The 60,948-nt window shown below is 48.5% G+C and overlaps 2 protein-coding genes and 1 long non-coding RNA gene across 12 annotated transcripts in view; all 3 read right to left on the bottom strand.

Moving 5' to 3' along the window:
* Nucleotides 1–4,693: 4,693 nt before the first annotated feature.
* LOC118160504 lies at nucleotides 4,694–31,236 on the bottom strand. Of its 7 annotated transcripts, none has more exons than XR_004747538.1 (6): nucleotides 24,016–24,050; nucleotides 13,272–13,644; nucleotides 12,677–12,886; nucleotides 10,827–10,895; nucleotides 5,620–5,768; nucleotides 4,694–4,826 (listed from the first exon to the last, which is right to left on the bottom strand). It is a non-coding gene; the product is annotated as an uncharacterized LOC118160504 (long non-coding RNA). The 7 variants fall into 7 exon arrangements; XR_004747537.1 differs by having other exon boundaries at nucleotides 4,822–4,936; XR_004747536.1 differs by lacking the exon at nucleotides 4,694–4,826 and adding an exon at nucleotides 4,862–4,939.
* A 3,441-nt stretch (nucleotides 31,237–34,677) lies between these two features.
* CD2 (CD2 molecule) lies at nucleotides 34,678–47,310 on the bottom strand. The gene is made up of 5 exons (XM_035315267.1): nucleotides 47,070–47,310; nucleotides 44,044–44,340; nucleotides 41,268–41,504; nucleotides 38,361–38,480; nucleotides 34,678–36,432 (listed from the first exon to the last, which is right to left on the bottom strand). Exons 1-5 carry the CDS (start codon nucleotides 47,128–47,130, stop codon nucleotides 36,224–36,226), a joined length of 924 nt encoding a protein of 307 aa, XP_035171158.1. The 5' UTR covers nucleotides 47,131–47,310; the 3' UTR covers nucleotides 34,678–36,223.
* A 13,502-nt stretch (nucleotides 47,311–60,812) lies between these two features.
* Nucleotides 60,813–60,948, bottom strand: part of LOC118160501 — a 28,465-nt gene continuing 28,329 nt past the window's right edge. For all 4 annotated transcript variants that reach the window (XM_035315265.1, XM_035315264.1, XM_035315266.1 and 1 more), the window contains exon 6: nucleotides 60,813–60,948. This exon is cut by the window's right edge and continues 2,349 nt beyond it. The gene's annotated coding sequence lies outside the window, so the exon portion shown is untranslated.

Raw genomic sequence — 60,948 nt, 5'->3', positions numbered from 1 at the left:
ACGTTTCTCAGGGAGGTCCCAGAGCCTCGCGTGTCGCTACAAGGCACATACCCCAGTCTGTACTTCTTTACTTTTCTGAGGCACAGAAATTACAGAAGCAAGAAGCCAGGAGGCCTCCGCCTATGCAAGGCTGAAATGCTGCAGATAACATACACTGAGCTGTCACCTATTATCCTGAGTTGATTTTAAATAATCTGTAATCCAGGGATGAGAAATGAACACCACAGGATGAGGCAAATCCTTCTCATGCAGCAAGACAGTGTTGTCACTACACTGAACCACGAAAGAAGAAACGCTATCTCGTCAAGAGAGGACTTCTAATTTCTTGAGCAGAGTGGCTATAAGAATCTTCCTGAGTGCACTTACATTAGCGGGAGTTAATTAGGAGATTAGGCTGGGGCTCATGATCATGACCCCTTCTGACAATCTGGGCGCACTCTGTAGCAACGAGAGCCTGGAAGCGGGGAAGAGGCATGCTATTAGCTGGCACTGTCGCTGTGCCCCAAGGAGCAGAGGACGGTCCACAGGATGACCCAGCAGCCTGCTCTGCGGGCTCTTCCCACCCTCTGGTGGGACGGGAGGAGATGATATGAAGAGAGCTTCGTGTTCTCAGATAAAAAGCGGGGAAAGCCGGTGAAGTCCCGCTGTGTGTTTTTCAGGTTCATTTTTAACTCTCAGTGCCGGGTGAAGAGATTAGAGATGCAAAATACATGCAGAATAAAACCAACATGAAAGTTCAGTGACAATTGGCATCTGAAACTTCTGCTTTCAACAAAATTCCAGAAACAAACTCGGAAAGCTTTATGCATAAATGATACAGGAGAGCAAAGCAACCTGTGTTCTTATTTTGTTTCCAGTCCTTTTGGCATCTTAATATTCCAGCATCTCCTGCTTACTGCAATTTGCTGTCTTCTTCCCTCTGTTTTGGTTCCACGTTGGATGACCAGCTAACTAGGTATTGAGCCAGCAGAGGGAAAAAAACAGGTCAAAACTGCAGATGTCTCAGTGTTTGAGCCCAGGAGACATCAGATAACAAGCTGTTACAGTCCATCTGCAAATCCACTAGCTGGCTTGTTATTCTTGAGTGTCTGCATAGGGCCTCGTTGATTCTAGTCTGGCTTCGTGCTCTTGACCCTGCAGCGCTTTGGGGGCATCTGCAAGCACAAAAGGTTCATTAGCTCATCCAGCACTACTTCCGTGAGTTTGGGGTAATATTCGGGGAGGAACCTCAGGTGCCAGCTACCCTGAGAAGATGCATCTCACCGCAGATGTTCAGATGAGCATCAGCTGGGGGATCCTGCGTGCCGCTGGAACACTGCTCCATATATCCGTGCCTCTGCAAATCCTGCATCCTTGAGGATGCTCCCTCGCAGTAAGTGCTCCTGCTTTGGCAACACGGGAAACGTGGTTTACCAGGACAACCAAAAAAGCTCACTTATCGCAAGGTAAACTGCAGCACAAAGTCTCCTTGCCTACCCTGTGACCGCAGGGATAGCAAGCAAGGAAACACATTGAGATTCAAATCACGATATATAAAAATCTCACTAATTTAGACCCAAGAGACTTCAGAAGAGGGCAGAATTTGGCTCTCAGTGAGAAGGCAGTGTCTGCATATAAAGTCAATGGAAAATGTCCAATAAGGCTACATCTACCGTGTCCCCCCAAATCCGCTTCCCTGGCTGGGGAGTAGCTGCTATTCACGAGCTGCATGTCTTAGAGCAGAATGAGAAGGTTCAGTAAAAGCAGCATGAATAAATGCTATTAACATCGTTTTGAAGAGGCCTTCAGACCCAGCCTTTGGGCAGATGAGTGAGCACAGCCAGGCAGGGCAGGCCTACTTGGGGGGCTCTGGCTCTTCTCTTGTAGCCCCGCGGAAATCAGGACCCCTCCACTGGTGGGAGGGCAGAGCTCCCTGTGCCCCCTGCCACTCACACGTCCCACGGGCTTCCCATTAGCTCGTCACCCACCACATGGCAGAGATGATGTCTCCTGTGAGCGACGCGAGCCAAGAGCTAGGAGGATGTCTGCCCGTGGAGAGGTTTGGGGGCAGAAGGGGCTTGAAAAGTAGTGCGAAAGGAAGCATCACAGCATTTCCAGAGCCTGTCACTGAGGATCAGGGCAGCTGGATAGCCATGGAGACAGAAATTGAAGGTGTGTTACGGGGATTTACATGCCATTTTTGGAAGCCCTGTTTCAGTTTAAGACGATTAGCAGTAACTGTGAAAGCCTGCAGGAAACCGCCTCCTATAACTTTATAAAGGCTCCAGACGAGGCGTAGTCCTCTTCTTTGAGCAGGAATTCCCTAGCCAGTGGCTGAAGAAATGTGTTGCTTTTCTCCTTGCTGAGAATAGGCAGCTGTTGTGCCTGCTAGATTAGCATCCAGGCTGCATGGGAAGATTTGATTTAAGGCAAGCCTGGCTGATGACTCTCTGCATGTAAAACTTCCAAACAAGGGGGAGGGAGCAGCTGCAATTACAGTTTTCAACTGGGAAGTGAGAAAATAGAGATAATTTCCGTTTCTACAGCAATATGAATAATTATCAAAAAGAAAATGGTTGATTGGCAGCTAGAAGACTTGCTCCTACTGAAATGGGCCAGTAGGAGTAGCACAGATGAAATCCCTGGATGGAGGAGTTCACTTCCAAATGGTAAAACTCCTTTTCCCACTCTCATTTGCATGGTTGCTTACCGGCTTTTCATTCACCCTTACTAAGAAATTACATTTTTTTTCCCCCAGAAAAGCGTTTTACAAAGTTTGCATGTGGACATCTCTTCTGTGATCCCTTGTTACGCCTGCTTACACCTCAACAGCTGCATGACTGTACATGACTGCAAGCCATTCAGGCATCAAGCCGCTATAAAACCCTGCACCCACTTGTAGATTATAAGCAACAATGTTCCTTCTCAAAAAGATTTGAAAAACAGCCATATTGAGCAGGTAACAGACTTTCCTCATCAAGTTGCTTTCATACAGAGCTATTTCTCTGGTGCTGCCTCCGACAGGCATTCCTTCCAAATTTCCTTCCATCAGAAGGCAATAGCCTTCTGATGTGTTAATAAAATACCAAACCAATTCTGGAGCCATCCTCCGGCATACAAGTCTGGACTTCTTTCTCTACGTGTTGCCAATGCTAAAAAAGAGCCTGCCACCTAAAAGAAGGTGGTGCACCACGTGAGCAATACCAGCTCAGCTGAGCTGCCTGCCCGCTGCAGAAAGGCAAGTCCAGTGGTGCTCTGCTCCTCTAGCTGAAAATCTGCTGAAATCCACTCTAGCTACTAAAACTGAAAATCCACGGGGTCTGAATCAGAACGAGCAAGCAGTCGGCCCTAAAACATCACTACAATTTGCTGCTGAGCCCCTGGGCTCTCAGAAACAATGAGTATTAAAAAAAAAAAAAAGAAAAAAGAAAAAAAAAACTCTTCAGAAAGGAAGGTCAGACGTATCTTACATAGCAGGTAATGCCTTTTGTATTTTTCGCTGAGCTTCTATAGCTGGTCTTCTTGAAATACTCCCGTCAGCACATGCTGGAGCCCATCTCATGCCTATTCGAACAAACAAAAGAAGATGTCTCATCTTTCACTTTCTCCTTCCTCCACACTGCTGGGAATTACTGCTCTTCTCTTCTTCATTCTGCTTCTCATGTGGAGAGAGTCATTTTTAATTTTCTAGCGCAGTAAAAATAATACAAAGCTTCATGAATGAAGCTGGCAAAATACAGAATAGGGCTTTACTCTTCATGCACAAAGATAAAATGGTAACATAATATTTAATCAGGGAGTGAAAGAAAGAGAAGTGAGTTCATTAACTTTTCCCTTGAGTGAAAACTCCTGTTTTCATTTTTCTTTTATTTTTATTCAAATAATTTGCAAGAGAACACCATCCGTATGCAAATGCGTGTGTCCTCAGAACACAGCTTTCTTTTATATAGATGATCGTGAACCCACTCCAATAAAGAGAAAGAGCTGGGATTTTTCCATAGAAGTAATTGGCTCTGTTAGCCTCCAGTTATCTCTTCCACATTCCTGAGAGCTCGTGCACTTCAGTGGACAGCATTTGGGAGCACTGGATATCACGGACCCCACTGCTTTTACCCAGGTGTCAAGAGTTGGACTTGATGATCCTTAAGGGTCCCTTCCAACTCAGGATATTCTATGATTCTATGATTCTAGGTTTAATTGTTTTCTTCCCCTACCTGCTGGTGACCGAGGAGGAGGAAACTTTTGCGTTGAATTCTCCATGCAGCGAGATTCACAGCCTTGAGACCTTTGGAGGCTTCACCTCAACCCAGCTCCCTGCGTCTCCACTCCTGGTGCCAGCTGGGCTTGGGATGTCGTCAGGGGGAGTTCAGAGGCAGGGCTGCCCGTGAGGAGGGCAGGGGGAGAGCCAGCAGGCCTTGGCCTCCAGCCATGGGTGGACATGGCTGTCCTGATGACAACCCGGCTGTGAAGCACAGGTAACGATGACAGCACCAAATCAACCCCACCATGGTTGTATCCTGAAGGTAGGCTACTCGACGAGCCCGTGTCCTGTCTCTTCGGGGTGATCCCTCCAGATACAGCCAGCTGGAAAGCAGCGTGGTTGAGCACAAGCTTTTAAAGAGCTGCAACAATGATCATTAAAGTAACCTAAGCAATTCCCATACCCCCTCTGTGACATTAAAAATGCATTCATCTCCCATCACCTGGACCTGTTATTTCTCAATTCTTCCTCCTGTTGTTTCCTTGTAGATAACCATGTTAGCACAAGCCACTAATTTATGAGGAGCAGGTGAAACATTGGGAACCCCGTCCCTTCCTCAAAGACATTACTTCTGTCCAAACAGTATCTGAAAAACCACCAGGAGCCTCTCAATGAATCTTTCTGGATTACTTCCTAAGCAGCTGCTGATTCTTTCTCAGTAATAACAGAAGAGAAATCTGAGAGGAGAAACTGCAGCTGCTGCCGCAACAGAGAGAGCTTATTATGAGACATCGCACAAAAAAACATTTGTTTTTTTTTCACTTCATTTTTTCTGTTTTGGTTTTGTGTTGTGTGGTGGTTTTTTTTTGTTTGTTTGCTTTTTTTTGCCCGAGCGGTAAATTACGATGGAGAATCCACACCAGGAAGCTGATACCCAGCCCCCTAGCACGCAGGTTCCCACACAACTGCAGGTGACTTCACCTGCTTTGGTTAGCAACAAGTTCTGCAAGGTCATTCCCATTTTTGTCCCTCACGGTGTTTCCACTCCCTTTCTACAGCTCAGATTCTGCACTGGAGGCACTGAGCTGTGATCTGAGTGATTTGCCACCAGTGCCTGCCTCTCTCCAGTGCACGCTGGCTCAGGTTACCTCAATTTACAGTGCCACGTGGCACCGTAACCACAGGTATCCCCTCACCTGCCTCGTTAATGCGTTTTGATACTACACCCTTTGGAGAGGGGATCATAATGAGATTTTTAGGCCCTTTTGTAGTACAATAACTGGTAACACAAACGCTGTCTGTGGTAAAATAGTTTCCCAGGCTGCACTTAACCCAGAATTATCAAAGCTCCCTGAGGACCACAAAATGCCACCTTCCATTCGTGTTACAAAGCCATGTGACACAGAGAACAAGAACCAAAAAAAAAAGGGGGGGAATACCTCGTATTGTAATAGAGGGAGACTTCAAGTGGTCACGGGCAGCTGTGGAAAATGCTACATGGAAGTGAAGAAGCCTCCAGTCACCAGCAAGCTTTGAGAGGCTGAAAAGCCTCTGACTTCCTCCGACCTGCTTCTTTTCTGCCAAAAACCTATAAAAAATAAAATATAGTAAAATAAAATAAATAAAACAAAACAAAAGCTGTTATTGACCACAGAGGTTACTGACTGAGCAGGCAGAACAGGGAAGCTATGTTCCCCTTGAATCCATGCCCTCCTCTGGAGGAGGCACGCTTTTCTCTCCACCACAGCTCACTTGCTGTGTAAGTTCAGTTAAGCATTTATCAAGTCCTTTCCAAATCTGGAAACACTGATGTGTCATGGAAATACTTCTTTGTTTGGGAGTTACTGGGTGATTAATTGCACTAGCTCCTCGAAGGACAACCTAATCTGCATTAACAACTCACCTGCTTCTCGGTGCAGCAATCACGCATGTGTTGGGGAGGGTGGATGGGAAACTAGGAGGTTAAAATCATTTTTAACTCTCCTTATCTCTTGACATGCCTTAAGCAACTTGCCTGAAAGGCTGGCAAACATTTACCACAGTGTGGTTGTTAGATGTAATATGAAAACAAGTCAACAGAGAACCTCAGGCTGGCTTGGTTTTTTTAAAAAACTTTCCCAAGCACTCAGACCATATCCTCCTAAGCAGCTGAGTCCCTAAATTATTTGTCGATTTTAAAAAAAAATGTAGTTTTAACCAGCAACGTGACTTTGCAAACAGTCCATTGTATGTCTTGGAATCAAAACTGCTCTGTGACACAGACACGTTTCAGTATTGGTCCAACAAGTCTCAATCCCATATGGCTTCAGTTACAGAGAAACTCACTGGAGCCTTTCCTTTCTTGCACAAAAGCATCGTCAGCTAAACTCCAATAACTGAAGCTTTTTTTTTTTTTTCAGGCATGTGCAAGGGGTGGAAAGAGCCTAATTGAATCTAATTTGATAGCTTCGTCAGTTTTAAAATTAGCGTGGACATTTTTTCCTAGAACAAGAGAAAAAACAAAAAGAGGTCAGAGATTCCTAGCTGGCAATGAGTTGATGATCTGGTCCCACCTTACAGCTAGGCAAACGGCAGTCCAGGGATGCAATGGGATGGTGTGTGGGTAAGCAGTGAGAGCTACGGACCAGCACACAACGCCTCTACAGCTCAGGAGTGAACATGAACACCACATCAGGGGATGGTTTGATAAATCCGTGCTCCTGATTTTGGCAGCCATGGGGGCTCGGTTCTGCTGGCTCTGACACCGGTGGCTTCCCAGGGGGCAAAGCCACCCCTCATCAGAGTCCGGTGCAGGTTCACAGCAAACCAAACATCCTCCTGCAGTTTATGGTCCTCAGCCAACACCAATACTAGTCAACGGGAATCTTTTTGTTGACTTCAAAAGGCACTGACTAGTCCCTAATTTGTCATTAGATCCTTTGAGTATAATTAAAGCCATATTGTGTAGAAAGGGAGGGTGGATGCAGTTCCTCGGACGATGAGTTTTATATCATTGCTTGGTTAGCAAGACTGATGATGATAATAACACCAGTAGCAGAAGCATCCACTTTGTGCTGTGAGCCTGCCAGTGGCCTCCAGGTGTTAGGTGATTTAAGGAATCGTGACTTTGCTTTGGCCCCGGTATTACAAAGACTCATAAGGGAAGAAGCCCAAACCTTCCCTGCCTTTGGCATCCCTTCGCTTAATTGCACCATCCCCGTCTTTCCCGAGATCATTTCACCACTGAATGAGGCCTGTCTGTGAAGTGCGTCCTTAGATCCTTTGAGCTCACTTAGCATTTCAAAGCTTGGTGCTAGAAGCCACTGCTTTGCTGCCTTGGGGCCCTGAGGAAGGGGATTGGGATCCAGCCCACCTTGAGATCAAACAAAACCTTTCCTTGGGGGAAAACGAGGTCTAAGTAGCATCTTCTCTACAAACTCAGTGCCAGTGAGGTTTCACGCCAGCCCTTTCCCTGATATCTCTTACTGCTTTGGACAAGTCACCAGGCAATCGCAGATCAAAATCACAAGTGCAGGTAGTCACAGCTCCTGCTGGCAGTGCCTTAACCGAGACAGGCAGCAGCTCATTTGGAGGCAGGAGAAAAGGTGTAGCAGCCTCACCAATTTATTGCTGGGAGCGATGCATGGGGCTGTGCCTGCGGCCCTGGCTGGCCATGAAGCGTCACAGCCGAGTCAAGCGTGGACAGACTCACCACCGAGTCCTGCTTCCAGGTCCTCCTCCGGGATGGAGAAGGCGCCACGGCAGCTCCCACCTCTTAACCAAGAGGACATGCCACCATCCTGCTATCGGGGCCTGCGCTGCACTGTCCTCCTCGCAGGGAATCGGTGGTTAGTTTTCTCACAGCGTGTATACGTTCAGATGAGCTAAAAAGGGATTGAATGTGTCTGCTGCATCTCTTTTAGCTAGAACTGCCTGGGTACGGTAAAACGTGATAGGCTGTTGCAGTTGTTCAAAATTGCATCTGTGTTTAATCAGCCCATGTGCCCAGCTGTCTGCTGCAGTAAATCCTCCTGGAAGCCACTGAGATGGGCTTTTCTTTATGAAATCTCATTACTGTGATAGGTGGTAGCAGGCCCTATTATGCAGGTTGCCATTATACTCAGTTTCTTCTGAGGCTGCCTGACTTTAACTGGCTGGGCTGACATCTTCTGTGAGAGGTCTTGCCTCGGGCTGACGGATTCCTCAGCCTTTTGTACTACGTGCTATTCAAATCTGGTTACTCTGGCCCTATTAATTTCCTCTTAGGTCCTTGTGTAGCGCCATTATAATGCTGGAGTGCTTACAGCAGCTCTGGCCCTATTAATTTCCTCTTAGGTCCCTTCTGTAGCACCATTATAATGCCAGAGTGCTTACGGCAGCTCCTGCATTTCTCCCAGCAGCTCAGTGCCCGGCGTGAAGAGGCGGCCTCTTCGGATGCCCTCCTTGAGCCACGGAGGGGCTGCCTGCCCAGGCACATCAGTGTAGCCATCCTCCTGTGTGGAAGTCAGGAGCAGGCAGGTGGGGAGCACTGGCCGCTCCTTACTGTGAAGGTGGGATGTGGCCAGGACGTGCACCTAAATTCAGGTGCCAAAGAGACCGTAGGCTGAGATAACACAGGTGTAGCTTCTGTTATCAGAGATCACAAAAGCTCAGGAGCACGACCATTTATCCATCTCTGCAGCAGGTAGCATGGGTTTTAATATTTACAACAACATTTCAAACCTAAATTCTTCCTGCAGTCGTGAAATAACAGGAACAGGGGCTCCCAGCTGACAGGCAATCTCTTCCTCCTCTTTCTGCCTGTGTCATGACTGGTCCTACGTTACCAAGCCTAACACCTTTGCCTTCCACTCAGAAATGCCAGTTGGGATTTTACACTTATTAAAGGGCATCAAAGCGGATCTCACAGTCTAGCAGAGCTTGTGCTGCTCTTTTTCCTATGAGCCCATCTTCACTGCTGCACTGAGCAAAATGGGCAATTCTCCTTCTGCAAGCCAGCTATTCAGATCTCAAACTGTTATTATTTTCTTTCTCTTTTTTTTTTTTTTTTTTTTTTTTTTCCTGAGCTGCAGTTATTACAAGCTCTGTCTTTTACAGGCGTGTGGTTGTGCTGGATCAGAAATAGCGATGCACGGCCGCTGAAGGTTGAGCCCTGTGTTTTGCTAACACTTTGGAAGACGATACCATCTGTGACATGATTCAGATCAGTGGTTTAGTGAAATTCAGCTGGCAGGGAGTTATCCACCAGATTAATGTTTCAGAAGTTCTTGTGCTTCCAAAACGATGCTTTGCCTTCCCTCTCCCTCTGCTGTTTTCTTCCATGTCTCCGTAGGCAGGCCCTGTCAGGTGTCAGAGGCACCTCATTAGCGTGCTTGGACAAGGCAGGAAACAGAGTCTTTGCCAATAAAATAAAATAAAATAAAGGTACTTATATCTTGAAAGGGTGCACAGGGATCCTGCCCTTCTGCCACTTCGAGCAAGGGCAGCAGGGCGCAGAGGTGCATCTCCCTGCAGACGCCCCACTGCACCCCAACACAGAGGGCACCCTCAGTGCACACGCAGGAGGCAGCGTGGAAACTTCTTTCCTGGACACCAAGTTTCACCCCTCCGAAGACCACCATAGCACGTTGTCCTGTGCCTCTGGGATGTGCCCCATTTGCATGAGTGAGAACAAGTTGAAGCCACCTTTGATTTTAATACCATGGCACCGTTGTGGCTCCCTACACACAGTGGCCTTGTCTGGTTCACGAGCAGCCCAAGTAACCTCAATGCTCATTTGCAGAGATGGATCTGCAGACATGGATTTGCAGACATGGCTTTCCCTCTGGGAGGGAAGGCCTGTTGCTTTTGGATGCTGCTCAGACAGCTACAAGGGAGTAGAGTCCAGTAAAGAGCTCACAGCCCTGTGAAACACCTAGCAATCCAGACATGGGAAATAAAATTCTGCAGTACCGTTGTGTACATCCCCCCATCTGTTTCCTGCAATACATTTGTCCGTAAAACAGCTCTCGTGGTGGCAATTTCCTTCAGCACGGTTCTCCAAAGATGTCTCCTTCCAAAGCACGCTCTCAAAACCAAGCTCTCCATCTCTCTGTGGCCACACAAAGCCTGCCTGCAGTATGTAGTGCAGCCAGAGCATCCCAGGACTGTGGGTCCAGGGCTCTCTCCAGTGGGCAATGTGCAATCTCAGAGGCTCTTCAGGGCTGCTGCGGCATCCTAGGGGCAGGGAGGCTGTTTTGCATTGCATCAGGCCTTCTCTGGGTAAAGCAATTAGAGTTGGAGGTCAGAATAAATGAATTCTCATCACCATTGCGTATCTTCATAAGCTGCCCACTGCCGCGGTAATTGAGCATAATAATTAAGCAATAAAGACAGTTGTTTCTAAAGTACTTTGAACATCATAAAAATAGTTTTGATGGTTGAAAACCAAAAGTGCTGGAAGCCATCACTGTGACAGTGCTGAAGACGAGATATGTGCTCCGGCAGCGAGACGCCGTAAATTCAGACACAGCAAGGGTGGATTGCTTCGGAAAAAAATAGTTAGGTAAAACAGAACATTTCCACACCTGCACTTTTCAGCTGATTGGACACTGTGTCTGATCATTTCATGCAACAGAATGACAACCAACTTAAAGAATTATTTCCTTGAAACAAGTTGGAAATACACCTGTTCTTGCCGTATATTTTGTCTGTGAGGCAATATTCCCCTGCCCTTCTCCACATCAGTCTGGAGTTCCTGTTAGAAAGATGTGGTAATACAGAGAGACATCAGCATCATTCACTGAATGAAAATACTGAAACAGCAAACGGTTTCTAAAAATAAAAATATAGTGAATATGTCTTTAGGTCTCTAGGGCATTATACGGTGACTAATCAGAGCAGTTTTCTTACGAAAAACGGACAGAAGCAATAGAGATGGAATCAAATTTAATAGTACAAAATGCGAGGTCGTGCCCTGAGGGAGTAATAACGAGAATTTCTGCTACCAGCTGGGAGCTCATCAGTTGGAAGTGACAGAGGAGGAGAAAGACCTGAGTGCGCTAGCCGATCAAATGACTGCAAGCTGGCAATATCATGCAGATGTGAGAAAGACAAATGTGAACCTAAGACACATCAGATGAGGGATTTCCAATAGAACTAGGAAGATTTTAATGCCATCAAAGAAGTACAGAATACTGTACATCCATTTAAAAGATGAATTAATTTAAAATTGCCTTTTTTCAGCCTCTCTCTCTTAGGATGACCAGGGGAGGAGAGACCTTTCTTCTGCAAGAAGAGAGTAAATGAGCTTGGTTTCTTGAGTCTAGCAAAATGCAGGCTGAGATATATTTGTTGCTTATAAATACCCTGGAGGGAAGCATCAGGAAGAGAGGAGAGCTGTTTGAGTGAAAGGGCAGTGCTGGCAGAAGCAAGTATAAATTTGCCAGGAAAACATTTCAGCTGGAACTGAGAAGAAGGTCCTGACTCTCCAAGAAGTGCATTTCTGGGCTTGCCTTCCAGGTTTTATCAGGACAAAAATCCCAGCTTGTTTTAATGCAGAGCTAGGGCAGTTCCCTACAGATACCACCCCTACACCTCAAACAGCAGGGGACTGGGCAATATGACGCAGAAGGTGTTTTCCATCCTACTTTCCATCATCCTCGTAAGAGGTGCTTATCTCGTTCAACAGCCTAAGGTTTCATACAGCTGCTGTTACATTGCCTTTTAGCTGCCACAGCCGCCAGGTTTGCTTTGTATTGCTGACCACAGAAAGAATGGTGTCAGCCTGGTACTGTCTCCTGGCTGCTTTCTGGCCTGTTTTACCGCAGGAATCAGTGAGCCCAGCCCCAAGCCTGTTTCTGTCGGACACGTGCAGTGTGACTCACACTATCCACCCTGTCCATGGAGAATGGGCCAAAGGCTCTTAGTCTCCCACTGCACTGTGACCAGCTCTCCTCCTGCTTGGGGCAGAGGGAGATCACTCCCTGCTACATGAGCTTACCAAGTTCTCCATGTTGAGGAACTACCTAGCTAGAGATGGAGCTTGGGACAAAGGCATGGAGAAGGGTGGAAATCTGTGAACTGCAAGCCCCCCAAAAGACTATGAACAGAAGCTCAAGGCAGCTTGCTTGCCAAGTGCCTGGCACTCCATGCAGTTGTAAGGACATCTGAAATCCCAAAGAAGCCCAGTCCAAAAGCAAAAAATAAGGTGAACGGGTATGGCAGAGGTTCGGGTGGTATGGCCTGATGAGTGAGGTTAGGCATGTGGCATTAGAGTCCTGGTTTGAGATGATTTAAACCATACAGTTGGTATAGTCTGAAGCTAGGAATTTCAGCCCTGTGGGGGTTTGCTGTGTGGCTTTTAAAATTGGTATGGCCTGGCCACCCCTGAGGCGCACAGAAGTTTGTTCTTCCTCTGCCTAAAACGGGAGGCTGGGAATTGACAGATGATCTTAGAAGGGCTAAATGCAAAGCATGAGATAAAGAAAAAATTAACTATGTTTCTTTGGTTTCAGCCCTCAATATATCAGCACTCACCTTTGTTTTCTTTAACCTTCTCCCAGGTATATCATGGCCAGCAGGCTGCGATGTTGTTAGGGAGGCTGTTCTTTTCAAGTAGCACTGTAACTTCATGCAGCAATTTGTCACTGCAGATAAAACATCTTTGCTGTCCCAGGTGGCTTACAAGCTGAAACAGGCAGGGCATGCAAATTCCACTGGAAGGTACGAGCTCAAGCACAGAGGATCCTGGAGGAGACAGAGGAAGGGGGAGTACTCCAGGAGGAAGTCTTTGCAGAGGGCTGCTGAGGAAGAGGAACGGTGTATGTGCAGCAGTACTGGGGAGGGCGCTCTGGGCATGAGGGCGAGTGTGGGAACAAGGGATGCAAGGAAGGATGTGGAGAGAGTCCAGAGAAATGCAGGGGGAGGAGGCTGGAAGAGGAATTTAGAGGGAGCTAACGGCACTGCATGTGTACTGGGGGGCTCTGGAAGAGGGAGAGCCCAAGGACACTAGGTCATGCAGAATGGATGCTACATCCCACCCCAGAGCCCACCACCACCTTCATATACACATGCACAAAGCATCTGGAGACACTTCAAAGTGAGAAGCACCTATAGAAGGACTTACTATTACTGAGATTAAGAAGCTGTGGAAATCTTCACTCAGAAATGCGCCTGGGATTTGTCCCTTCACAGCACGGATCTAATTCAACTGCAGATCTGTACGGGTGTTTCTTAAGTGCATACCTTTGTGTTTAATTTGACCGCTTTGCTTGGGTTTGCAGCAGCAGAACCCTTCCTGCGTGTTTGGACAGTACACACACCAAGGCCCTACTCTCAGCACAGCTACTGAATGTATATGTTTATTTCGGTTTTATATTCCAAGCACTGAGCAAACCCTCAACAAATGTTGTCTTCAAAAATTGGCCGCTCACCCAGGCCCGTCAAACTTTCCATGGAGTCAGAACCTCAGAAATCCCTTACCAAGAAGGAAACATTGGTCTCGCCTGAATTCGTCTGAGTAGAGGAGGGGAAAAAGAAAACACATTCATCAAGTTTTTGTCTGGTCAGATGATACTGGCCAGAAACTCAACCTTCCACTGCTGTTAGACTGCACGCCCTCGCTGACCAGCTACATCTTAGGCTGGGGACAGGAGAAGGAAGGAGGTGGAGGGGACCATCCTGAAGCCTCGTTGTTGGCGCTCACCTCTGGGGAGCCTGCAGTGCCCTTGGAGAGGCCCCAGCCCTCCAGGGAAGGCAGGTTCTTGCTGTAAAGGGAGACAGAGCAGGGCTTCGTTTTCGGGCAGGCTACATTAGAGTTAGGCAGCACGGAGCAGATGTCCAAGAGAGAGCCGGGAGGTGGGACTGAGGCAAGGCATGGAGAATGAGTCACCCGCAGCCGGAGCCAAGCCAGGGCTGAACACTGCAACAAATCCTATAAGGCACGAGCAGGCCAGAGCAGAGCGGGAGAGAGGAGAAGTCATCCTTGCAGGGAAACAACCAGAGAGGCAGGGGGAGGAGGGTGAACAAAATCCAAAAACCAACAGAGAGCAGGATGTAAGAACGACTGCCCTTCACCAGTCTGGTGGACATCCAGCTTGGGACGCTGCTGTTAGCAGTGGCCCAGAGCAGACATTTAGGAAAAAGGCACAGAAAAGCCAGAAGTGTTGCGTGACTTTCCCCTGAGGACCCTCACAGCTCCTGGCAGCCCACGGCAAGGAACTCCTGCAGCCAGGGGCTGCGCCTGCAGCTTTCCTGGCCCTCAGGGACCTCTTCTCCCCTGAACCTAATGGCTGCCTGGCCCCCACGCGCTGCTGGCCTCCGTCCCACCTGGCCCCGCAGCCTGAGCGCGCACCGGGGAAGGAGGCAGGGGAGGGGGACTTTCTGAGGGGGGAAATGACAGAACTGATAGCCTTCAGCACCGAGAAGTTTCTCTTCCACAAGCCCAAGGAGAGGCTCTCCTCCACAGGCCCGAGGAGGCAGCCCATCTGGGAGCTCCTTGCCAGCCACCTCTGCTTCAGAGAGGCATAAACATGCCCCAGGAGCAGTAAGAGGAGAGGAGAAATGCTTTGTTTCCTGAAATACTAGAGCATTTCTGTTTTTCTTCAAGGAAAGGGGTGGCAAATAAAGGTTTTGTGACCATTAAAAAAGATAGGGAGAGAGGAGAGGGCAGGATCTGAGTTACAAATGAAGCTGGCATCTTACAGGGAGGGAAGCTGCAAGGTACAAGGCCAGTGTAACAAAAAAAAAAAAAGAGAGAGAGAGAAAGAAAAGCATTCAGAGCCTTTACAGCATCCATCAAAGCAGTAACGTTATTGCACGGTACGTTTATAGTTCCCTTGCAGCTACGGCAGCAGCTTTTCAGTCAGGCTGGGCTTAAAAACGAGGCCAGAGCCGTCTCCTTGCTGCTCCTCTGTGCATGGGCATTTCCCGTCCCCTCGCAGCGACTCCGAAATTCATTTCACCCTTTAATTGGATTTCACGCAGCGGTGCAATGCACAGCGCAGGATGGCCAGGGCTGCTCTGGAGAGGGGTACCACTGCCCATCCAGGGGCAGCAGCACTGGGGATGAGGATGAGGAGGGGTGGGATGCCTACGGACACCTCGCTGGGTGGCTGCTGGGCAGGCAGCACAGCTAATGCCCTGCTTCTGGTGGCAGATTTCAGCAACACACAAGTCGCTTCCATTTCATCACACTCAAAACTGGCTGGGCTTAACTAGGTCACATTTCCTCACCGTATCAGAGGCAAAGGCTTGTCTTGCTCGAGTAATTTAAGCAAGACCCAGCCTTTGCACAGGGCAGAGGTGCCAGCACCCCTGCTGCAGGAGAAGACAAGGAGCAATGGCTTTAAACTAAAAGAGAGGAGGTTTAGATTTATATTAGATTTTTGGAAGAAATTCTTTACTGTGAGGGTGGTGAGGCCCTGGAACAGGTTGTCCAGAGAAGCTGTGGATGCCCCATCCCTGGAGGTGTTCAAGGCCAGGCTGGATGGGGCTTTGGGCAACCTGGTCTGGTGGGAGGTGTCCCTGCCCATGGCAGGGGGTTGGAACTGGGTGGGCTTTAAGGTCCCTTCGAACCCAAACCACTCTGTGATTCTCAAAACTGATTTGTCTTTATTTTTCAGACACCTCAACACGACCCTCCTTATACAAGTGGGAGCAAGACAGAGTCACTATTTTCCATCTCTCTGCATCCATCATTTTCTTTGCCCATTTTTGGCTCCCATTTTTCACCTGCATTACTCGTGCAATAGAAGATTGCCCCAGTCCATAAATCACCCACTTTGCTCAGACAGCAGAGAGGTGGCATTTTCAGCTAGTTTTTATTTTTATTTTTTTTATTATTTTTTTTTTTTATCCCTCTCTTTATGCAGCCAGCCATTTTATTCCCTCTTGAGACGGCTGCTCCGGACTGAGCAGATGTTTCCACTGAGCTGTGTGCAGTGACACCCAGCCTCTGCTGCCATGACCCGGCCGGCCATGGTAAATTGAGAGGCCAGCAAGGCACAGAGGCATCCTTCTGCACCGTGTTTGTCAACAGCAAGCTTCGCCTGCCCACTCACCTGCTGCGGGTAAGTCCCACCGGCCACCTTCTCTCACCTAAATAATTCCACGCCATCTGCAAACCTTGCTGCTTCGCTGCTTCCCCCACTTTTCCAAGCCATTAATAAATACCAAGCACCAGCAGCAAGTGCACAGCTCACTGCCCAGCCCGCTCCCCATAGGGAGAGAGCATCCCCACCTCACCCGGCGAGACCCTGGCATCGCCCCCTGGCAGCCCCCAAATCCCTGCCTCACCATGGGTCCCCAGCCCGCGCACCGCTGCTTTGCTGGGTGCAGTGTGCCATGACTGGTGTCAGCGGAAATCCTGCCTCACATCCCACAGGAGACACCTGTTCCCCTTGGCACGCTTTCCTACAGTTTCCTCCAGTCCGTGGGGAAGACCTGCTTTATTCTTGTCTTTAAGGTGAAACAGAAGGAAAATAGGAGCTTTGTTCTGCAGGCCTTTGAAGCACTGCTGCCAGCCAGAAGCAGCTGAGGACATCACGTCTGCTTGCCTGGAGAGCAGAATACCCTACGCACTCCCAGCTTTTTGGCTCACCTCATTCTCCCTGAAAGGTCCAGGAGAGGGCCCTGTCCCCCAGCCCCACTACCAGCTGCTGGGCTCCTAAAGCCCTAGGGGAGGGCACCGTCCCCCTGTCCCGCCGGACCCTTCCGCGCCAGGCTCCGCACCTCTACAGGCACCGAGGAGCTGCAGCACTGGGTCTCCTGCCCCTCTCCAAGCCATGCAGGGTCAGGCCATGCGTCTTGCACGGCCAACAGTCCGTTTAACGGGACCTGTCTCCATGTGGGGAGATCAGCCGCTCATGCAGGCTGCGAAGCCGTGTTTAGCTGCTCACATTGCAAGCTTAGCCACACAAAGAAGTACCCAGCAAGCACAGTACATGACTTTAAAGCAATCAAAATGTCATCAAAAGAAAGCCAGCACTGCTAGCATAAGCTGAGAGAGCTGTTTGTAGCAGAGGTTAGTTCCCCAACTAATTTCCACCTTTCATTCTCTCAGCTTTTGGCCAAAAGGCTGCTAAGAATGCTTTCCTCCCAGTCACTGACCAGACCTCATTCATTTCTTCTCATTTTCCAGGAGGAACCTCCTTTCTGCAGAGACCCGGGCTGGAAGAGCGAGCACGGCCTGAAGGAGGAGCCGGCTGGAGAGCACAGCACAAAGGCTCAGGGGTGCAGGCAGAGGCAGGGCCTGCTCCTCTAAAGGCAGGAGGAATGCGAAGGGCAGATTTCCCCTTCACTGTTTCAGGCTTTTTTCCTCTTGCACTCAGCTGCTGCTGGCTCTGCTGACAGCTCCCCTCCCGCAGCTCGGACACCCGACCCACCTTTCGCACCGCTCAGATTTGGATAGCAGCTCCTATCACTCCAGCTGTACGTCCCACAAAGGGAGCATGCTTGGGTTTTTTAAGATGTATCTTGAAAAGAGAGAGGCTATTAACAACAGCTCTTGCTGATCTCCCTGCTGCATCCAATTCATTTTTAAATAGCACAGCTAACAGAACTAAAATCTATATAAAATATATTTCATGCTACCCCTTACTGAAGGTAACTTTTTTGTTTAAGGATTTTGCTCAAGGTTTTCTGCTGCTTTGAGTTTTTTGTGTTTTTTTTTTTTTTTTTTTTTTTTTTTTTTTTTTTTTTTTTTTTTGCTCCTGGGTAGGGTCAGGAAGGGAAGAAGAGCTTCTGAGTGAGAGTTTATAGATATTATTTCCATTACAACTACGAATTAAATAGCAGTGAGAGAAAATGCCTGAGAGAATGATTGACTCCTTTTTTTCTTTCTTCCAAATCAATTTGTAGTGCAAAAGCATTCATTATTTCACAGTAAATCTTCTTCCTGCTATTAGACCTCTCTATCAAACTTTTCCTAGTCGCATCCCATCCCCCTCCACCCCCTTGGTTAATGTTCATCAGATTACTACTAATCTTATCAGAGATTTCATTGCGCTGCTTGCAGAAAGCCATGCCTCCACAATGTCCCCCCTATTCCTACCGGGGACTGCCTGATTCCGTGACTGGTAACGCCTTTCCCCTCATCGATCCAGATGTGATGGCACCAAAGCCTTCAGGGGCATGGCACAGCCTGCACAACTGTTCATGTGAAATAAATAAATAAATAAAAATGCAGTGAGTGACCAACCAACTCTCCAGGCAGCCAGCACGCTTCACTTCACTATTTTCAAAATGAAGCATTCGGAACAACTTTTCATTCTTCTCCAAGCCAAAATCTCAAATCCTTGCAAATAGAACCAAGAAAGTAAAATAAAGCATTTTTCCCCTCTTTGTTTTGCCATTTGTTCTTAATTTTCCATGGATGCTCTCTGCGTTTACCAAGACCTGGCCCCTGAGCAGGGTCGCCCTTTGGCACATCCTGAACTGCATGGAAAACTCTTTCCTGGCCAGGGGAAAACCAGGCAAGAGGGACAGCTCTCCTGCACGTCACCCATGGGTTATTTCCACCAGAACATTACCCCAGTCCAGCAGCTTTGTGAGCCACTGCCTCCAGACACAACCCACAGCCAGCTGGGGATGCCCACGGAGCACGGAGCAGCGGTGGTTCTGCACCCCCGTGCTGCACACAGGCATCACCTCCTGCTTGCAGAGCGAGCAGAGCCCTCTCCTGCCCTCCCTGCAGCCCACAAGCAACCAAGCACTGCTGCCAGCATCTGCACTGCAAGCTTACAGCTCGTCCAATTTGCTGCCCGCTCCCCACAGACCCCATTCAGCATTTCCGCTATCACCCTCTCCCCGAGTATCTGTTTCAGATTAATTGGCCCGAAGATCGGGTAGCATGCATTTGTCTGGATTATTTCCTGCCCAAGCTAACCTCTATAGATATATATATATTTTTTTTTTCAAAGGGAACATTTTGGCAGAGCATCAGAAAGGAAAACTCCCTGACGGTGCAATTACAGCCTAACGTGCAATAGCCATCCGGGAGACGCCGGGAAAGCCCCGGCGTTCAGGGCACATGAAATGCAACTCGCTGCTACACCAGGAAAATAAAAGTGAAAACCCTGCTGGAGAGGACTTTGCAACAGCCAGAGGTGAATGGACGCTGTGTGAAGCGACAGCTCGTTTCCATCCCTGCCTCGGAGAGCCCAGGCCAGGAGGGCTGAGGAAAAGGAGCACAGGGACGTGCGGGAGCTGGGGAGCGATGTCCCAGGGCCATGGGCTGAGTGAGGAAGCAACACAGGCATGCCATGATCCCCGGTTCCGTGACACTGATGGAGGCACAGGGGGGATTAATTCAAACCGATTGACCAAACCTTTGCACTTCACATTGCTGTCACATATAATTAAAGCTGATCAAATTGCTCGCTGCAGATAAATTCTTGGACAGACGCAGCCCCATTATCCAGCCCTAAATTATCAGCCAGCAGCTTGTCTCCTTCCAAGCAGGACTGCCCCTCAGGTGGGTCTGACAAGTAGCTTGCAAGAAGGCATTTTAACATACGGCTTCGCTGGGGCCCCGTCGCAGAAAACAACCCACCCCTCAGCCCCCCCTTTTCTTCATGCCGCTGGTCATGTAAGTCTTACTGCACTGCTTCCAGCCAGAGGCCATGCTTCACACGCGGGAGACACATCCTCTTCTAGCTGCAAGTTATTTGCAATCATGCCGAATTGTTCCACGAGCCTATCACGCAACCAATAGACCTCTTCAAAATGGCTTAGAGAATAACGCCAGTGCGGGCGCTCAATTACGTGTATTCACATTACTCTAAAAGATGGCTTGCTTTCGTGAACATCTTTGTAGGCTGAAAATTTTTTTCAACAGTGTTTGGGAATGAAATGGGTCACAATCGCTAAGGAAGACAGTCTGCATGTTGTATTCAGAAGCACATTTTGTGAACGTTTATTGCTACATACACCCAGCTTTGGTGAAGATGGACATCCCTAGTTTTCCCCCTCATTTCTCCTCCCTTTGTTCTTATTTTTGTCTCCGCATATTAACTGCAACCTATTGACATTTGCAGCTATCAGCTGGAGGAAAAAAACAAAAGAGATGGGGTGGTGGTGATGCAGGAAACTCTATGCAAAAGGAAAAGTTTATTTCCTCTTAAACGTTTCCCTTAAATTCAATTATGTTGTTCTCATCCACAACAAGCTAATGGCCACTTACTGACTCCGTATCAGATGCAACCACGTAGTTTCTGCTGAGCAAAAATTTCCCTGGAAAAAAGCCACTTCATTTACTGGCGAGTTGCTTTGCTCAGTGCCTGTCAGCTTTGACAGACTTCAACCAGTTATTGCAAAGAGCCGCCAGGATGAGGCCCTGGACTGGCAGAGGTGCCAGCACTGTCTGAACCCCAGGAAGGACTGCAAGGGACCCTTTTTGGCACTGTGGCCCCAGGAGATCTCCCAGCCTTTTGATTTCCCTGCCATATGGTGGCAGCCAGGGTCTCAGGAGCAATTTCTTTTCATGGACGCTTTGTTTGGTGTTTCCAGAAGCAGCTCACTCTTACAGGCTTTCAGAACATGCCAAAATGCTGGGAGTCAGTCTCACCCTGACCAAACAAAACCACCACGAGCTTGTGCAGCCCAGCCACCCAGCTTCGGGCACCAGAAGGACCCCACACGACCCCAGGGGACCAGAGAGGACCTCACGTGTTACACAGCCCAGGTTTTGGCCCTTGAAACATCTTGAGGGTTGACCTCATCTCATTGCTGTGTCAGGCTCAACAGGAGAAGAGAGGCCAAGAAAATATGAAACAATGTGGGGAGGAGCAGAGCCATCAATCAGGAGACAGAGCAGAGCTGGCCTCCCTTCCTCCAGGAACCACCGCCAAGAGCGAGGGATGGAAAAGCGAGGACAAGGTGCCCTGGAGAAGGAGGACAGAGAGGAGGAGTTGGGAGCCTTACCCAACTCTCTTCACTAAAGGCTGTTCTTTTTCTCTGCCCCAGAAAGATCAGCATGGAAAGGGAAAATGATTTTCTTTTTTTTAAACACAGCTCTAAGATAAAGATAAGTAATGCCTTCCCTGAAGGCAGAATAAAAAGTCTCAGTTTAAAAAGCTAAAAAAAAAAATGGAGGTGGAGGAGGGAAAAATAAATAAATAAATAGTCCCCTGATGTTGCTATCTTGGGAAACATTCATATCTGTGGGGACTTTTTTATTGCCCCTGCTCTGAGTCAGCCAATGGTTGATGTAGAACACACGTGTGCAAGGACAGCCACGTGGGAGGGAGCTGGTTCTCTACAGCATCAGTGAGGAATGGGCACAGACAACTACAGGGGCCACAGAGCCAGCAAAACCACCCAACACCCCCACATGGGGCCGGTCTCACATCAGGGCTTTGGGGCGGCCATCGTGTAGATGGCCACCATGTCCCCATGACAAGGCAGCATCACCTTCCCGTGGGGTGTGAGGGCAGGAGGCATACCGGCCATGCTCCTGCCATCAAAAATCATAATGCCCTCCTACCATCTCCTCCAGATGAAGTCTTAATTATTTAAGCAAGCCCTGCAACTCTTTGTTAAGGCACCGAGTTATTATTTCCATCTTACAGGCAGGGAAGCGAGGGTGTTTTTGTGCGAGCCCATATGTTCTCCATTACGGACCATCGCTCCTCCTGGCTGCAGCACGACCTGACCAAAGTGTGAAACAGCGTCCAACATTTGTTCTCCTCGTACGCCCAGACCAACCAGTAGCAGGAAGCACAGTTGCAAACTCATGCAAACCTGGGAGGTCTGGGGGAGCATTTGGGCCCCTGGAAGCACATACTCAGAGACCCAGAGCAGGAAGACCAAACACATTGACCTTCTGCGTGGTGAGATGCGCCTCCTGCCAGGGGTACAGCAGGGGTTACCCCAGCCAGAAGCTGCAGGGAGCAAGGAAGTCAGCAGCATTGTCCATGGTGAAGCGAGGGGTCATGCTCCGACCAGCATCACCACCCCTCTGAAGGACAGCATGGAAGTGATCCACAGCTGAGCTGAAACTCTAACCCCAACACATTACCACAAAAGTCCCGCTGAGTCCCTGTGAGCCAAGAGTTATTTCTAGACTTTGTCTCCTCAGCAACACAATGATGCCTTGCAATCTTCCTTCTTCATCTGGAGGCTCCCTGGGGCTTGGACTAGGTGGCCTCCAAGGGGTCCCTTCCCACCTAAATTAGGTGATTCTCCAGTTTGGAGAGAATTGTTCAGAGCCAACCCATCACTCAAGTAACAACGCTGCTCCTACCAACATAATCACTTTTTTCCTCAGCTCATCTTTGAGGAAATTGTTCTGGGTTTCAGCTTGGAAAACAACACCCCTGCAGAGAGACAGCTGCAGCTGTGTTAACACGGCTGGTCACACAGAAGCTTCTGAGGAAAAATCAGACCATTTCAGCTCACTGTACTCAAAGAGGAGGCTGCCTCACTCTTTGCTTTGAGTCCCGTACCACTGCTGTGGCTTTGAGGGAGGGCTGTCAGCATATAAATTCAGATTAGCCCTGAATGCAGGGTCTCGCTGAATTTCTCAAGGAAGGGAATAAAGAGCTGTGGCCTCTCTGTAGGCACCAACAAGTTCCCCTGCTCAACGTACGCATGTCACAGCCCCCACAGCCACATCCAGCCCAGACCCCCGTACATCTATAACATTCGAAATGCCCTTTGCAACCTGAATTGCCTGCTCAGGAGGCAAGGATCATACCGAAGAGGCTTTCTCTCCTCAGGTACCCTGGATGTTTATCCACAGCACAGAGCCAGCCCAGAAGCAAAGCAAGGAACTGCACATCAGACCGCGTGCAGGGGTCCTGTGCCTTTCCCTGAGAAGACAAAGCCCCAGGTGACAGCAGGCTTGTGTAAAGACCCTGCTAATGATTACAAGCAGAAACACACCACACTGTCCGCCTTCCCAGGGCTGTGAGGTATCCAACAACCTTTTCACAAGAGCTGACATCCACGGCTCTCTCAGTTTCCTTTGAGGTTTTTCCTCAGCACGTGGCCGTGTGCCACGCGCCCACATCCAGCCCCAGCCGCTCATCTTCCTGGCCGTGGAGACGAGCAGCTCACTCCAGGTCAGGCTTTTCTTGGTCAGGCTTTTCTTTCTCCCCCGCACCCTCCGGGCCAGCCGCCCTCCTTCCCACGCAGGACAGCTGGCTCCATCCGTGCTCACGTGTTTCCTACGGGCCTGCACCGCTGTCCCAGTACCGCTGCTCCTTGTGTACGCCCGGAGGTCTCCACCTCAGCGAGCCGTCAGGGAGCTGGGGCCGTTGCTGTCCTGCACACGAGGGACACATGGCTCCCACCTCTGACTTGTCTGGGAACCCCGTGCAAGAGGTAAATGGGGTGGCAAAGATGGGGGGCGTGACTGGTTCAGGGCTTTAAGCCCAGTGAGAGAGCCAGGAGAACCGAGACCGGTAGGGGAGGAAAAGGGGTTCAGTATCAAGCACAGCACTGCAGGGAAAAGCCAGCGGAGCCCAGCTTCCCACTGCAATGTTTCTAAATGTATTTTATCCAAATATCTGACACCAGCATCACCCTCAAGGCAAAAATGCTACCTAGCACAAGATGCCAGCCCCCAGGGGCACCACAGGGATGGGCCTTGCTTCCCCCAGGGGGGTCAGAGAGGTGCCTGCAAAGGGCCCTCCCCCCACAGCTCATCACAGAGATGTTTTGGAAACAGGAACCCTTTCAGCTAAATCAGCACCAATTTACCCTGCTTCAGCAGAACCCACAGCCACACACAGATGCAGCTGGGGGTCAGTGCAGAGAGAGGCACTTGGCACAGCTCTTTTTGCCACCCATCACCCATGCACCAGGACAGGTTGAGGTGCACCAAGCTAGAAGCCCTTTTTGCACCAAGATAATCCAAAAGAGCCAGCACATACCTCTCAGCATCACTCCCTGCACCTCTCCACAGTCCCAGCCTGAGCAGATTCACACTGAGCAGTGGGAAGCCCATATTTAAAAGCGAAGCACAGCTGAGGATGCAGCTGAAGGCTGGCTGGGGCTAACACCCTTTCCCCAGGGCACAGACCCTGCCCAGGTGCAGAGCCTGGCACCTCAGGCACTGCACCTCTTGCGAAAGCCTCAGCAAAGCCACAACCTTCCTGGCCCTGGGCTACCTCTGCAGCAGTAAGGTGCAAGATGCTCAGCGTGGGGCAGGAAGAGTGGCACAGAGCCTCACCACCTCCCCTTGTCCCCAGCACCACACCACAGCCTGCCCCCCCTCCAGTGACAGGAACCCCCTGCCGTGAGACCTCTCCCAAAAGCTGCAGGTCTTTGCGGGTGCCCCCAAATTCCTCCCAATCAACCCAAGTGCCCGCATTGCTCACCCAGCTTCCTGCTGCTCCTGCCCGTCGAGCCCAGGGCCAAGGCAGGTAGCGAGCCCAGGCAAGCTGGATGTGTGGTCCCACATGTCCTGGCAAGAGGAAGCTGTTTGCAAGAGCCAATGTTGAGTTTTTTGGCTTTTGCAATGGCGATGGAAGAGGTGCTGCACCTCCCCGAGGAGGAGCCCTGGTCCTCGACCCTACAGCGCAGAGCATCCCATGGGGGGGAGAAGTGTCATCAAAAGGCTGCAGTTTGCATTTGGTACCCTCAAAGCAGGGTGGAGGGGGGAGAGCACACGTGAAGCCCATTTGAACAAGCCACCCACTGGCCCAGGAAAAGGCCTTGGACAAACATGGTTTCAAGTGGTTTGTCTGTGGCACCTTGCAGCTCAGCTGGCAGCCTGAACAAGCGAGAGAGGGAAGAAATTTTGGAAAACAGCCTCAGAAACAATGGGGAGCAGAAAGACCAGAGACAGCTTATCAACAGAGTTTGTCTATTCTGGAGAAAGGAAAGTAAGCGTGTGCTCACACGTCCGTGCAAGGAAGAAAGCTCGTGTATTTAGCCTCGACGTTGTACGGACCATGAGGGAAGGGTGCCTGTAAACACCTAGAGCAGTCAATGCCTCTGTACCTAAAAGCGGAGACGTGCACGTAACTGTGGGTTGTCTGTGGGTTATCCAGGCACGGCTGTGCGGCATGAAATGTTTATTGTGTGCACACTGACTAAGGGAGAGGGGTGCTCACCTGAGGAAGGGAGTTGCAGGGAGGTGATGCAATTAGGACATGAGTGCATACACCCCAGCCGCACAGCACAGCACGTAAAAAGCTTTTGTTGTTAGAGATTTCATGCCTGAGTCTGCACACCCCCATGGGAAGCGAGGAGGAAGCAGTGCGTGTTCAGGGGCTGAGGGTGAAAAGAGTGTGTATCTGCACACGTGAGACAGGGAAGGACCGTAGATGCTGGCAACCCCGGAAAGAAGCATGGTGGGGATGCTGCGCGGTGATGGCACGCATCGAAATTCGCTCTGAACAGACCCCAGGGGCTCTGTAATCTGGATTAGATTGGTGTCACACCCAGCTGGGTATTGCAGCTGACCTCTGCAAATTTCCCCAGCCTGACAGCTTCAATTTGCAGTCCGATGGGTAGGATCTCTGGCCCGATGTTTTCAGCTTTCTGAAGACCAAGGTTTCAGAGCCAGCGTGTCGCGGCACCTCAGAAAGCCAGCCAAGCCCAGCACTGCTTTTCGCGTAACATTCTTGCTCGCCGAGGTGGTTTATTTTTTCCTTCCTCACAATCCCACTGTGGTTTGCACGCAGGTGCTGTTTCACTGAAGTCTGCATGTTTCAGGGAGCTTTTCAGGAAAAATTAATTAAATAAATAAACAAATAGCAGGCCTGGGTTTGGTGCCAGGATTGCTGCTTTCGTTGTGTGGTTACGATGCACTCGCACGCCCATGCGCGCTTTGCAGACAAGAGCATTGCTCCGTGCAGGCGTGGGCACGCGTGCAAGAGGGCTGCAGCGTGCACTGGGGGTACGGTGGGGAGAGGACGTGGGACAGCCGGGTGGGGATGGTGGAGGGCAGCTGGTGGGAGATGTCCTGTGCTCGCCTTCCATGCCACGAAGCAGCACCCAGGAAGATGAAGATGGCTCTTGGGGCCTGTGCAAAGAAAAGCAAGGGGAAAGTAAAAGGGGGGAGAAGGGGGAGAGAGGGAGAAAAGAAAGGGGGAGGAAAAAAAGCACACAAAAAGAAAAAAAGGAGAGGGAAGAGCCCAACAGCAGACACAGCTGTGCACACAACGGTTGTTTCCAGGTGCCCTCTTCTGGCCTTTCTGGGCTTTCTCCTCGGATGCCGCCAACCCCGCCGCAGCCGCCTCGGGGCCCGGGCAGGGCAGGAGGAGTGGGTGCTGTCCTCGGGGCCCCCACCAGAAGCTCCGGGCTCGGTGCTAGCTGGTTTGGTACTGCACCGTGGTGTTTTGGGAGCTTCCACCCAACCCACGCTTCTGTTTCCCTTGGGGTTGTGCTCCAGCACCAGCGAGCTCCATGCAGAAGGCAGCCTCCTCCTTTCCATCCCCTTGTTCATGTCCATGCTCAGCAAATGGACAGAGGGAAAACCTCCTCTCCTCCTTCACGTGGCCCCCTGCAGCCCCCATCGCCCCACCAGGAGCTCCATGCACCCACCACCTGCTGAGCTCCTGCGGCTGCCACTCCGAGCTGGCCTAGTCAGCGGGGCCGGGAGTGCCTCACGCAGCAGAGGAGAGTAAGAAAAATTAAGCCAGGAGTCCGTCAGAAGCCAATCACTTATGTTACTTAAGCAGCTGTAACCCGCGGGTTAATCTGCTTGCTTAAAGACAAATAAATAAGGAGCTGCTGGGGAAGGATAGAGAAGGACAGCACAAATGGGGGCCAGCAGAGGCACGCCTTCATAACTGTGTTTCCCTAGGGATACCTCAACCAGCCAAGATCACCCTCCCTGACACATGCACAGGTGTCACAAATAGCAGGGTGAAGGATTAACCTTGACCAAGTATTTAAAAAGCAGTTAAGAAATCCCTGCATTGTTAAAAAGAAAAGCCCACCAATGTTTCTCATTTGGGAGGCTGCTTTCGGTTCCCTGCCCAAGCTGTGTTTGCATCCCAGCTCCTACCCCAGAATGAGCAGCGTCAGATTTTCCATCATTCCCTCACTGTGTGAGGAACAAGGCACTTACAGGACGAGGCCAGGAGAGGCTGGGAAAAAAAAAAAAGGATGAGCTGCAAGACCCTACTCCTCCCTCTGCCCTTCCGCTGCCACTCAGCCTTGAATGCCTCCCAAATACCACTCCTCTCACAAGGCTTTTTCCTTCCTGAAGACAAGCCACCTCAGTGTACCCTGTGGGAAAGCCCGGGGCCTCCAGCAGGGACGCGTGCCTCCTCTTCTGTGAGTGGCAGAACAAGTCTGAGCAGCTACAAGAGGAGCCAAAGCTTGAACCTACCTGTAGCAGGGACGGTGAACACAAAGTAGTGACTGACGTTGTGTTTTGAATATGAATCACAAAAATCAAGTGTCTAAGGGAAGCCTCTAGCCTTGACTGCTCAGATTTCCTTGACCGCAACACAAGATTCGATTTATGCATTGAGCTGGTCTCTTTTGCAGGCACAAAATGCACCTAATGGGGAGGAGGAATGCCAGGGGCCAGCCCAGTTCATGAGTTTGGATGAGCTACCTGTGAGCCTAGCCTGTGACACACAAGCCTAATAAAAAAGCGTTTAGGAAACCTAGACCATTAGCAGCTTTTCCGCTGCTGCTTCTAGGGAAAAGCGTACACAAAAACACTCCCAGGCTTGCCGGTCAGGATGTAAATCAGCATGGGGAGAAGGGCAGAGGCCTGGCCAGACCATGCTCCTGTTGTCCTGCTAGATGACAGCGCCACCAAGCCATTGTGCACCCCGTGCTCCCACCAGCAAGGAGCAGGATGCTGCAGGTACCCACTGCCTCCACCTCTTGTCTCTGGAGATGGCTGAACAAAGCACTTGGCCCAAGGACAAGGCTTTGTACAGGAGCTGTGTGGTAGATCCGTGCTGTAAACTGCCTTCCCTACCTAGAGGTGTGTGCCAGAACATGGCTAATAGGTACCACGCTTAAATAAGGCATCCCTAAACTGTTGTTGCCATTGTATGGCCCACACATTCCCTATATCCCCCTGGTGAGACCAAGCAGTGATCAGTTCCCTGAGCTGCAATGGGCTAGCTGCCCCTTAAGCATGGTCCAGATCTCATGTCCCTTCTTCCTGCCACGTTGTTCACCACCCGAGGTTGAGGCCTTGGCCACCACTGGCTGTGGCCAGGCACAATCCCACACTTCATGCACAAAAGCTTCCCCAGGGAACCATAGAAATCATCTAGGTTGGAAAAGATCTTCAAGATCACCAAGTCCAACCCTCACCCTGACCTACCGAGTCCCATCAATAAACCATGTCCCTCAGTGCCACGTCCACACGTCTCTTAAGTACCTCCAGAAACAGGGACTCTGCAGCTTCCCTGGAATGACTGACCACCCTCTCTGTGAAGAAACTCTTCCTGATGTCCAATCTGATCCTCCCCTGGTGCAACTTGAGACCATAAATGTGCCTAAAGACCAGGAACGTCATAAAATGAAATAACTATCATTTATTTCATCCCATGCAGCTACAGCAGGTTTTTGTTTGTTTGTTTGTTTGTTTTTCAAATGGACACAGCACCTTCTTTCTGTTCCTTGGAGAAGAAGAGCTTTTGGTTCTCACCTGACCAACCTAGGCCTGTGAACTGTGCTTCTGTACAACTTCGAAGTAGGGCTTTGGAAGCACACGTCCTTCAAAGCCTCCAGAGAGCATTCTCACCACTTACCACGTGCATACGCACGTTGAATCAGTTGAGACGGCTGCTTTGGAGCCCAATGGTAGCAGAGCAGTTTTTCATCTCTAGATAAGAGATCAGGCCTGAATTTGCCTCAGGTGCTCTGTCACAGTTGTTCTTCACCAGCACAGATTCTTTGAGATAAAAAGGACTCACAGGCACGTCTTCCTCTATTGCCACTGTGAAGTGCCTCTCCTCCCTTGTCAACCTCCCCTTACACCCGTGACTCTTTGGAGCTGCAGTTTGGTGGTTTTCCTAAAGCTGAACCACTTTTCCTGACGCGGTCTTGCCATCATCAGAGACCTCCCCTGCTTCTCCCCTGCCACAGGCCTGTCCAGTGCCCTAACCCAGCAGAAACATCCACCCCGCCAGGACCAAGTGGTTAATTCCCAGCAGGGCTGGGAGCTGAGCAGCCCATTTCAGGGCTGGGGCTGGCGCAGAGCTGGCATGAGGGAGCGGGGCACTTTTAGGGCTGGTAGATGGGAAAAGGACAAGCCCTCAAGATCCCCAGTAGCAGCTTTTGGGAGCAATCAAGCAGCTGGCCTTACCCTAGCCACAGCTGCATCCACCCCAGGTGACATTTGCTATTCAGAGAAGTGTACACCCAGCCTCTCCCTCTTCCTTCAAACATGTCCCAGCTGCTCTTGTGGCGCATGGACAACAAGGAAGAGGGGTGGGATAGGCAAGAATGCGCCCGATAAGCGCGTGTACTTTGGCAGCAGTCAGCAGGGACGTATTTGCTGTTCTCAGCAGCGCGAGATTAGGCAGCCCATATGCTGCCCGAATTTCTAGTTAAGATGAGAGGCGTGATACAGAAAAAGAGTGGGGACTCCATTTATTCCCATTCATTTTTGCTTGTTAAGCCAACCTTTCTTTTGAGGTCCTTGGATTCCCAGAAACTCCCCCAACATGCAGAATTTAATTTCCCACTACCAGGCCTGAAGTCTCCCTACAAATCACTTTCTGTGCAGACACATTTCCTTCCTGCCACTGCTTTTTTTTAAGACTTGGTGCTGCTCAGTTCCCCTTTTGCAGAGGCTAGCTTTTGGCTAATCCCTTCTTTTTTTATATGGCTGAAACAAAAACAGTCCACAGAAATTATAAGCTCAGCAAAAGGGTGTTGGAGGTTTTGCTGGTTGAGTCTTGGGTTTGAGTTACAGGCATTTCCCCTGCACTGGGAACCACATCCTCATTCTGTCGCTTGCTCGCACTGGCCCTGGCTACTGAAATCACGGTGAAGCCAAGTAAAACGGGAGAATTAGCTCGCGCAGCGCCTGCACCATGCGAGCCCTGCAGCAGCCCTTGCAAGCACGCCTGCCGGCCGCACGGCCGCTGGTAGAGCCCCAAGTCAGGCAGCCATTCTCGGGGACACAGCTCCCTCAGGTGGTTCTTCTGGCAGCTGTAAAAGCTCCAGGAAAAGTGGAAACTGAACAGAGCAGAGCTACAGCGATGGCAGTGACAAACCAAGACCTCACAGGCGCTCCCTTCTCGGGTAAGAAGAGAAATCAGGTCCGCGTCCCACAAGGGACCACAAGCAGCAGCACTGCAGCAGCTTCTCAAGCTGACAACCTGCCCCTGCTCTCCCAGGTCAGCATCTGCCAGGACAGCCACCAAGGCACTGGCAGAGCCCATCGTGGAAGCAGGGGAAAAGCTGGAGATCCTTTACATTGAAGAGACTCATTAGCAAAGCAGCACCCCTTTATTTCGTTCCCTTTCTTGATGGGAAAGCTCACCTTGCATTTAACAGAGGAAGAAGGGGTTGTCTGACTCGGGCTGCCACCAGAGAGGTCCCAGGCTGTCCCAACAGGCACGACACGTCAGCAGGAGGCTCATCAAGGGCTTGGTTGTCCTAACACACCGGACTTACCACCCGCTCTGCCTCACCAGGACTCAGCCGGGGAGCGGTGAGCATGGAAACAGTTTCCGGATGCCCACAGGCCGTTTGGTTTTGGTTTCCAAGCTTTTAATTTTACCCCACGGTCACCCCATGCTCGCTCACCTGCCCGAGTCACCAAGAAGGATTGGAAATGAAAGTCGGTATTTGTGTGGGAGGGCAGGCAGCAACCCCAAATGCCTTCCTTCTGTTATTATGTAGGCAGAGAAAGCGCATGGGAAACGCAGCCAATGAGCGCTGCTGCGCGCAGAGCTCCTCTGTTGTGGGGTTATCTCTTCCTGTTATCTCAGCACCTGCATTTCAGAGGCACCGAGACAGAGGCCGTGTAACCATACCACCCAAAACAAAGGCACATGAAGCATCGGCGCAGTGTTGGGGCTGGTGCTGCTGACAGCCAAGCGGGCAGGCACCAAACGTCGACTTGAGGCATTTTTCTGCCCTGGTTTGTGTCCTCTCCATCCCTCCACACACGCTTTGCCCAGACTGTTGGGTGTTGTGTACCAGGGCAGGGTGAGCAGGCTGCACCCCAGCCCCTGTGCTCTTGGGGCTCACTGCCCTCACTGCGAGCCCTGGAGAGTCAGCATAAGCCGTGCACATCTCAACGCAGCGATGCCCGCCTTCTCTGCACAGAGCTGTTCCTCTCCTCGATTCTTTCTGAGCCAGGGCTGTTTCTTGCAGCACTGGTAAAGGCTGGAAATAGCAAAGCAGCCTGAAGATGAGCTTCCCAGGGCAGGCAAGGTGAGCGGGAACCATGGTCTGCAGCCACTCGAGGGCCCTGCGAGTCCCCTCCGCTCCCTCTCGGCTGGCATGAGGAAGAGGGGCACAGGGGTCGGGTGCAAGGTTTCAGTTTAAAGAGGAAAAATAAACCACCCAGCGTGGGTGTTTTGTAGGAAAGGAAAGCTAGAACAGAAAGTAACACTTCAGTAGCACAGGCTCGGGGTAACTTCACGGAGGGTAACAGGTTGCTGCTGGTCCTGATCTCAGAAGGAGGGGAAGTGGGTGGCCCAGCAAGGCAGCAACGCGTGGCCCCTGCTCCAGGGGCACACCACAGCCCATATGAGGTCTCTGCAGGGAAAGAGAAGCCCAAATCCCTGCTGGGAAGCCCAGGGCAGCATGCCCATACTGATCCTGATATGAGGTAGGTCCTGATGAGCCTGCTCCTCTCTCCACACAGCTCCCTTCTGTGTCTTCCCAATTCTAGCAGATCAAGGGGGGCAGCAGCCAAAGCAACCAGAAGGGAGGCACTTGGGGTGCTGACGCCTTCCTCGCTTTCAGGGCAGACATGTCAGGGTGGCTTCCTTCCTGGCAGAAGGTGCTCAGAGCCCAGCTATGGCAGATCAGTGACTGTGGCCCAACACAGCAAGGTAATTTCCCATCCTTGGAGAAAGTGGGGGAGGAGGCCACTTTGTTGGCATAGGGCCTCTTACTGCGCTTGCCTTCAATGAACTCAGCTTTCTTCCCACAGAGACAGCATCGCCCACCAGGGTTATTTCACAGATTTCACAGTTACTAGAAACTGATCTTATCCACGAGCCTGAAGTCAGACCTCTGTACATCATCACTCGTAACACAGGACCAGCCCCTCGGTCCCTCTGGGTGAACGTCAGTCACTCTGGGAGCCAGAAGGTGACAGCCCTGAGGGACCACGTGCTGCGTGGCCAGCACTTGAGCTCTGCTCTGATGTATCACCCGCAGCACACCCCATGAAGGACTGCAGTTTGAAAGACAAAATCAGCATTTCTTGAGCCCACCGCACGGTTTCAGCACAGCTGAGGCGATGATGCCTGTCTATCAGAACAGAGAAGGGAGCTGATGGGCAAGACAATCCCAGCTGGGGCTGATCTCCATCGGCCTGAAGATCCCATGTAGAATAAGGACTAAGTAGGTGTCGTTTCCCCCAGGGCATAATTTTGGCAAGCATGCCAAGACAGACATTTGAACCAGCCACAGCCTCCTACTTGACCTTTCACATGCTCAAAGTTTTATTTTAGAAATTAAATTAACTGGATCCAGCCCTGCCTGTGCCAGAAGCAAGAGCCCTCTAGACTGATTAATGCCTGGCTGAGGTTACAAGCAGGTCTTGTGTGTTTCACCAGAAAGCCCAAGTTTAGGCAGCATGTGCTGCTGCTGTCAATTGGCCTACGACTGGGATAGAAGACACAAAGACCAACCGCTGCTTTTTCGGGTGCCCACTCAGGCCACACAACAGGTGAGAGCTGCCAGAGCACAGTACGATGACTGCCCTGCTCTGATCACAGCGTTGCACTTTCCTCCCATTCCTTCAGTGCTAGGTCTTGCTGTCCTTCACCAACCAAGGCTGCCTCCTGCATATGCTGCATCTCTCGAATGGGAGGAAAAGCCGGCATCTTTGTAGAGTGCAGCTCAGCACATCAACCCTCGTCTCATACCGCATGGGAGGAATGGAGAAAAACACTTCATCTGATGTGAATCACCGATAGATTTGTCTACGAAAGAAGAACCAGGAAAGGTTGCAGCAAGTATCATCAGAGCTGAGCACTTCCTGTTATTTCTTAGGTCTTAAAGTTGGCTCATTTTCCAGAACTGAAACATCCTCTACAGCACACACACACAAAAAAACCCCTAAGATTTGAATGCTCCATGACACACACACACAGAAATTGCTGACTTCTTGTAGGCATCAAGCAGAACTTAGGAACATACAAACACTCTCTGTTGCAGCGCATTGAAACAAACATGAAATATTGCAAAAGCAAGGGTGACTACCAAAGAAAAGGTGACAGAAGCAAACATAAGCATTGCCCTGACGAGACTCCTGTTGGACGGGGTACTCTGCACTCATTTCCCTGCGTCTTCCTGAGGGTGGCTACATTTTCATACAGCTCCACCCAACAAGGCTATATTCAGCTTTTATTACTCAGCTTGGAGCCCCTTGTCACCTCAGAGATAAAAGTTTAGCTGAAAAGCGACGGAGCAGGAGCCAGAGGAGACTGCAGTGGGTTGAAACGTGCACCTCCCCACTGCACTCATGCCCGTTGCTGTGGGCATCTGCTGTGCCCAAGAACAGGAACCAAGGGCAGAATTTGGGTGTGCTCAGCCTTACAACAGCTGAGACAACGAGGTTTCATGGTTCACAGCATGGTCTCCAGGACTCAAGGGTGGGTTGGACCCAGCCAGCAACCAACAGCAAAAAGCTTCTTCGGCTGAAGGGGAGAGTGAGGACCTGAAACCAACCCCAGGAGCAGGGCACAGATTGCAGCAACAGGGATCAGGCAGAGGGCATGTGCTGTCGGGGCACTTGGTAGAGAGGTTGGCTGCGGAGCAGGAGTGTGGCTACAGCACAGCCACCACACTGCAAGCACGGCCGGCAGCGTTTGCAGAGCTGCCTGCACGGCAGTTCAGCTGGGAGCCGGGCTCTGCATGACTGACCCCGGGTGGTGAGGACACCTGGCACAAGGGAACCAGCTGCAGATCCCCACCAAGTAAGTCACAGAGCGAGGTCCCTTGACCTAAGCAGCTCTCTAAGAGGAAGGCACGTGACAGAAGCTCACCAAGCCCCAGCCACGGGGAAGGAGCATCTCCTAAGTGTTCCTGCAGCTCTGTTAAGCACATGGCACTGACAGCGCTATTTGGTGGAGTCCCAGGAGGAGCCCATCTTCTCCACCAGGTCCCAGTAGCCCCCTTCTCTCCCAGGAAGGACAAGCACTACCATAACCAGAGCAGTCCCAGCCTGGCTGCTCACTCTGGAGGGGGCACCAGGAAAGCTCCAGCCGCACCAGGCAGGCAGGCACAGCGGCTGTGCTCACCCACGCTGACCTAATCCCACCAGCTGCAGGTACTCACACGATGACCAGTGCCTCCCGATGACCTCTGCAACACCTCCTGCACCCAGGTTTCTGTGGCTCAGGGACCAAAACGTTTTTCCTGTCTCCTCTGTACCAAAGTGGCATCCGGATACTGGAACTGCAGCACAGGTGTGAACTGAAATACTCACCACCCACTCTTATCTTTATTCATTCACTACAGGGACATAGCTTGTATTACAAAATTAGCCATGAAACATTTACCAAATGCAACTTTAAATAAGTAGAAGCCCTAAAACAAGCTGCGGAAGGCTAAGGCAAGAACAAGTGGCACTTCCAACACTGTGTCCATGACTGGAGTTCGAGCAAAGTGACTGAGCTCTGGATGAGGCAAATACCTCCTTCCCCTTGACAAGTTTCTTCTCTGCCCTTATACCAGAAGATAAAAATAGTCACATTTCTGAGGAGAAACAAAGGATGGCTGTTTTCACTCCCATGATGCGTGCAGAATAATCAACCCTCAAAGACTTATTACATTTTCAACCTATTGCAACAACTTGCTGGCCAGATGGCTCATGCTCTGTGGCTCCGGTAGCTCTCCCGTTCTCCACCTATGCTGCAGGTTACACCAGATGGGCTCATTTATCCATTCAGACATTGCTCTGAGGTATGTCCTCTCCCAGCTCCTCAGCTGTCCAATAGAGGCAGTTATGAACATTTCCTAGGACCAGAGGAGTGAGCAGCGTTTGTCCAGCATGTGGAGTGATGTAGGCGCAGTTATTGCAGTCCAGATACACACCTCTCCCTTTGAGAGATCTCTTAACAATTCTCTGCAATCACCTGGTTATACATGTAGGGAGCATAGTTTAACTTTATTTGCCACCAAGAAGTCACAGAAAACAGCTGAAGCAGTCCTTGTGGAAGCCATGTAGCACGTTCCCCTGGCCCTCAGCAGATAAGGGTACCTTGCAGGTTGTTGTCTAATCCATCCTCTGAAACCCCAAGTGTTGGTGATACTCTCCCAGAAAATTGTCTCAGTGCTTTGTTTGTCTGTTGGAAAAAAAAAATCCAACCTAAATCCTTCTGCGATTTAAGCGTGTGATTTCTTTTTCTAAATATGGTAGAGAAAGTGAAGGGTTCACTTCTTCCCTACTTGCGTTTTTCCCACATAGAAGCACATACATGCTTCAGGCTCTCACATCTCCTTTCAGTATTTTCTTCTCTGCATCGGACAACGCAATTCTTTCAACATCAGGCAAGCAACTGATTGTATACAACTTAGTTTTCTGTCCAGGAGATCATGCGTTTGATGCTAAAACCAGAGGGCTGTCCTAATGCATGGCAGGAGAACAGAAAGCTACGTGACAGAGCCACGTGAGATCCGTAAGCCCATGTTGTCTCCCTAGGGCTCTCCCTTCTTGAGATAATCCATCCAAAAAGCAAGACAACAACACGGTGCAGTAAAAACAAGTGAACCACAGAAAGACACAGGTGTCAAGGCTCAGCTGAATTAACATAGCTCCAGGGATGAGGTCCCTTCAATGTCCTCCACCGTGTCTCTCCATCTTCAGCTAGTTGATGTTCTCTCTAATTTTATGCAACGAAAGCTGGCGCTTCATAGCTGAGCATTACACAAGCCTGGGCGGGAGGGTTTCTGTAAACTTCCTTCTTCTGGCGAGTCGTGGAGCAGAGAGAGCTCTGTCCCTCTGAGGACAGACGCTCAAGGTCTCTCTCTCGGTTGGGTTGGAGTCCGCGGCTGGGTGCGCGGCCTAGGCCATGGAGGCATGGCTTGCTGCTGCCCCTGGGGCTGCGGCAGAGGCCTCTGCTGCAGGCGCACCTGCCGGGGGGTAGGGTTGGCCGGCGGACGAGGGAGCTCCCGCACTGCCATCTCGGTCTCTACCTTGCGAGCCTGCATCATCCTCTCCTCATCTGCAATGACAGGAGATCCCAGCAGTCAGATGCCTACTCACGTCTAAGCAGAAGGCGACGCTCTTACTTAAGTCAACGAGGGAGAAGAGAAAGCTCAGGGAAGAAAAAGCCAGATATTGGCCTTACCTGGGAGGCTGCTGTCACTCTCAGATTGTCCTACTACTTCAGCAGGACAAACAAAATCAGTCACCTGTGCACCCCAGGCAAAGCTAAAAGCTTTGCAGTTGCCCAGCTGAGGTCAAGGTACCTGGGGATGTTTGAGGTGGCTCTGCCTCCTCTGTGCTGGTCACCCACCAAGGGACACCCCCAGCCAGGGCTGCTCTGTCATCTTTTGAAGACAGAATGGAAATTGAGATGCACCCACAGTAAGCAACATAAGAGCACTCTGACCTGCCATTGTCTACGCTGGGATTGCCATGAAGATTTCCAGGCACTTGGTAATTACCAGCATTAATTTCCCAACATGTAGAAGAATTAAATACATGCCAACTGGTCATTAACTTGTCATTTCTGAGATGGTAGTCATCTTAGCTTAGGGACTGAGGGATTTACCTCTTGGGGCACTGAAGTGTCTTTAAACACACAAACTCTTTCAAAGAGGCTGCTCACCTTCTTATTTTAGTTCTCATTCTCCTAGACACTTTTTTTAAAAAAATCCAAACCCAGGAATTGAGGAGATGCTGTCACCGCACCGTTGAGGGAATAATCACTCAAACAGGAACAGCCATAAGGTAAAATAACACTCTGATGGCATTGCGCTCACAACCTATGCCAAGCCTTCGGAGATGACATCCTGTGGTTGCACTGCTGTGAGCTCTCCCAGAGAACAGGGAAAGCCCCTGCCTGTCTTTTGTGACCAGGTGAAGTGAGAGGGCCGTGGTGAGTTACTGCACTAATGTTATACCCTCAGCCATGGGAAAGGCCATTCTCACACCTCCTGTCAGCCTGACCGCAAGCACCTTCGAGGTATCAGCTGGAGTTTCTTTCGAACACTGCCCTCTTCACCTTGGCAAAGACTGCTGTGGTATACAAAAGAGTCTTTTCTGCCATTTTGTAGCCTGAGCACTGACTCACGCAGACACTAGCTGCTATTGAAGACCACACAGGAAGCCTAACACAGTATGTGGGTGCAGGACTTAACACAAGCCTGCAACACCAAGGTGCTCCCCTGGCTGCTGGGTGACCTCCTCATAACTTTAGCTTCCTCTTCTGGGTGGGCCATCCAACTCTTCCTGAGTGGCAGCTCGGTGTCCTCTGCCCACACAATATAGGGGCAGCACATGAGCTGTAATTCAAAGACACCTCTCCATCAACACTGAGTCCATGCTGAGAGATGACTCTATCAGCGTATTTCTTGTGGCCTTAACGAAGCCTAAATTTTGGACAGATGAAATCTCTGCCCGCTCTGAAAGCATGGTGTCTTTAATGAAGCGCCCCATGTTGGGCCTCCAACAACATTGTTTTGTAGAGAGGACAGGCACCAGAAAATGCCTGAGGAAACTCACCAAAAAGCTGAGCCCTTCTTGCCCCTTCCCACTATGTACATTGTTTCTAAATGTGACTAATGATTTCAAAGATCCTAATTTTACACTATAAATTTACTGGAAAAAAATCTGATGGAGTATCTAATTGTATGTTTAGCCCCATGGATGTTCATGACAGGTGGTCTTGGCTGAGATTTAGGGGAGCCATTCTTCTCCCACAGATGAACAGAAGGGTTTGAGACCAAAAGGTCTTCTGTTCCAAGCACATCCTGGGAAACCAAGACTGACAATAGCAGCTGATCTGCTGAGATTCACTGTGTGTGAAAATTGAGTTCTTGCTCAAGCTATGGCGAACGGCAGGCTCCTGCCCACAGGGGTGCAATCAGTAGAAAGCTTGAAGATTTTAGGTGCCTGGAAAGAAACATAATGCCTTTAAACACTTACCATCATCTTCAAGCCTTTGTGTTTTTTTCTTCCTGATGCAGAAAATAAGCAAAATCACAAAAGCGACAAGCAATACTGCACCTCCTGCTATGCTTATGATAAGATAGAAGTCCAGCTGGCCTAGTTAAGAGAATGAAAGAGGATGTTAAAGAAATAACTTGCATAATGGCTACCTAGAATTCTGTATTTTTCTCCCATTGACTATAAAGGCAGCCCCAGTGGAAGAACCCGCCCTTTACCCTTTCTCTGTACAGAGCAGAAAGTTACTGGTCCTCATTGTGAAGGACACAGTGTTGGAGAATGCTGTGGAAACTTTCTTTGCAGCAAACTGAAACCAGAGCACTCATGTGTCAGCTCCTCTTACTTAAATTAACACAAATAGTCTGTTCCTGCAGGGGACCCTTTTAAGGACAACGAGCATCCAGGCAGTGCTCAGCATCCAACAGAAATAAACTTTTTCTATGTACTTCCTACTGAGATGGAAACACTGAGATCAGGTTGCCTCATAGCATTTTGGTACTTCTGCTTCAATTTTTGGCTCTATGCAAATTAAAAAATAGTGAAGATGGAAAAAGCATAACCAAATATCCTACAGCCTCAAAACAAGAGTTTGGTTTACTTGGTGGGCAAAGGTTTATGTGAGCCTTCCTTACTTCAGCCAAATAAAGCCCTCCTTTGTTGCCTCCCGCTTGGGCTGCTCTCCTGGCATTTGGTGTTCATACCTGAGCACAGGTGCTACAGAGCTGAAGTACCCCACAGAAGAGCACCTTCCTTTGCTCCCTGGGAGACAAAGCTCTGAAAGAGGAGGCACTACGGGTACCACCCTTAACGTACACCAGGCACGCAAACGGATGGCATGAGTCACAAGGCTGAAGGCAAGTTGTGTATCTACAGTGTGAAGACCAGCAACAGTCTGGACTGTAATGGAGAGAAACAAGCATGCTCCGCGATTAGTTCATCTCACCTGCTTCAGCTGCCAGTGTTGCACTGAGATGTGGTTTGCCCTTCCAGGGTCTGAAAATCACAGTTGACTATAAGGTGAACCCAGGCAGATTCACACAGTCATGTTTATATATAAAAAGTTAGATGAGCTCAAATTCAGGACAAGATATTCAAGGAGGGCAGCAGGGTTGGAAGAAGATTTCACTGAAATTTTAGGGATTTTTAAATCTACTGTGGAGCTATTCCTGTACTGCTACCACACTGAAAGGTCTGAGAATGTTTTAGTTTGCATAGGAAGGGTAGCGTTGCATGGTTATGGTGCTTTATCAGTGTCGCACACACGCATACCTTCAAGACCAGAATGACAACCATTTTATTTCTCTGTTAATAATTTAGGAGAAAAACAAACTGTCTCACCCTGTGCAAGAAGAGCACTTCTCAAGGACGACCAGCATCTGGCTGATGGATAATGCCTACACCAGCATTGCAGGCAGACCTGGGCTTGCTTGGCTCATGACCTGGGCTGCCTAGGCAAAGGCCAGCTTCAGCCAGCATTTCCTCAGCAACACAACGTGTTTGGGCTAGACTGCCCAGCCTTCAACTGACCTGATCCAGCAGCATGTTTTCACACCTGGCTCGAAACTCCATGCCACATGCAGCCCTCCGGACCCTTTTCCAGTGCTGGCGCCAAGGTGGCTGTGCGGCCTGTCAGCTCAACACAGAAGCATGCAACCCTTTTTTGGCTAGGTTAGGTGTCAGAAGGATCCTTCACAGGGCAAATGCTGCAGGGGAGGGCCACCCCGTCCCTCAGCTCTTTCTCCTTCAGTCAGCCACAGTACACCTTGGCATCACTTTAGTGAGGCCTATACCTCAAGGATTTGCTCCCTCTCTTCTCACACTGTGGGCTGAACTTGGGACTTTTCTGGAATTTTCTGTGGCAGAAATAGCAGTACATTGGAAACACTACACCAGCTACCCTGAGTCCCTACTCTCCATTAACCGCAGCAGGAATATAGAGCAAGTGAGTGCTTTAAGTTCAGTGCTGCCAGTTAGGTGGGATGAGTCCAAGATCAGCAGATTCAAGGACTTTTCCCCAGTACTGCACTGGATATCTCAGCTTAGAACTGAGCACCACATCCAGCGTTACACTGGTATGACCCATCCCTTGTTTTCGCCTTAACTCTCAAAATAAACCCCACTGAGGTTGGGTGGGAAGGGTGTAACTTCTTTTGCCTATCTAATCATTTTCGGCATGATTCTGCCCATTTAAAATACATTTCCTCCAGTTCTCTTGCTGTGACTGTGTTTGAGGAAGGTGAAATTTCAAATGAATATGGAAATCCATGGTACATTTGAGCCATGCTTATCTGAGTCATGTAGCCCCAAAGCTCAGCTAACTTCTCCAAAACCCCATTCCTGATTTTTAAGCCAAGCGGGGAGACCAGTGAGCTTATTTTTCCCCTTGTGAGAGCACCCAAGCACACCCACAGATAGCAGACAACCACCACCTTTGTAGGTATGAGCATGGAGAGTAGAAAAAGAACATGCAACTGATTTTCCCACCATAAAGATGTAAATGAAGAGCAAATCAATGAAATCAATGCCATGGCTTCATATACACAGGAGAAGATCCCAAGCCACATTTCCCAAAACAAGCTGTTAATTTATGTTGTAGTAGCTTGGGTAGTTTTATACTATCTTACTGAAATCACCTCTTTCACAGTAATAATTTGGGAAGTACCACTTGTTTTAAAGGAATAAAGAAGTATAAAAACGACAGGAGTGATATCTGCCTGTTGCAGACTGCTGCATGCAATAAAAACCCAGCAGTGGTGCTGGACTCATGATATTGGGTACAGGGAACCATTGATACTTCTGGCACCTGGAGCAATCCTGTAGATATGTGCAACTACATCAAGCCCCCTACGTCAAACCAACAGATTGTAGTAAAAATGGATTTTCTACCTGAACACTTGACTTGTTTCTCGGTTGTTTTTTCGCTGACTTCATTCTTAACAGTACATCTGAACCTCCCAGAAAAGGTTGTAGTAAATTCCACCTTTGTTAAATTACTTCTTCTAATTTTATCATGAGCCACTTCTATCATAAATGTTTGGTTGTTAGTCGTCTGCTTCACTTCACATTTCACGGTTGTGGTTTTATTAATGCATTCAGCGTAGATGATTGGCTGAGGGACAGGCTCTGAAAAAGAAGAGAGGGCACAGGCAGGTCTGACAAGGTTTCTCCTTTTGAAAATCTCCATTATTAAGCAGAACAAGGAATTAGCCACCAACAAGCAGTGAGGGAGTAATACCAGCTAATGAGACCAGAGAAGAATAAAGAGCAAATTAGACTTCCACTGTAGAAGCAACACAGCAATGATAAACAAAATGCAGTAAATCAGTCTACATATGTGTCCTAACACATTTCTCATCTTTTTTTTAAAATCTCTTTCTATTCCCTTCTCAATACACTGTAAAGTGTCTCTTCCTTAAACAAGACATGGTTATTTCAGCAAGAGCATCTACACTCTGCCTTCTGTACCCATTTTCACTGCAGCATTATCCACAATTTAAAACCTGAGTTTTATCCCCAGTTCCTCTTCAGAATAGAAATATCTGTAGTTCACATCATAAGGGCATTTTAACTCCAGACAGTTAACCATATCCTGGGCAACCTGAAGGGATGCTAGAGCTCACCCGAGTAATTTGGGGGTGGAGGGGAGGTGCCGCAGATGTGGAGCTCCGCCAAGATCTGGAAGCCATCTGAGAGCGTTTCAGCAAAGCAGAGCTGCACCAACACGGCTGGATTACTTCCAGGCCCAGCCTGGCTCACGGCCAGCCCAGCAAGGGTAGGGGAAGAAGGTGTGTTTTGGGGGGAAGGAGGTGGATGGGGAAGACTGGAAACAGCCCTCTGCAGCTCCTGCTCCAGTGTTTTGGTGCAAATTAAGTCAGCTCTGATCTGCCTCTACCCATCAGGAGAGATTTCCTCTAAGGCAGAACAAACAGCTGCTTACGGTGCTTTATGTATCACCAACGGCACTCAGCTTGCATGACAGCCACAGCATGAAAACCCATCAGAACAGAAATCACAAAACAAAACAGACCACTCTTAGCTCTCAATGAGGCTATGACAGAGAGAACCAATTTCTGTCTCGTCCTGCAAGCAACTACTTATGTTTCAGTTCCAGATTCTCTGTCACTGGTGACACTGATTGAAGCAGAAAAGCCTTGCAGGACTTTTGCTCAACCAGGGACAACTGGCAGGGGCATCAGATAGAAAAAAGTTCAATTTCTACCTTTTAAACGAGGCAAACAACTACACACCAGGCTCATCTATAGCTGTAGGCAGCGTAAGCTACGGAGAGCATAAATTTTAAAGCCATTAGGAGCTGCTCATAGCAAATGAAGTCTAGTTTCACACTGTGAAAAGGAAAGGCAGCGTCCCTTTCCTCATTAAGCTCCTCTTCTGCAAGCTGTAAGTTATCTTTCAGGGGAACATCCCAGTGTGAAACACCAGAGTCCAGGTTCTGGTGAGGGAGTTGGGTGATGATGTCATCACCTAAACATATTTTTTTTTCTGTTCTAGAACAGTTATTTTCCAACACTAATAACAAGGTATAAACTGGATGACAATTGACTCACCCAACAGTTACTAGAGGATTTTACCTCCAAAGCTGTGTATCAGAGGCAAGGCAAGCTCTCTGCTGCACAGTAGGTGAATTGATGCAGCACGCAGCTAACTTGCAACTTATTGCCTTAACCCAACATTAAACTCAGGTAAGCCCAATGACAGCTCAGTGCCTTAAGCATGAGTAAGTAGATTCAAGCCCCAACAACTTCCTGAATATGCAGTTTGCAATGATGGTTTTCAAAGTAGTGAGACACCCTCACTTCTCAGCAGTCTGTTCGTTAGCCACAGGGCCTCCGAACTGCACAAAAAGGCTGCTAAAACCCTTCCAGCTGTCTTTGCTGCTGCTGCCTTGTGAAGGCATAATTTCAGTAGTGCCAGCTGATGCCCACAAACTTGAGGTTGGCAAAGGTCTGCATGCTGGCTGAGGAAGGACAGAGCAAAACCATCCACTTGCTGGGAAAAAATAAATAAATAAATACATGTTGCCCTATGGCTTAGCAGTCTGGAGAGGTGATAGCTGCCACTGAAGAGCAGAATACCCATCCCCAGAAACTTTGGGCTGCTACCACTAACATCTCTCAGCTCAAGATACAGCACGGAAACGTAGGCTGCCCTCATGCTTGGAACCCATGAACTCCCCGTTGAATTCCCTGGGCGTGGACTTAGGGGTGCTTTTATTTGTTGCATTATGCTGTCTGAGGACGGGGATGCAGGAGTTGTCTTCCCCTGCAAATTCAAATCCTTGCCTATTGTGGTACATCTCAGGGGATGTGATTGCTGGAGTTTTCTTGTGTTTGAGCCAAAAAAAAAAAAAAAAAAAAAAAAAAAAAAAAAAAAGATTGTGGGCTCCCATTGCCTATCTGTAGGCTTTTAGTGCTGCCTGGGCACATGGAGGGATCAGGTGGTCGACAAGGAGAGGAGCCAGAAAGCAACAGGGGACCAGAGGGAATCAACAAGAGTAACAGAAGGGAGCAAAGAGGTACATCTCACAGGAATCCCCCCTGAAACAGAAACGGGGCAATGAGCAGGAGAGGTTGTATGAGGGTGTGGGAACACCAGGTCTTTTTTGTCTGTGGCTGGGAATGCCATGGGGAAAGTAAAAACTCACCCTGAACAATGAGTGCTGTTTTTTCTTCTGCCTTCAGTTTTCCATCTTCGTGGTAAACAAGCACTGTGTACGTGCCGCTGTCCTCTTTCTTCACAGGCTGTATTTGTAGAGTCCCATTGAAGAGTACGTTACACCTGCAGCCTTTTCTGTCTGTGTAATACTTAATTTTCTTATTTTTTATCTGAAGTAACCTCTGATCGTTTCTTGACCATGTTGCCTCATGCACAGTCCCAGTAGTCATGATGCTGAGAAAAGCTGACCCATCCACTGCCACGTAAATCCTTCTGGTGTCAGCGCCTTTGAAGGGAAGCACAACCAGCCCATCAGCAAGTCTCGAACAGCCACTGCTGTCCTGTTCACCAGCCACAGCGGTGACCCAAAAGGTTTTCATTTCTACTCTGAGTTCCCTAAGCCTCTGTTACTTATGTTCAGATTCATGGCTGCCCATGAACTTAGCCCTTCCTGAAGATAATAAGGTCACTTTGTTGGGTTTAACTTTTGGCACAGGCTGACACTTAGAGCGCTTGTCACTGCAATCATTACTGCGGACAGCGAGAATGCAAACTGGAGCATGGGATCACTTCAGCAGCAATGGTGATGGCAATAGTAATAGTGGCCTAAAAGACGTGCCTGTGTCGATCAGTGAGTGCAAGACACCGAACTGGAGGAAGATACAGGGCTGTTGGTTCCTGGTGCCCCCTCCTCGCCGCTCTGCAGTGCATCCACTTGGTGCGTGTAGCACACCATCATGGTGCGGGCAAGTAAGGGGGGAGAAAAACAGCCAACCTCAGCCTGCAAAATTATCCGGCCCTGCAGATACTGCGAGGCAAGCAAAGGCAAAAAAAATACCTTATCTCTTCACAGGTGCCCTTTGATCATAGTTCCCCTCTGCAAAACAGGTGAGAGGAGGCTACATCACAAAGGTGCAGCCAGGACTGGGTAGCACTTTTCATGAAGACAATATTCAGAAAAAGCAAGGGCTGTCGAATGTTAAGCATGTTACTGCCATTGGAGATTAAGTACTCTTCCTGCTGTGCCTGGGTCTCATGCCCTCTATGCTCAAGGGCGCTCCACAGCCTCCACAAGGCACAGCTCTGGTGAACGGGGGCTTCTGAGCACACATTCTGTCAGGAGGTCACTTCAATGCGGGCACTGCCTCCACCCCAAGTGTGGGTGGAAAATTTTTAGGTGAAGATAAAAAAAACACCAGAAGTGCTTACAAGTGTTGGATGGAATATGCTAATGAATAACAACATTAATTCAGAACCGCAGCTTATTTCATTTGTCTTTTTCTATATTCTGTATTCATTCCTCTTCAATTTATAGGATAAAGCAGAGGCAGGACGGGATTTCTTTTCACATGACCAGGCAGAGCCAATTCTGCTCTAATTTTATAGATTTCAAGCACTTTTTCCCACAGGCAGGAAAACTGCGTTTACGCATTTATTACAGTCCTTCACTGTAGCATATAATCCTTTATTCCTTGTATCTAGCACAATGGTAAACTCTATGACAGAGAAATTAAAATACAGTTTCTATTTCACAAAGCTAACGATGTTAGAGATAACCAAAGAATTAAAATATTGTGCCTCTGCAACAAGGAAATTAATACTGAAGTGTTTCCTACAATTCACCCCCAGTCTAAGGAGAGGTTCTTAGTTCACTATTGCATTTTTTATGAGGTATTTGATGTATCTAATGAAATAGTCTGAAATCAAGCTATCAAACAGACTTGGAAACAGCCAACCTCCACTTCGATGACACTACAGGTTATACCCAAATGTCTGAATTTTGATACTCATTTCTGTTCAGTCATGAACAGGTAGTTAGAGCTAGTAATAGGATTTCTTTACTTGACAGATATTAGCATTTATTTCTTTATCTCCAGAAGTAAAGAAAAAAAAATCTATGTTTTCAGGGAAAATTCAGTGGCATCTCTGAGGACTGACCACCTAGACACAACTCCATGGAGATCACATCAACACTCAGACTTGCTGGTGGAAAGCAGAGGCTTCCACATGTGTGATATTAAAATTTGTTAGCTAAGGAAACATCAGTTCTGCTAATGCCAACTGAAATGCTCTTCAAGGGGCAGAAATATCAGAACTGGCAGCATAGAGCTCATTTGCAGTCACAAGAAAGAGTTAAAAATAAAAGCTCGAAATAGTAACTTTAGAGAAGTAAGGAAGTCTTTTGGTTTACATCTTCGTGTATATTTGAAACCAGTTTTCCATTCAAGGGAAATAAACTTCATTTCTGCTTGGGAAGATTCTTTTATACATCACGTACCAAAAATAAATTCCTTATTTTTCTACTCATTTTGTTCTGAAGGGAAAAAAATTTAAACAATCTGTAGTGAAATGAACAGAAATAAAATAAAATAAAATGTGCCTGGTTGCGTTGTCTTCACCTCTTAAAACCTTCTCTAACCTACACGTTAACACCTTAAGTTTTTAGATTAATACTTTAATAAATGAGAGCAGTATTATACAAAATATAAGTACACATTTGCTTACTGTTTTCACATCCTATGCTCCTTCAACTCCACTGCTGACAGGTAGATCTATCACTCTTTCTGTTAATATTTATGGAAGAATGTAATTTGTGTTTTCAAAAGATTTCTTCATCTTTGATAAGAAAAGGTAATTACATGTGATAATGGTTCTGCACAATGCACCGTGAACTAGATCTCTAATGTAGTACAAGCTACCTTGAGGGCAGAGAGAAAACTGCATGCTGATATTTCTCATTATACATCTGTCAAATTAGAGCTCATTAACTTTAAACCAGAACTGTTTACAGCTTATTAATATAATTGAAATAGGAAACTCAGGTCTTGCCCTCCTCACCCTGGCTGAAAATAAAATCAAGTAATAATAGCTATAACCCAAATGTGCCCAAACACCTCACCCACTGAGAAAGTGGAACTAGTTTCTTATCAGTAACATCCCCCCAAGTTGTAAATGGATTAAAATGCAACTTTAACAACACCAGCCTGAGAAAGCAAAAACTTAATGAAGGCTTACCTTTTACATTGGGAAACCAAAGCAGCAAGCACTTGACTAGGAAAATCCTCCTGAAGTTCATTTTCAGGGTCCAAAGAGCCAGTGCTGCCTTGTCTAGTGATAGCTCCTAGCAGGTGAAAGGATCGCCTGCTATAAGCAAGCGGTCGTGGGCTGTGTCTGCACAGCCCTTGTGCCCTCCTCCCCCTCTCACTCTAGCACTTCTCGTTTCTCGCACAGGCACAGAAAGCACAGACAGAAATACCCTCTGAAGGACTGCTTTTTATCAGGACTGGGCAATCTGCAGAGTGGCAAGGAAAACGCACACCAACATGCATGCCTCCAAGGTCTGCCTACCCAGCTGGAGGGCCAGACCGTGCCGTTGTCCTCTTCCATGTTTGTGTGAAGAGTTCAACTCCAGCATCCACCACATGCCACCTTCCCTTGCGGCACAGATCTGTCTTTTGGGGCAGGAGAGTGATGGGGACCCTTCCACTCCCCTGCGACCCATCAGCAGAGAGGGGACAGAAAGTCCAGGTCCCCCAGTGGGGAGCAGGAACTGACAGCTCTTGGGCGACACATAGAAAGGAGATGCACTTTCCAGGAAAGCGTCAGATCAGCTTCACATCAGCATCTGATCCACAAGGGGCTGGCCAGTGCGGCACATGGGTGTCCTGCCAGCACAGCCAGCCGTCTGACCAAGCTGCAGAAGAGGGATGAGCTTGGAAGCAGATGAGCACACTGCCTTGGTCTAGCCAGAAATCAGCCCCAAAGCTGGCTGGTGTTGGAAAGACTGTGAGGAAAGATGGGAGGAGGTATTGGAGATAGGTCCAAAAACACGTGAGAAGCTAATAAAATCCTTATTCCTGTTTCCAACATGAAACAGATGGGGTGCGGAGGATTTTGAATTACCATCCTCAGCACAATCCCTTTGCAACAGTGGCCACTGAAATCTTTCAGCTTTTTTATCGTGGATGTGAGCCAAGAAATAAGACAAAAGAAAAACTATGGCACAAGAGATGTACAACATTAGATAAACCTTTCTCATTAATTCATGTCATTCTGCTTTCTTGAAGTTATAGGAAGATCTTCTAAAATGCCTCCCCTTCTCCAGCTTTATCATCTTTATCATCTTTTGCAAACAGCTCTGTTTGCACAAAAGGAAAAAAGTTACCTGAGGAAAAACACACTAAGGCCACAGTCAGTATTACTGATTTCCACATCACGGAAAACCTAGCTTTTCTTTGGTTTTTGTTGTTTCCTTACAAAGAACACAAAACAGAGGCCCGTGCAAAAGGAGAGAGGAAGCAACAGCAGCAAGATGACATTTTTGTGCATGACTTCTACACTCAGTGAAAGAAAAACAGGTTGAGGCATGGAAGATGCCCTGACATCTTCCCAGCAAGCAATCCATGGCAGCAGTGCCAGCCCCAGCGGGCTGCAGGGATCTCTCTTCCCGGCCACATGGAGCTTTTGTCACTGGGTCCATCAAGCAGGGCAAAAGGAGGCCCTGCCATGTTGAAACCAATGCCCACATTTGGCTCAACGTTGTCTGTTTTTTTCCTCAAAACAACATCCCTTGACATCAACTTCTGCTTCCAGCAGGCCCCAGCTCTTTGCCAGCACATTCATACCACAAACACACTGGGGCAGGGACTGTCCCATTGCTCTGGGCACAGAGAGAGCCAGCACGGTGCCATCCTGCTCGCTGGATAATACCTGCTGTGAAGCTGTGACAGGAACTAAGACTGGCATGACTAAAATGCAAGTGGAAAGATGTCAGTGTATAAGAGCTAGAGAGAAGAGAGAGAAAGCTCCGGCAGCAGAACGAGGCTTAAATGATGTCCTGTACTCGTAATGACGGCCACAAGTTTCTGTCATGCCCAGCGCCCTTGTAAAGTTACAGCCCAAATGACTCAGCGTGGTGGCCCCTCTGTCCCAACAGCCTGGTTACAGCCACCAAACTTTTCCCTGGTAGAGCAACAGGCAGAAAGCAACAAGAAACCACTCCTAGAAAGTCTGTTCAAAAAACGAGCCTGCTGTGCCCAGTGAAGAGGAACTCAAGAGAGGTGGCTGGGACTCAGTAGCCCTTGTCCCCTGTACACTGTGCAGCATAGAAGTGACACCAGGCCTGAGCATTTGTGAGTATGTCAGGCTGTGTGCACAAAAACAAGTTGCTCAGAGATTTTATACAAGAAAATCTCCTTTCCCTTCCATAAGACCTCAGGACAGACTCAGCAACACCGTCTTCCTACACTGCAGGACTACGTATCAAAGCTCCTACATAAAAGCTCTGGGCACCATGTCACAGCCGGGCCACCAAAGGGGCCCACCACCCATCTGCCAGGATCTCATGGGGAACCCATGCTGTGTGGGCATGGCCCACCCCACTGAGCAGCCCCTTTCCTAACCAGCATCGAACACCTCCCGCACCAGCTGCTGCTCACAGCTGTGTGCTGCCACAGCCCAAACACCACCCCAAGATGTGCTGAGCAGGTTGACACAAGGCCTACTAGGCATGGAGATAACCATGGCCCCACAGTCTTCCGCTCGCTGCAGAAACCCTCTCTCCTACTCGATACACAGGAAGTAACATCGCCGGGCTAAGCGCAAGCCAGATAGAAAAACAGGGCACAGACACAAAAGGAGATGTCTCCCAGTACCGCAGTGCTGGACCTGTCTTCAGCTAGGCCTGTCATCCAGCTCATGGCTAAGGATTCTTGGCCTCTGGTTAGCCCGTCGCATTGCTAGAAATCTCCATCTTCTGACACCTAGTAAACCAGAGGACCAAATGCAATCATGACAATGGGGTGGTTCTTTGCAGCCACTGCTGTCTCTGTGGTATTGTTTCCACTGAAAAACCCACAAAGTCATGTGGGTTTGCCTTTGTTGCTTGCTCTCATTTTTACTCTTCTGTTCTTTGTAATATGCTAACCAGTTTCCTCACAGGGAATGTAAGTATCATACTTACATTTCCATGAAAAGGTGACAGACACCTACACATCTGAAGGCAGCATCTCAAGAGACAATATGTAGCTGTTCCCATCTCTAATTGCACAACCTAGTGATGAGCTAATAAACATTCATGCCTGAGGCTAATAAAAAAAAAAAAAAGATAAAAGAAAAACAAAAAAGAATTATACTAGACCTACTAGAAAAGAAAGAACAAATACATTTAGCATGTTATTCTCAGGAAAGATAGCACGCAATAAGCTAATGTGTGCTTGTAGCCTGTCTGCTGATTTGCACCATCACATCTGACAAGAAGGTTAGGTTGTATTAAATGGCATTTAGGTGGGACTCATTACTCTTCCCTCAAAGTGGAGTCAGTCAGACACCCTGATCTCACCACCACTTGAGACCCTCACCATGAAAGATGACAGGAGTACTGCAAATTCACACCTATAAATTTCTCACAAAGACAGGCCTTTAGTTAGGCGCAGTTTGTGAGGCGAATAACGAATGTGATATTGAGTGAAACACCAGGTGGGTAATATAATGTGGAGGATGTAGAGGGGAATCTTTGGATAAGGCTAAACTTTAAACCTGAGAGCTCTCCTTTGTTGGGAGATAAAGCACCCCAGCCTGTCAGACTAACAGCTGGGCTCCACCTGAGTTGCCCTAGGTGGTAATTAAGGGTTTCAGGATGGCACAGTCCCTTCTCCTTTAGCATAACTTTGCAGGACAGGGAGAATTGTGGGCGCTGGCTGAAGTGGGGAAGAAGCAATGTCAGCCTTGGCAGAGGGAGTTGTCCCTGCAATGTGAAACACTGAGGATCTACTAGCTTCCACATGCAGTTTCTCCCACTTGGCCAATGAAGGTCACATATCCCCTCCTCCTAGCTTCTGACATACACATAGCCAAGAAAGAAAGACATCCAGCTTGAACAAAGTGGTGGAAACAAGAAGGTCATGAAATCAAAATAAAGACAGTGGAGACACTGACTCAGTAGCTTGGAGCCCAAGGCTTTGACTCCGTTACATGCAAACTGAAAGCACTGCTTTGCCTGTGCACAGCAGAAGCATTCCAAAAATGGCAACACACCCTGTCAGTGCTGAAACAGCTGTCTGAAGAAACTTCTTTTTATCCTTCTCTGAAAAAAGGTAGACAGGCGCTTTCCAAGAGAGACTCACACAGAATAGTCCTTGGCTATTTTTTTGGAGAAAAACGGCTCCCTTTGCTATTTCCATAACACCATATTGTCAGTCCTAGGTACTCTCTCCCTCAGACTCATTTTCTTCCTTTCTTCCTTTGTAAAACTGTGTCAGCAGCCAAGCCTCACAAATACACCTCATATAAGCCTGGTCTAAAGGAAAGGAACTGCCTCAGAAAGAGCATTCTGAAAAACTGCAGCTCACAGCACTGACTTAGGCCCAAGCAGATGTCAGCATCCCATTAGGCAATTATTCTTGCAGACAGTGCATATCAGTCTTACTTGTCTGACACTGATTTCCATCATCTGTAGTGAAAGAGATTTAAGATCTAACTTTTGGTGTTTTTTTCTAGCAATTTCAGTGATCTCACTACTACTGCAAAACACGCTGCAGTTCAAGCGAAAGTTTGTTGACACAATGCAGTCAATCTGTCTTACACAAGAATCCAGAGGGATGAACAGAACTGTCTCTTCCTGTCTTAGCAGTAATAAATACACAAAGGCCTGTATTAACTACAATATACTCCTTCATCACCAGAGAGATAATGGAGTACATGAGGAAGATATTAGGACAGCTGAGGCCAAGCGCTCATTTGTCCAGCTGCAGGAACGTGTCCATTGTCTGGCTCAGATGATCTTGCTTCATGACATGTACAGAGATAACATTTCTCTGCTGACAGGTTATGAGTTTGATGTGACAATGATGCTACGGTTGCCAGCAGGTCCGGTATCATATAGGCATGGTAATAAATGTCAAGGGGGACAGAAAAAAATCTGCTCTTTGAAATACATCCAGGAAAGACAACTTATCATCAGCATGTAACTAAGTACTGTTTCTGACAAGATCTGTCATTCTCCAGAAACCATCAGCTTAACAAATGAATAACTGATCTTTTGTACAACGTTTTATTTTGTTATAGTATTTCAATTTCAGGGAGTGTGGAGCAGTATGAAATAGGTAGCTGAGAGGATGAGAAGTGAGCCAGGAGACTGAGCACTAAAAACTGGGTAATACATTTTAGTACTGAAGTTGCTTATTCCTAGGAAAGGCCCAGAATGGCCTTTACATAGGTCCCACACACAAAGGAAGGTCTTAACTTCAAATGAAACCATCAACACAGGTTTATTCATAAGCTGCAGTCATTGTAGGGCTTTGTCCTACCAGTATTTATATGGGATGCACATATGCAGGCATAAAGTGTTCCTCCTCCTGGGAGACGTTGAATAAGCATCTCTGAAGTGGCACTGTGGACCCCCAAATTGATGTTAAATGTGACTAATTTATTTCTTAAATTATGGAAATATAATGACACACAAAAGCCCATTATGTAGCCCTGCACCTACACACAAGGAGACCTGGCCATTGCCTCCAGCAAATTAAGAACTAAACCTCTCAGAAAAATCTCTGAGTGACTTGTCAGCACAAACTTGCTACTGGACATGGAAGTAAGGGAAAAAAAAAAAAAAAAAAAAAAAAAAAAGGTCCTGATGTTGACATTTGCCTTATGCAAATGCTCTTTGCACCATGTGCATCAAGGGCCATGGGGCTTGGTGCAGCATACAAGTCCTTTTGCTCCTCAGTGTGGATCCTGACTTTGCAGCTCAGTTTCCCCTGCTTCCTCCCTAGTCCTACAAGCTTTTTGTGCCCTGTGAACCTGGTTTTGGCCTTGCTGGTGTCCATCCACTTGTATGTACAGCCATTTCTGTTCACTGACCCATTTGGTCTTCCCAGCTGGCAAGCTGTGAGGAAAAAGTGAAGCAGAAAACAGGAGTTGAGACCCTTGCCACCACTACACTCTTGACTAACTGGTGTACCAGGACACCTTGCTCCCCCTGGAAGCCCTATGCAAGCACCTCTGGGACGCCAGGGCCAGCCCCTAGTTTGATCAGACAAGGCAGCACCCCTACTTTGGCCACACTGAGTCTGGAAAACAGCAGCAAGCCCAGGGTGGGCAGCTCCTCCAGGTGCAGGGACAACAGGGCAGCGGATCAGGTCACCCTGTCTCAGCTGTGCCACCAGCACATCACACTTGCATGGGAAACACCAGGCGACTGCGGCATGAAGTTACTTGTGCAGTAGCACGGCCTTATCCACAGGAGTACAGCTGTGAAAAGTACAGGCCACAAAGCTGCCCATGCTTCTGATGGTTTACAGCCTACAGCTCCTGTTGTCAGACTGTAATGGCTAAGGTGCTGTGTCACTCACTCCATTTCTGAGAATTTCTGGTTGCTTAAGATCTTAGTGAGGCAGGCAGAGGAAGTTCTGGGTAACGCACAAGTGCTGGGGAACTGCAGGCAAGCTGTGGCTTTTCACAGTGTTTCTATCAAGGCAACACATCAGGGCCAGCTCCCTCTGTCACACTCTTGTGAGTCAGAAGGAAACCAGCACCTAGCATTGTTAACAAGAGAAGTCCTGTCCACCTGACAGCCTTGGTAAGCACCGTGTTACACATCCTGGGCAGTCAAACATCCTGCGACAGCCAGGCCACAGCTGCATCCTGGACAGACCACCACATGCAGCACCCCATGGGGTCTCCCCTGTCTTGGCAACACAACATGAAGGTGTCAGGTGCCACTCTATCAGCAAGGCTTTTTTTTTTTTTTTTTTTTTTTTACAGGGGACTATACAGCCATTCCAGCATCACAGATGGACAAGTGAAGGCAGGGGATGATGACATGACATGCTAAGATCCACCAGTAAGTCCAAAGAAGAAGAGCAATTCACAGAATCACAGAATAGTCTCAGTTGGAAGAGACCTCCAAGATCACTGAGTCCAACCTCTGACTTAATGCTAACAAGTCCTCCACTAAACCATATCCCTAAGCTCTACATCTAAACGTCTTTTAAAGACCTCGAGGGATGATGACTCAACCACTTCCCTGGGCAGCCTATTCCAGTGACTAACAACCCGTTCAGTAAAGAAGTTCTTCCTCATATCCAGCCTAAAGCTCCCCTGGCGCAACTTTAGCCCATTCCCCCTCGTCCTGTCACCAGGCACGTGGGAGAACAGACCAACCCCCACCTCGCTACAGCCTCCTTTCAGGTACCTGTAGAGTGCAATAAGGTCTCCCCTGAGCCTCCTCTTCTCCAGGCTAAACAGTCCCAGCTCCCTCAGCCACTCCTCGTAAGACTTGTTCTCCAGGCCCTTCACCAGCTTCGTAGCCCTTCTCTGGACTCGCTCAAGCACCTCCATGTCCTTCTTGTAGTGAGGGGCCCAAAACTGAACACAGTACTCGAGGTGCGGCCTCACCAGAGCTGAGTACAGGGGGACAATCACTTCCCTGGACCTGCTGGCCACGCTGTTTCTTATACAAGCCAGGATGCTACTGGCCTTCTTGGCCGCCTGAGCACACTGCTGGCTCATATTCAGCCAACCATCAACCAATACTCCCAGGTCCTTCTCTGCCAGGCAGCTTTCTAACCACACATCTCCCAGCCTGTAGCTCTGCTTGGGGTTGTTGTGCCCCAGGTGCAGGACCTGGTACTTGATTCAAAACAGATGATCCCACTACCTTGCCACAACCAAGGTCTAAGTGGTCACGTTCAGGATAGTGTCACCATTCTTTTCGTCCATGCCTCCTTGTTTTCATTACAGAAGGGCAGGCTTTTTGTTGACTATGGTCCCCTACACACAACTTTCAGCTACTCAGTAAACATCTGCTGAACCTTAAAGGCTTCTTTGAAGAGCTGCAAGTTTACAGTGCAACCTCAACGGAAAGTTACTATGGATGTTTTGTGCCCACATAAGCAAGATGCACTGGGTTGGAACTACAGTTGCAGTGGTTATTTATAGTATCATGGAAGTTCCTTGAAGCTCTGCAGCATCTGTCTTTCAGCATAAATACTGACAGATACTTTCCTCTCTCACTGAGACTGTTTAGCCATTTTTTCCTTTCCTTTCCTTTCCTTTCCTATCAGATTCATGGCAGCACTGAATCCTAACGATTTTCTCTCCAGCAAAGAGGAGCCCCTCCATATACAGCTCATTCTCCAGGGAAGGCTACCAACAGTCCTTAGTATTTGCCCAATAACACAGCTTTAAAATTTCAACAAAAGGTATGCAAACAAAACTCGTTATCAGAAACTAAATCATCTGAAGAAAAAGAACCTCAAACCCTCCTGCTGGGCAGGAACAGAAGTTGCACAATTTTCTTCATGGCCTCATATCACAGCAAGAGAAATCTTGACACAAGCTGTGCATGGAACATAAAGGGAAACAAGTTCTTGCCTGTATTCAACGTACCTAAAACTGGCCAGGGCCCTAGGTTTCCACCATTGCTTCTCCCATTTCCTTTGGCAAAACCCATCTCAGAAAGTGAGATCAAGAGAAAAATCCTGAAAGGGTTGGCTAGGTTTAGATAATATGGAATTAAAAATACATAAAGAAAAAAAAATAAACACATTTTCTTTATTTTTTGCTACTCTGGGGTAGATTTATTTGCTCCTTCCTTCTCAGGCTCATCAAAGCTAGCACAACACATTCCTTGCAAATGGCTAATGAGAAGAGCACAGAGGAGAAGGTGGGCCCAGGGCCCCATCCTGCATATCACCAAAGAGGCTCAGGGGATCTGTGATCTACCACTAGGATAAAAGTGCATTCATCTGGGGAATATGACTCTCATCAAGTGTCAGAGAGAGTAGGTGTGAGGAGGAAGCAGCAGTGACTACTGTTTTCTGAAGGAAGACATTTTATATTCCCTAGAGGGTTTGCAGGACAATGCTGGATGTAGGACTTTGCTGGAGATCCCAGCATCCTCCTCTCCCTTGAGAGAAGCAGCAGTATATATGACTGCTGCTACTTACCATCACATCTGTACCCTCAGTCATTAATGCAGTGTCCTTTCTTCCTCTGGGATCCTCTGTATCGGACAGTTCACTCTCTGTGGCATCCTCCTCCTCTCTCAGTCCTGCTGCAGTTCATCCTGTGATGACAGAGGCACCAGCAGCACACACTGTCCCATGCAGCAGGTAGCTCCTGCTCCAGGCTTGGTATGCCACCTAGGAAAAGCCACTTCAGCTCAGAGTGCATTCAGACTATGTGCCATACAGCTGACTACTCCACTTCCATATGCCACTGAATCCCATCCCTGTTGTCCCACATCCTGTAACTACAGGTTTGTCTGTTATTTCGGAGGAGAGATCTCTGAGGATCATTGCTCTGGGATGAAAAGTTTTCACAAGAGTGCAACACAAACTCTTAATGCTCATTACTTCAAGCCATAGATTTGAAGTCACTGCTACAATTCTTTTTAAATAGGCCAGAACATCAGTACATCATCTTTTTCTTTCTTTTTTTGCTTCTTTGAGGTTGTCTTACTACACAAATTTAAGCGTGTGTGTACGTGTATACACATACACACACATATAAACACTTCTTAAAATGTTTCACTCCTTAGTTTGGGGAAAATGCATTTTGCCCTCAAAGAGGAACTTGTGTAAGCTAAAACTGAGGCAGTAATGCTGGAAAAAGAGTACAGATGCTGAACTGTATTTCTTTATTCCATTTGCGTACAATACAGGAGCAGATAATTCTCTTTAATGTACTGTATTTGCAATTCTTAAAGATTTGCTGAAAATTGCCTCCAAGTAATGCATGGCATATAATACATCTAGTTTCTATAGTGCTGGACAGCACTACAACTATGAGTAGCTGTGATCAATTTAGCTGATTAAAAAAAGAAATCTCCATAGAATTCAGGTTTGAAGTTTTGCTTTCTCAACTCATTTTCAGTATTAACTATAAAAAAAAAACACACCGTAGAAATACAGTTCTGATTATTTTGTAATAACAGATATTGACTGTTATATGGAAATGCTAACTAGAAAAATAAACCAAAAATAAGCTGACACAGGCCACCCATATTTGCTACCGCTGCAGATGGGTTCCTTTGCTGTTTGCATTTGGCACAAAAGCATGATGAGCAGTCTACAGACAACTCCTAGTGCTACAAAAGCAGCCCCTACCCTGATAAGCTCATAAACCAAGAGGGCATAGGCCAAGTGTTCCCATTTCCTAGGGGGCAGAGACTCACCCCATCCTCACGACACCCACCCCCAAAGACCATGCAGCAGGTGAAGTGAAAACCCACACCTCTCTCCACCTACTGCCCGCAGAAATCAGTGTTCAGCTCCATTTGGGATTTTGGGCATCCCTAGTACAGACCAGCAGCTTCCAACCCAGCTCCACAGAGCAAAGACAAGCAAAGAGCCCTTCTCCGAGCAAAGCCTGAGGGTGACAGGAGGCACAGACCAAAGAAGATGGTAGTGTTAATTAAGTCCTGGAGCAGGATGGCTTGAGTTGTTTAGAGCTGAAATCCCACCTCTTGGCTGGGGTAGGAAATATTCCCATGAAGATGCCCGTGATGCTGTCTGTGTGCACAAGCAGAACTGCTCTGGATGCTTCATGTGCTACTTTAATGTAATTGCTAACCACTTCCAGAGGGGTTTAGCCATGTTTAAAACATGTTAGGAAGACACATATTCCCCTACCCCCTTTTTCACTAAACACCTTTTGCCCTCCAGGCAGTCTGCTGTGGTACATCCAGGGAACAGTTTCTTTTGTCCTTACCACCAGCGGATGGCTGATGAGTGTGATTCAACCACATTGCTTGTTGGTGATCAAGATAGCTAGAGATGTATTGGGTTTACAAGGCAAAGTTTCGACAATAGAGGTACTGCAGGGGTGGCCTCTGTAAGCAGAGCCCAGCAGCTGCCCCATGTCAGATCAGAGCCAGCTACAGCCAGCTCTAAAGGGACCTGCTGCTGGCCAGAGCCAAACCAGTGAGCGATGCTGGTTGGGGCGCTGCGAGAGCAGAGTTAAGGAAGGGAGGAGAGGAAAGAAAAAAAAAAAAAAATGCTACACTGCTGTTTGACAGCAGCTGGGAGAGAGGAGTGAGAAATGAGACAATCAGCCCTGTATCTCCAAAGGTCAGTGCAGCAGGAGGTGCTTCAGGCACAGAGCAGCAGTTCCCCTGCAGCCTGTGGAGAAGCCCCTGGTGGAGCAGGCTGTCCCCCTGCAGCCCATGGGTCCCACATGGAGCAGATCTCCACGCTGCAACCAGAGCAGGTGGATGTGGCCTGGAGGAGGCTGCGGCCCATGGAGAGCCCCTGCAGGAGCAGGCCCAGGGCCGGAGCTGCAGCCATAGGGGACCCACAATGGTGAATTTTGCTCCCGACAGATAGACCCCATGGTACGGAGCCATGTGGGAGCAGTTCTTGAGGAGCTGCTGCCAATGGTCAGCCCCTGCAGGCTCAGTTTAAGAAGGATGGCATCCGTGGAAGGGACCCCACATGGAGCAGGGGCAGGGAGGGACCGTGAGGGAGCAGTGGAGATGAAGTGTTAAGGACTGACCACAGCCCCCATTCCCCACTCCCCTGCGCTGCTCAGGGGGAGGATGTAGAAGAAGGTGGATAGGAGGAAGGTGGTTTGTTTGCTTTGAGTTCTCACAGCTGTAGTCTGCTATCAGTAAGAAATTATTTCTATCCCCCTATGCTGAGTCTGTTTTGCCCACAATTATAATTGGTGAGCAGCTTCCCTGTCATTATCTCAACCTTTGAGCCCTTTCCATCATATTTTCTCACCCTCTTCCCTTGAGAAGGAGAAGTGAGAGAGTAGTTGTGGTTGAGTTCAGCTGCCCAGCAGGGTTAAACCACCACAACCTAAGCTTCTCAGTGCCATAGCTGGCCAAGAGTTGACCTTCATCCCTTCAGCGTGGAGTCACACAACCGGCATTTGAGCACGGTCAGCCAGACATGTACCATGCTTCCTAGTGGTCCTACATAGCCCAAACTATTCTCTAACTCATTGTTTCCAAGTTAAATTACCCTCAATGTAATTAACACAACACCTGCCACCATCTGCTTGCTGGAAAAGTACAAATATTTAGAAGTGCTTCATTTAAGGCCTTCTGAGTTCTCAGTAAGAAGTCCCCTGCTATCTCCAGCCATATCCCCTGCATCCTGAGAGACAACTTGCTTCAAGTTGTAATAAGGAAACACAGAGTTCATTGTGAATGAAACCAATGCAAGACACAGTCACTGGGCTTCAAGGGTCACGGGGCTGATGCTATTGTTTCCTCATTCATTTTACACCAGAGGACAAGAGAGAAGCATATTATGTGCACTGGAGGGACTTCTCTGCCACTAACCTCACACTTGTAGGACCACAGCTCATCTCTGCTCCAAGGGTTAGAACAATCTTTGTACCTGGACACTGGGCAGCCTTGCTGAAGGAATAAGCAATACCCAAATGCCAGTCCAAGCCTTCATGCTGACACATCACCAAAATCTGCATCCTTCTCCAACAGAAAGGGGCAATGCTGCTCTTCTGGCCACCTTCTGTGCAGATACCTTTTGAAGTCCATGCAGAATCTCACTCCACCCTGCATGGCGGTAGTAATGCCTTATCTTCTGGATTTTGTAGCACTGTGAGAATTTTTTAATGAATGTTAAGGAAACAGTTTTCTGCTATTTCTGTCGGTGACACTGCATCCTACAGCTGAGTTACATGTGAACTCTTGTTGACTTATTCTGAAATGAATTAAAAAGTCATTCAGAAAAAGTGGCATGAACTTACTGTACTCATGCCTAAAATCTAGAGAGTTTTTTTTTTTTCAAATACACAGACTAAGATAGTCATCAAAAGTTAACCACTGCTCACACACCTCTCGTATTTACAATGAATGTTTCCTTTGCTGTTGTGAACTGGCCTTCTACCAGTTTTGTCTATCTGCTTTCAGATTCACCAACCTCATTCATCTCTGTAGAGCTGATGGTATGGGGAGAGGCCTGCTCCTCCAGTCCCCCACCAGCTGCTGGCTCTTACCTTGGTGCACCTGCCTCATGCTGGACTCCAAGCGAGGACCCTAAGAGCTAAGTACACAGCTACTAGGACATGAGGCACGGCAGCCCAGGGTAGAGGCTGGAAAGCAGAGTCCCAGCTGTCCGCATTTCCCACAAAGCAGAGCTCGCTTGTCCCACCAGCACTTGATGAGCACGGCAATAGACCCTGCCCTACTCGCAGCCTTCCCCAGCCAGGGGAGCTGGCTGCCAGGAGGCCCCCACCACCAGTGGTAGAAGGGGATGGCCAGAACCACTGCTCTGGTTTCATATGATCACATATCATCAGGACATGGCCTGTACCCACTGTCTGGTCCACTTATCTCAAAGTGAGAGCGAGAGCCACCTCCTCCTTGCAAAAGGCATCCTCTTCTCACAGATAACATGGGTTGTGTGTCACACAAAAAATACAGGTTGATAAAAATCAAAGCCACCTCGCCGCACCTCTTCCCCCCTCACAGCTCAGCAAGGCAGCGGGGACCAGTTTGGTGAGCCAGCAGTGCACATGGATGTGCACACAAGAGTGCACACACTGATGGGTTTTATTACACTGTCCTACAGTCTCTCTTGGTCTGACTTATGAACAAATGCCCTTGTGATCTCTGTTCCCTAAACTACCCATGCCAGCTCTAGTCAACAGTAAGTTGCAATCACCTCTCCTATTTTGGCCGTATGGAAAATTGGAAACCAGCCTGCCTTTTCCATGAAAGCCGTGAAGAAACAGTAAGTAAATAACAGAACTTAAACACTTCCAAAACAAGTAAGAAAACAGATCTTTTTATTAGGAACAAAATCATTGCAGGGAAAAGAAAAGAACACCATAAAAAAGAACAATAGCTGGGCATGAACACGTACAGTTACAGGAAGAGTACAGGCTACACAACTTTTCTCCTGACCTCACAGTAGCAGAA

Source organism: Oxyura jamaicensis, chromosome 1 (genome assembly GCF_011077185.1).
Source record: "Oxyura jamaicensis isolate SHBP4307 breed ruddy duck chromosome 1, BPBGC_Ojam_1.0, whole genome shotgun sequence".
Classification (NCBI taxonomy): domain Eukaryota; kingdom Metazoa; phylum Chordata; class Aves; order Anseriformes; family Anatidae; genus Oxyura; species Oxyura jamaicensis.
Note: the sequence above shows the minus strand (reverse complement) of the source record. Positions and strands in the feature narration are given on the sequence as shown.

Coding starts and splice junctions, on each gene's coding strand:
- CD2 (XM_035315267.1), bottom strand. CDS start 47,130: ATGAACTTCAGGAGGATTTTCCTAGTCAAGTGCTTGCTGCTTTGGTTT. Junction 41,505..44,043: donor AACAGCACTCATTGTTCAGG/GTGAGTTTTTAC, acceptor CTTCTTTTTCAG/AGCCTGTCCCTCAGCCAATC. Junction 36,433..38,360: donor ACAAAGGCTTGAAGATGATG/GTAAGTGTTTAA, acceptor CTGTCATTGCAG/ATGAGGAGAGGATGATGCAG.